Genomic DNA, 72,089 nt, shown 5'->3' on the forward strand with positions numbered 1-72,089 from the left:
GAGCTAGAATAAAGAGAAAGATGGGAGGGAGGGTCTCCATTGTATTAATCTTGTTTATCCTCCTTCAGGGTTAACCCCCGTCCCCATGAGCATTCCATGCAAACAAGAAGGTATGCAAGGGGAGGGGAGATGAGCAGATTCAGGAAAAGATGGATGAGGGGAGGAGAAGGGGGGCATAAAGGATTAAGAAGAAGAGCAATAAAGAGAACAGCCTCCCCCCTCTCCCCAGTTAGCAGTCTCAGGAGGAGAGAGAGGGGGAGCTGTGAGGTCTGGATACAGGAGATGCAGCAACAGCAGCATCTCTCTACCACCAGCCCAGGGCCGGGGTACCACACACACACACACACACACGCACCACCTCCCCTCACACCTCCCCTCCCCCCAGCCCTCCTGATTGGACACCACACCCTGTCCTACACTACTGGAGGACACCTAGCTTTCCCCCTGCACATTACTCACGCCACTAGCCAGGACATTATAAAAACAGACTTGTAAAGAACTTAACAATTGAAAGCCATGTGATCATTATCCATGCAGCCAGCAGAGACACATACACACACAGTGCACCTGAGGCTGGCACATAATGTGGTATATTGCTAATAGCACCTACTGTTACTATTTGTGTTATGCATTAGACATACTCTAATGACTTTTGATGCCGTTCATCAGTCACAGTATCCAGTTCCGATAGAGAAGAGTGGGTGTAAGGGGGAGGTGGGGGCTACCTGCCTGCACATTGAGGCCAGAGCTTTGTGCTGGATGGGAAACGTCCATCCTGCAAAATGTATGATAGTGATGATACTAATGCGCCTCTGGTGTTTTGGTTCCCACTTTATGTGCATTCCCCCTCCCCCACCCCTGTTGCAACATGCTGTATCTGCGCTGATCGAGTGGGGAGGACGGCGATGGGTTAAACCCAGCAACCGCACAACAAGCTCTAGAGCGTCAGGGGTTAATAAGCAGCGAAGACAGTATTTGGTCTCTTTGATTGGCACCACAACCACCCTCAGCCAATGGGAGAAAAAAAAACGCAGCCCACGTGGGGGAGGCGAGCTATGATTGGTTGGAGTTAGCAGGGGCAGCCTGCAGGAGCTCGGACCCACGTGGAGTTGGCGGCCGCTGATTGAGCCGGAGGGAGGGGCCGCACCGAGCACCGGGAGACTGGGCCCGAGCGGACACCGGCTCCTCCTACCTCGGGGCCCGGTGAGAAGGGGCATCCCTGGGGGTAGAGGGCCCGGGCAGAACGTCGGGCAAGATTACACGGGGGTAGAGAGGCCTGTGGTGGTCGAGGGATTGTCGGAGGGGAGGACGCAGTGAGGGGAAGGGATGGGGGACATATGCGGGAGAGATGTGCCCGGGGTGTACCAGGCCTGGCTTGGGGCTGAGAGCAGGGCGGGGGGAGAGTGTGCTGCTGGCGGGGAGGGAAGGAGGCCCGGGTGCAGGAGAGGCCGAGTAGAGTTAGGAGCACCTGGCTAGGTGAGGTGGGGAGGACGCGTCCAGTGTTGGGGGGAGGTGTAGCTGCTGGGGTGATGCAGGAAGAGGGTGTCATGGGGAAGAGGAAGCCCGAGGAGAGGAGGCAGTTTAGGTGGATTGAGAGGAAGAGACACTAGCACCATGCTAGTAATGATCCAGGTTTGCTGGGGAGACACAGAAAGCTATAATGGGGTTAATGTGGTTTCTACAAGCCATAGGGGAAACTTGGTGGCAGCCTAGCATTCTCCTATGCATACCCAGATTTGCTTCTAAAGCAGAAGTCCTGATTGTGTTTATATAGACGTCTATATCTGTATATATGGTTTATGACTTCATCTTTAAATCGTTCTTATGCATCACTTTATTGTTCTTTAGGAAATCTCGTGTATTGTAAGGAACTATTAGAATTATGCAGCTCTTCACTGTAAATCGTAAGTAGAAGTCAGATGAGATCTGTGACATTTGGTTTACGGCCTCTTGCGTCTGTAATGCCACTGAACTCTGTGACTTCTATCCTTATTTACAGTAGAGGCCATTATCTTATAATGCATATTCTCTGCACACCCACTGCGATTATTGATGTTATGTAAAGCTGATCTTGGAAAGTGCTATATTAAGGTATTATACATCAAGTCATACACTGAGTGTGTGTTACCAATTGTTTATGATCAGGTCACTGTTGTGTGTATACCCTGATGACAAAGAGCTTTGTGTGATCATGGGGCACTGTCTCTTGCTAAGTTTTATGTGTAGATTTCATATAAATCTAACTATTCTATTGTGGCCAGACACTAACTGCATTTTATACTCAGGTGCCATAGTTCTGGTTTTTACAATATATTGCTACATTTCCTCCCATAATCCCATCTGGCAGACCTTCAAACTCACAATAGTCTGTCATAATTTTTCTCCCTGCCCCCTTACACCCTTCAGTGTACACACACACACCCTCTCCACCCTCCATCTCAAACCTACTTTGTAATATTGTGTTTATCACCTATTTATTTAGTTTCTTATATAGCGCAGCAGATTCCGTTGCGCATTACAATAGTAGACCTATCACAGGTATGGTGTTTCCCCAACCTTTTTTATATAAATTTCTTAACAGTCTTATTATAGCGCATACATATTCTGCAGCGTTTACAGAGAATATTTGAATATTCACATCAGTCCCTGCCCAAGTGGAGCTTACAATCTATATTCCCGACCCCATGTACGTATGGACATTTTTGTATGGACAGTTATGTTGCTTTAATGTGGACATCTCCCACTTTTGGTAAACAGACTGTTCTAGCTAACTACTTTTAATTATACAATAATTTATATGGATTATTTTATGTGTGTTAGTATTATTGCAGAATGATGCGGCAGGGCAAAAAGGAAACCTTAAACGTAATCTTACCCATATCACACCGCTCCTCAGACCAGGGTAATTGCTGGGTTGCTGATGCTTTGAACCAGGTCAGGGTTGTCCAACCTGCCAATTTCAACCTGGGTTATAAGAAGGGTTTAATGTAAAAGCGTTGGACCCGAGATCCTGGGTCTGACCCGGCTTAGTAATGTGAAAGTAGTATATGAAAGCAAACGGTTAGCAAGCATGGTATTGGTTTTAACCCAGTCCTAGTCTCACTCTTTATAGGGAAGATTCAGTTCAGACAGCTTACTGCTGCCACAAGCTATTCACTTGCTGCCACATTGTAAGCCTCAGAAGGTGTACTTAATACACCCTATGAGATTTACCACGTGGTGTAACCCCTAGATTCCAGGCACTTAACCCAGAATGTGAGTTAGCAGCTTGTTTATTGGGTAGTAGTTGGATAGCTCCAGGCACATATTTAGGGTTCTGTTGCATCGTTAAGCTGGCCATAGACCTACAGATTTATTGTCCGATCTGGCTGGTTGGAACAAAAACCTGGTTACGGCTGAGAGTAAAGGACAGTTGACTATTTGTTTGGACGTGCTGGATAACTGCAAAACTCATTCCGTTATTTCCAGATTTTAGTCCAACCAGCCAGATCTGACCATGTATCTTTAGGCTTGGGCTCTGGTCTGTCTTTGTAAATTACTTCTTGCTGCATTGGTCCTATGTTTTACAAAAATGTTTAAGTGTTTGTATGGATTGCAAAAGTTTTATTTTGCATTCCATATGTTATTTATAATGAATGGAATATTTATACTTTTGCAAACTACAGCTTATACCTATGGCAATTTAGGGTTTTCTACTGAAGCCAATATGACTATATATTTTAAAGTGATTGTTCCCCTGGCATGTTCATGGTGCCCTACCCTCTCTGGTTTTTAATGAATGGATGATGGACTGTTTATAAAAAGTATGTCCCTGTTGATGCCCTTTGGACAATATAGAAAATGCATCCTGGATGTTGATACAATCAGTCAGATCTCAGCCATTGGAAGGACTCTTGACATTTTCTATAATTTCTTCTTATACCTATTCTCATTTTTATTTCTTGTTTCAGGAAAGGTCCTTAATGCAACTTGAGACAAGGCACACTACCTCCCCTGAAAATGTTTCCACAGAACAGACCTCCAGTAAGTACAGTGAATACATACTTTGATTATATATATATATATTTATTAGGCCTATGTTTGCTAATGGAGAGAGTACTGTTTGTGGTAGATGACATGTCACATTAAAGTCAACTGGCTTGGCTGGGACTATTGCTGCTTTCCTTACTTGGCCCCATAATCATGTTTTGCTGGAAGACTTTGGCATTGCAAGTATTGCCCCAACCATGGCACATAGCTTAGCAGAATGGACAACCGTGCATTAATATATAATAGGGGCTACACAGAGTAAAAATGTATGCCTGTTTGTGGTGTGTATCTTGTGTGGTCTAGGACAGAGAACACTCAAGTACATTATTTACTGCAGGTAAATTTACGCAAATTACCTGCAGTTTGGTCTCTCTTCCTGTGATTGCAGCAATCAATCAAAGGAAAAGAGCCCAAACTGCAGGTGAATGACAGCAGGTCTGAAGTGATGCACGGTCCCGTGCATATCGCACCGGAGCCTGGGAGTCAACTCGGCTACACAAGCAATCTCTTGGATTGTTTATGAGCCAGGCAGACTTGGCACAGATCACATTTGATATATCAGATGCAAAAGGGCTGCATGCGATCCAAGGTCCTGGGTGGCTCAAGGGGGGTTGCAGAAGAGTTCATCCTTATGTATACACCTATTTTGCTACCAGTGATAATCAGTTTGCACTTATACCAATTACAAGAGTAACCCCATACAAGTGCATTTTCTCTTTTGTCCAACTCTACATTACTTGCAGAGTTGGATGTAACCTCTAAACTTTGCCTATGGTTAATACGACCAGTAATAGCTCTTTCATCATGGGATAGATGTGTTCGTACTGCATATATCTAGGAATCCCTCATAAGGCCCCCATACATTAGGGTGACTTCTCCCCCTGGTCTATACATAAGGACGGGCTCTTCTCAAGATATGTACATTTCTGGCTTTGGTTATGAATACATGTTTATTCAATGCATTTGAGTTGTGTGCTTCCAAAACCATTGACCATATTCTACAAAATGCTTGATACAGTGCTAAATGCAAAAGCCAAACTAGATGGAAACCTAGCACTTTTGTGCTATAGCCAGATCCACTGCAAGGTTCTTTACACATATTGCGTTTTTGTTATTTTGAATAGAGTTGGCAGGTAACTTTCAGGCATTGGTTGAAAGTCTGCAGATTTGTTTTTAGGAAGTAGAGGCTGATGCTGCTGTGTGCTTTGTGTGTAGAAGTTATAACTCTTAGGAGCGAAACCTTTGTGCCTGTGTTCATGGTAAATATCTATTCAGTTTGTAGCTATGTGCAGAATCCAAAGCTACTGAATTTCCCACAGTTGTAGTTCTCCTAAATCTATCTCAATTGCTTTCACATGGCAACCTGTTCTCTGGTGTACTTCTACTGTGTAATGCAATTGTTTGAGAAAATGTACTCTTATTAGGTGTGCTATTCTGTGATGTTTCTGCTCCATAGCCTTTATGTATGAACAAGTTCCCTGCTACAATTTTCTGGATGTAGCTTCTGCATAGAGTCTCTTGTTCTCAATGGCTACAGTGTTTAGTATCTGCTGTCATGACAGCTGCTGAATTCCTCTTCACCTATTTTGTGTGCTTAACCCTTTGAGTGCCGAGGGAATTTGTCAAAATAGGTGTGAAAATTGCCAGGCAAACAATTGTAATTATCATAATGACCTGTAATGTTTACCTTTTTTATATAGGAAATATAAATAAATATTTTTTTTTTTATTATTATAAAACATTTTTATTTTGAATTTATATAATAAAATATGAGCGGTGCTGGCATTTTTAGCGGATTTCTTGCATATCTCTCTCAGATGTTGGCACTGAAATTGTTAATGTTATTTCAGTAAGTTGTGTATGTTGCGTATTTACTGGAGGCCGGCATTTCACTTTGAATGAATGATTAGTCACACCCAGTGCGCATTCAGGGTCTTTATGACCTCTGACTGGAATACTAATGTAAATGGAATATTCAAAATCTAAAGTTTTTAAGAATATATATTTTTAAGCTCCTGTATTTCAAGATCCAAAGACAGATGTACACTAGCTCACCGACAGGGAATGACTGTTCTAGAAACTCATGATGAGTTAATAATTTATCTTGAAATTCAGTGTGTGTGTGTGTGTGTGTGTGTGTGTGTGTATGTATATATGTGTGTGTGTGTATACATACTAGTATTCCCTCTAGAAATGAGGGCGGGCAGGGCGCCGCAGCGCAAGGGGGGCAGACTGGGCCCGCCGACGTCACAATTGTGGGCGGTCTCGGGCAGCGACGTCGCGAAAAGGGGCGGGGCCGGCACCGCCGAAGTTACCGTGCTGCCGGGGAAGCGCTGGGAATCGCAGTCTAAGGCGGCACTGCGCTTCACTGTGCACACATCCAGGGCAGGCACCACGCTGTTTTAGCGGGGCGCTGCTAGCAGGGCAGGGCGCATTTTGCCCTGTAAAAATTGGGCAGGGCGCAGCGCCGCGGTAAAAGAGCCTAGCGGGAACACTACATACATATATACATACATACATACATACTTACATACATACATACATACATACATACATACATACATACATACATACATACATACATGTTATGGGTCCTGGCACTCCAGCAGATGTGTCTCGCAGAGACTTCGGTGCTCTTCAATCCCGCTGGGGAAATGTACAGCAAGTAGAACGCTGAAGTCATGATCCTTGGTGCTGCCCCTTCATCCCCAAATCTTCCTATACAGAAGTATGGTTTTGCAGCGTCACTACCTATGAAAATGAAATATGTGCAAATGAGACCATCTCAAGTCTACATCTTTGGCTTTCCCGGTTGCGTGGGTTCTATGTAATGCACCTTTTGCTGACTGGGCCTGCTGCAGCAAGTGAAACGGTTATATTTCTAGAATCCCAATGATTCCATCAGACTTGTCGTTTGAAATGAAGGGCTTTACAATTTCCTGTTGGAATATGTTTTGGATTGACAATAAACAAAGAGCAAGACCAGTTCTTTAATGCCATCGGTGTGGACTGGCACAGCAAGTTCTATTGACATGGGGAAAGCCTGTTAGCTCAATTTTTCGGCTTCAAATAAAAACAGCCTTAGTATTGCGATATTACCCAAAGATCACTTGCAGTCAATCCAATCCTAGCCCTTTTTTTTGTAATGTTTTCTTGGTTTACCACATGGTCATGGCAAGCCAGGTCTATTAGGGTTGGTTATCGTTGATTTTGCATAATCTGCGATAAGTGCCGGCTGCCTGAGCTAATTGGATAGTCGCTGCAGGAAGTATTAATCACCGGTAATTTACACTGACTAATTGGTTATCACCCATGGTCTGTTATATGTGGGTCTCTCCATTATCACTAATGCCACCAATCAAATCGTACTCATAACTGATGATAGTAAGACACATAGGGGGAAATTTACTAAGATGTGTACTCTACTTCACATGTGATGTTGCTATGGACAACCAATCAGTACTTCTTTTTTATTTAGCACCCGCTAGAATATAGTAGACAGGATCTGATTGGTTGCCCATACCAACATCACATGTGAAGTAGAATACACATCTAAAGCAGCCCATACACGTCCCGATGCGTGCGTGCGTTGTGGGCTGCAATAGCAGGGATCACATTGCATTGCATGTGCATGCGTTGTGCATGCAATGCGATGCAATTTGATGAAACCTAAGTACAAAAAGTATGTGCAAGCACATACTTTTTGTACTGTGCGATGAGGTACCGCGGGAGCGCGCACCTCAAAGCACACATCGGCTTAGCAGCGTGTATGGGCAGCTTTAGTAAATTTACCCCTATAATGTTGTTTAAAGGTACTTACAGACTGAAGGAACTGGTAAACAAGCAGAATCTGGAAAAAAAAAATATATATATATTTTTTTTTGCTACAGAATATGTTAAGACAGAATGCATAGGTATTGTGTGTGTGTGTGTGTGTGTGTGTGTCTCATCTAGTAAAGGTGTGTACACATGGGGCGATATATCACTCAATGCCCCCTTTTCATCGGTGACCAGAGATGGTCGCTGATGAAAAGAAACCTCCGCCGGCGATGCCGCAGAGGTAATCAGCTGGTCAGCGATTAGAACAGGGCTGAAAACGGTAGCGCGCACTCATCACTGGCAATATGGTCGCCAGCGATATCAGCCCCTATCGCAGCCGTGTGTACACGGCTTTACACCTTTGCTTTCTGATGGTTTGGGGCAGTACGGATGGTGTAATGGTTAGCATTACTGCCTCAGTGCTGATGTCATGGGTTCAATTCCCACCATGAATGAGTGTGCGTGTACATGTGGTAGGGAATATAGATTGTAAGCTCTACAGAAAGGGGTTTTGGTGTTACCTGCACAGGACCCTCATTATTCTCGAGGAAAGAAAGGACCCCCCCATAATAACAAATCAAATGATATATTCAAATAGCCCTGATGGGAGCTGTGCGACCACTAGACAAGAATTTAGACAAATTGTAGCAAGAAAGAAGAAAAGATTGTCTTTTAACGGTGCACCTGTATGATCATTTAAAATATAACCTTTATTTCAGTGGTTAAAATTAGCGAAATATGACACACACAAAAAGACATATAGTACTGAGTGATGGGAAGGGTAAGGTGTGTTTCTTTAAAAAACAGTGGCTTCCTGATGTGCATTGTGTTACAATAAATCACTTAGTAAACCAGGTTTCTTGTTTAGACACTTTGTATTAAATATATTCACAGGTAAATCTGTATCATAGTGTCTCTACTAATGTTGCCTGTTCCCTTGGGGTAAAATTAATTATTTTAAGCGTAACTGTCAGGAGAGAGTAGCACCCTTTATGACCCACATATGTACATCCAACGATATTCTAGAGTTGGTGACAAAATCTTTAAGGAATTATACCCTCTTTCCTGCTGCCTATGTCATAAAGTATAACGGAGGAAACTATCAGCTGATAGAATCAAAGGCAGTAGGACAATGTTGCAATTTCAATCTGCTTTGTTAGTGCAACAAAGTTTCTTTGTAAATGGATACCCGACAGTCAGGTCTGTTGTACACCGTGATGATAATTAACTCTGTGGAAATTTGTAGCAGAAAGTAAGTATTTGCACTAATGTCAATTACTGGATGTCGACATCATGTCGACTGGTGGTATACATGGGGTCTTCAGGTTGAGGTATACGTGTTATATTAAACCTTATATTGGGTGACTTCACAATGTAATACTCCTGTATTTTTTGGAAATGATCAATCTCAATGCGTGGATTCTTATAAGATCAATTAGCTTATCGATAGATGGAAACTGCACAAATCCCTGTGCGTGTCTGTAGAGTAGACCAAAACGGCAGCCTGTTTATTTGATACTGTGATTGCAAAGTATATATCCACCCTGTATATTTGTGTGCTATGACAAGCTCCAAAATGGAGGAGTGCATCTACCACAATGTCAGCGCTATGGCTGTGTAAAAAGAAGAGGCAGCTTTGTCATTGTATTCCCTAATCGTGCACACGCACTAGGGCTATAGCGTACTAGGGTGAATCAATATATTATAATGTATGGTTAGTGCTGTGTCTCCCATTCAAAAGAAATATATGGGGTCGACAGCTCACCAGTTATCAAATAAGAGTGGGCTTCGCAGATTGCTGTGTGTGTCTGTAAAGACAGACCGATTTGCAATTAATCTGCTTGATACTGTGGTTTTAATGTATTAATATAACTGACACGCTGACACATTACAAATAGTTCAGAAAAGATTTTAGCTTCTTCTTAAAGAGAGTCCGCACTGTGGTTGTTTAGCGAATATGCTATTCTATCGCTGGCTTCATAGCCAGATACGCCTGTGAGGGCTGTAACGTGTCTCTAGATAGTAAGCGGTTGTCTCGTGAGTGCTGCGTCTCCCTATGAGATATGGAGTCGGCAGCGCACTTTTACTGTCCAAGGGTTAAAGGCACAACCTGTGACAATATACACAATCAAAATACAATTTAAATGCACATCAGGAAGCGGCACCGTTAGCCGGTGCGCGCTTCGCTATTAGCTTTTTGAAAAAGCTTAAGGCTGTGTGCGGCAAAAGATTTTGGCTGTGCAACTTTGGAAGGAAATAAAAAATTTTGTTTGTCGCTTATATATGTAACTGGAAAATGACGTTCAGCATTTTTGTTAACTTTACTTCAAAATTATATTAAACATTTAAACATTCAAAACACAGAACACAATGTAGTTAATGGGTGAAACACACATTGAGTCCACAACTGCAAAAAGGGACCACTGCTGCTTTGTGCGCTCTGTTGTAATGTCTGTGCGCACGCTCGTCGAGTTGTGTGCATGCGCACAGCTTAGAGGGAACACTGTCTGGCGGCTCATTCCAGGAATCTCCCACTGCAAGGTGTATTGAGGCTCGATGTAGGAGTGCGCATCTCTATATGGTTGCCACAACATCTCTAATCCAGTACACCTATAATTTAGGTATGTTATATGGCTGATTTTTAAACAGGTGAAATACAGGCTTGAATTTAACTAGGCACATAACGTGTAATTTGTGTCTCTTATCTAAGGTATTTCTTTAAACGTCATCCTGAAGGCAAGTATAGGGTTAGGCTGTGGGAGGGGATAGGCAGTGTTGGCATTTGGGAGTTTTGGGTTAGGGTTAAAACACTGCTTTGGTATGCTCACTTCGTACTCAACTTTTTTAGCACTGTCAGTTTGACTAGATCATACCAGATACTTTCTTTTCTTTTTCAGCTTTTCAGTTGTAGATTGTTAGTGTGCTTTGTGGCTGCCAGGTTTTTCTTTATATATAAGCTGGTGATTTGTGAAGTGTCCAAGTCCTGCAGCCACAAATAATCGGCCATCAACCACCATCCTTGATGGCTTGTATGAGGTTCTTGTGGTAATTAGCTGTTTTGCTTTTTTGACAAACATGGTATTTGTGCTGGCTGTCTAGAGGGCCTTAAGGGAAATTCAGTTTGTCACTATGGGGGTTATTTTGGTTCACTCTTTCTGACAAATTCCTTCTTAGATGGACAAAACCATGTGCACTGGGGAGGGGGTGGGGGGGGGGGCAGATGTAACATATGCAGAGAGAATTAGATTTGGGTGAGTTATTGTTTCTGTGCATGGAAAATACGGACTGCTTTATTTTTACACTGCAATATAAATCTCACTTTTAAGTAAAACCCCACCCAAATCTAAAGGCCCATACACACTAGAAGATATATTACCAGCTAAAATTCTGGACACAAACATTGGTGGCCAGTTGTATTGTTGCTGCCGCTGGCAGGGGAGCAGAGCCGCCGCTGCAGCTGGAGCTTCTGTGGCTTGATGGCTTTTACAGAGCAGGGGGAGGAAGAAGGGGACCTGGAGCTGCTGCGGGCGGCTTTCCTCCCTGCTCCGTGTGCTGTAAGCATATGCCGGGCTCAAAGTGAATAGTCTTTCAGCCTGGCGGCTGTAGGGTGTACACACACATACACATACACACACACACACACACACACACACACACACACACACACACACACACAACGATGATTGCTGAATAAACCAGCCATCATCGCTGGCATGCTGGTAAAACCAGCAGATGGGAGACTTTGCTAGTGATGATGCGGGAGCGCGCATCATCGCTAGTCTGCCATCGGTGGCCCATACACAAAATGGCCAAAATAGCCGATTTTCAGCTGAAAATAGTCTAGTGTGTATGGGAGTTTACTCTCTGCCCCACCTGCAGTGCACATTGGTTTTGTCCATCTAAGAAGGAATCTGTCAGAGTGCACCAAAATAACCCCCTATTGGTTGCATGTACTTTTATAAACACATTGGGCCCTCAATATTGCTAGATTTCTCAGGTTGTGATGTTGGCAGGGTGTGATGTGCCATGTTCTATAGAGATCCCTAATTATTTCAGCGTTTAATAGTCTTCAGATATAACTCTGCAAATATGATCCATACTATGTTTTTATTGATTTGAGAAGGCTTTCTTCTATCTACCTTCCCTGTGTTGCCATACTTCAACGAGCACCATATTTCTGGTGGTCCCTGTATGTAGCTATTGGTTTCTTGTGATTTCCCTGTGTATCAAGCAGTCTGATGATTCATGGAATGTCCAGATTTCACTTGCTTTTTGTTGATTGAATCTCTACCTAGGACTATTGCTACATTTGTTTCTAACATCCAAAAATATTAATGAATGTGGGTATTTAGCACACTGTGATATAGTTTGGCACTGAATGAAAATAAAATTATTTAGACTAGTGTGACACCTTTTTAAGTAAGTGGGGGTGGCGATTTAGACTGCACACCGAGGGTCTGTGTTTGCCAACAGGTCTCCGTTTTTTTTCTTTCATTTTCTCTAATCAGCAGAAACCATTCTGTAAATTAGTTGCGTTTAAAAAAGTCTGACACCCTGCGGGTGGGATGTAGGGATGGACCCTATTGCCATTATTCTCATAGTTGTAAACCTAAAGAAGTGCTGGAATGCTTAAGGCCCCCATACATTAGGCCGACTTGTCCTAGGGACAAGTCAGACCCAATTTACCTGCGAGCCGCCCGGCAGCTCCCCGGGAGGCTCACATACAATTTGGCACTTGATGTGCCATTTTTTACATGGGATAAATCGCATGCGATTTATCCCATGTAAAAAAAACCCCGGGGAGCTGCAGGGCGGTGAGGATTAGTGGGGGCGGGCGGCGGTGGTGGGGGCGGGCAGCGGCGGCCAGCGGTGGTGGGGGTGGGTGCGGTGAGCGCTGCTGACCTGGCCGGGCAGTGTACTTACACATAGCAGCAGCGGGGACAGGACGCGTAGTGGCGGCTATTAGATTTTTAAAATATTTGTCAAATGACCGGTCGCTCCCTGATTGGCCGGAGAGCTCTCAGCCAATCAGAGAGCGGCCGGTCATTTGACAAGTATTTTAAAAATATAATAGCCGCCACTGCGCTGCCCGTCCCCGCTGCTGCTATGTATGAATGGGCAGCCTGTGATTGGCTGAGCGCTCTCTCAGCCAATTGCTGACTGGCTGAGAGAGCGCTCAGCCAATCACAGGCTGCCCATTCATTGTATGGGCTTTTTTTTTTTATTCCATACTGACAGCTCCCGTCGGCTCCCCCTGCCCGGCTCTATGCCGCCTGTGTCCCCCGCAGCGCCCCCTGCTCCCTCTACCGCCGCGCCGCCCCACTAGGTCCCAAGTCGGGTGGTCGGACGTGCAGCAGGTCCGACCACCCGACGCAGATCCGATGCGCACGGGACCGCGCATCGGATCTGAGGGGACATCAAAACTAGCCGATTTTGGTCCGATTTCGGCCAGATCCGACTGATCTGGCTGAAATCTGACCAAAATCGGCTAGTGTATGGGGGCCTTTAGACTTGTAGTACCATGTAGGAAAAATAAAATTCCGGTGCACATTCTAAGCACTAAAATAGACTGATAGTCAAAATAATTTCCATGTCACTTAGAGTTTGTATAATTAACGCGTATTTGGCCAAAATGCAGGCCCATCTACATTAAGTAAATCTTTGAATCTGTAGAAGATGTATACTGTATTACATTGGGCAGTCATTTTTGAGGTCCCAACATGTTGGCACCAAGCTAAGTTATGAGTGTAACTTTAAATGCATGAAAGTGGCCAACAAGAAAAGCGGTTCATTGGTACGGAATAACACGTGCATTAGCAGCACGAGTTACAACTTGAACATAGATACTGTTTAAATCTAGTTGCTCTGTACTTTCATAATTCACAGTGATGCCATAGTGTATTAAGCCCCCTTTACACACTGATAAAGGCAGACAATAATATCATTAACTACTTCCCTTGAGCTTCCTGGAGTTACACAATAAACAATATATTACATACACATAAATTGTTTACTTTACCACTGACCATCTTGTTGTATGTAAAATGTATCTTCATCTTTTGTACACACTAAACTATATCCATCTAGTGATCAACGACACGTTTACGACTCTGAGTATCGGTGAATTTAATGTCCATTCAACAGCGAAATCCAATCTTCCTACTGTCTGAAATGTTCCGACATAGAAATAAACATGGATTGTTGAATCAACGTGTATTATGTAAAAAGTGCCTCTAGATTCGACAATGCAGTTTTCACGTTTTAGACGTGGAATCTGCGCAGGCATCCATGCAGTTGAAACCGTCCTTATTGAATGGATGTGTGCCGATACGGAACACATGGAATACCGCCATAGGCAAAATTTGACACCATTTACAGAAAAGAAAGGGTGTCAAGAACTACCTGAAGGAACATGCATCGTGAACATTCAATGATATAACAATAATATCGTTAACCATATTGTCTGCCTTGATCGCATAGTGTGTACGGTGCTTTAGATTGTATTCATTCATGTTGGGGAACTTTTTTTTACATATGGATTCTCGCTGATTGAGGTGTTTTTTTTTAATGCACAGCAGTTCAAGTCAGTGCTGTTAGTAGTATTGCTGGGCATCCAAAGGAACCTGTGTTCCTTAAGTGAGAGACCCTATATAGTTTCTGGAGCAAAGAGAATGTAGGCTTGTGTACAGTGCCCCCCATGCCACTTAGGCGGTGTATCAGGCTTCCTTAGAGCTGGGATTAGTACAGGGCTACACACAGGGTGATTTCTGCTAAACCCGCATGCTGACCGATGCAGGCTAGGGAAATCGCCCTTGTGCTTCCCGGTGGCTAGATCACCCATACCCACATAGTGATGTGTGTCTGGGCAATCTGTGCTATAACTGGTGTACTCTAGTTAGAACACTGGCAATTTGGACTACATGTTGCGGGACTGTTCATCGCTGCCACTCAGGGGCACACACAGCGAGACTTGCACTTAATTTATAAGGTATCTAGACAGTTTGCTTAGCTATAGGGCTAAAATCACCCTGTGTGCATGCTGTTTTAGAGCTATTTGTATTTGCTTACACATCATTTATGGCACAATTTCAGGTTTTTAGTGCTCCAGTTATGGGCCCTACACACGGCAATATTCAGCCACTTTCTGAGCGATTTTTACATAATCGTCCAGAAAGTGGCTATCGCTGTGTGTGTAGCCCACACAGCGATGTAAATGCGCTTCCCCAATGTCTGAATTTGGGCTGCAATGAAGAACAGACCTGCTGGATATTTCCAGAGCAGTCACTCAGAAGGCCATACACATATCTCACGTGTAGGTGCGGCACAATGAGCAGGGCCTTCTGAGCAATCGCTGAAGACTCCCAAAGCTGGCAATCCACCGCATGAGCCCCCGGACCCTTCACTAACTGTCCAAGGACCTCATCAGCGGCTGGACTTATTTCCCGCTACCATCTTCACTGGCTGCCCGGGGACCTCAGCAGCGGCTGGGCCCACTACCCACCACCCACCACCATCTTCACTTTCCTCCCGCTGCTGCTGGGAGAGGGGATAGTCATTGCCTACAGAGGCTATGTGTCATATGGTCGACACATGGGAAGGTTGACATGGGCTTAGGTCAACACAAGCATTAGGTTGACAATCAAAAAGTCTACATGGGGTTTTTCACTTTTTTTTTTATCCTGAATGTCGACATGGACACTAAAGTGCACCACGTCCCTTTGCATGGCTCGCTGTGCTTGCCATGCTTTGGGCATGGTGCCTCGCTACACTCTGCATAATATTTTGTTCTCCCACCATGCCCTAGAGTAGGCATGTCCAACGTTGGCCCTCCAGATGTTGTGAAACTACACATCCCAGCATGCTTTGCAATAGTTTTAGCATTCTCTAATAGCAAAACTGTGGCAAAGCATGCTGGGATGTGTAGTTTCACAACATCTGGAGGGTTAATGTTGGACATGTCTGCCCTAGAGTATGGTAGGGCATGACCTACTGGCTGTCTGCTCCGAAAAAAAGTGAAAAACTCCTAATGATTGCATGGACCTAAGCCCATGTGTCGACATTGACCCATGTCAAGCTTTACTGGTCAAACCAATGCATGATGACCTTAGCACAGTGGTAGCCAACCCTAGCCCTCGAGAGCTACCAACAGTTCACATTTTCCAGACAACCGAGCTGCTGCACTCATTACTCACTAACACATTATAAAAGATCCACAGATGGAGCTAATTAGCTCACTTGTGATTCTGTGAGGAGACCTGCAAAACATGCACTGTTGGTAGCTCTCGAGGACTAGGGTTTGGCTACCCCAGCCTTAGTGATTTCGACCTAATGACTCAAATTATTTCAGAAAAACTTTTACTGAATTAATGGCATAATTATACACACAATAATAAAACTATGAATTAAAAACAATGTAAAGGTACCACACTCGTAGGGGTAATGATGGCTGACAGATGATGGAAATGTGGTAATCTTGTACTTTGGTGTATGTAAGAAGGTAAGTGCTCATTACCATATGCTCCCACCACTGGAGGAAGAAGTAGGGTACAGGGTCCCCAGCAATCCAGAAGGTAAATGTACTAGAGAGTACTCGGCATCGGACTATTTGGGACATTGCCGCAGACTTCCTTCCTCCAGCCGTCCACCATCTTATGCCGTGAGTAAAAGAGGACACATCAGGAGGACTATCTGGGAAATATCCCCAAAACTCCCCTCCAGTGGCTAATCCTATTGTGCCATCATTCCTAGGGCCAGATGCACTAAACTTCAAAAGGGATAAAATGGAGAGTGATAAACAACCAACTAATCAGCCCCTGACATTTTACAAACAGTCTGTGGCATGGCAGGTAGGAGCTGATTGGCTGGCTGTTTATCACTCTCCATTTTATCACTTTTTGAAGCTTAGTGTATCTCGCCCTAGGAATGATGGCACAATAGGATTAGCCACTGGAGGGGAGTTTTGGGGATATTTCCCAGCTAGTCCTCCTGATGTGTCCTCTTTTTTACTCACGGCATAAGATGGTGGACGGCTGGAGGAAGGAAGTCTGCGGCAATGTCCCAAATAGTCCGATGCCGAGTCTTCTCTAGTATGTGGTGGTAGCTGGAGAAGCAAAGTCAAAGAATGTACAAACGCTTGAATTGGTCCAATAGTAACCAAGAGGGGTAATCATTTGGAGTGGAATGTGTGACGACATTTACCTTCTGGATTACAATCTCTATAGATTGTAAACTTGCGAGCAGGGCCCTCTTACCTCTGTCTTTTTATAACTACCCAGTTTGTTTTAGCACTGATTCAAATTGTAAAGCGCAGTGGAATGTGCTGCGCCTTATAAGAAACTAAATGTTAAGTGTCTGATCAAATTCTGCAAAAGTGTGCATTGTTGCACCACATACAAAGTGCAGCTCAGGGACAAAAAAAATATACTGTATCACAACCTGTTGCCTCACATTCAATGGTTTACAGAGTATTACTGAAGTAAACCTGCAATAAGACAAATCTATACAAGAAAGCTTCTCCATCTAATACGTAATGATACCACCTTAAAACAAGACTGCATCTGCCAAAAGTACATTAACTATTCTAATTTAATGTTTTGTCAATTCACCCGTTGCATGCAGCCATGCATTCTCCACTGTCAAACATTAGCTGCAGATGGGCCATGCAGCAGAGCTCAGTGACTTTTAATGTGGCATTGTCAAAGGTGCCACCTTTTCGACATGTCAGTACTTGGATGCCAAGAGTACATTTCCTGCCTGAATGTACAGTACTGCCAACTATAAAGGTTGGTGGAGCAGGAATAATGTTCTGGAGCGGATTTTCATGTTTGGCTCCTTATTTTCTTGTGAAGGGAAACCTTAATGCCACAGCATTCTATGACATTCCAGAGACTTGTACCTCAACCCCATCAAACATATTTGGGGTGAATATGAGTGCTGACTTTGAGCTAGACCTGACCTCACAAATGCTCTGCTGGCTGAAGGGATGTTAATTATCACAGTCCTGTTTCAGAATCTAGTCACGTGGAAGGTGTTCTAGAAGGAAAGGGATCAGAGTGTGTTTGCTGCACCCTGAGGTGGCAAGTAGAAATTCACTTTGTCTGAGGTTTTGGTGCCCAAACCAGGACTTGAGACCAGTTTAGCCACTATATGGCAAAACAGTATTTGGGTGTGACAAGTGCTATAATTAATTGGTGCTCAGAACAATGGTACAGTATTGTTCTGTTGGGCAGCCATTAGTTATGCTGGTGAACACCACCATACATGGAGGAAACTGCAGGAAACTTTCCTTTATTTTCATTGCAATCTGTTAATGCTGTAACAGTGACATTATACCCTTTTAATTGTATATTTCTGGGAAAAAATGTTTCTTTTTCATAACGATCTGTCTTTCGTTCATCGTATTAATATTTTTTCGAGAAATACAAACCCTTTTTACAGTGTTTTCTCATCCCTTTCTAACTTAACTGTGGCTCAATTTATATTGATCAGGTATATTACCTATTGCTCTCCTTTTTTTTCTCGAACTGCTGTCTACCTAATGGCCTCGCTACACCGTAGTGGAGTGCTTGTGGTCTATGGTGCACTTGTGGGTGACCGATCATGTGGCACTATCCCTAGTGTAGTCTTGCCAAACAGCTTGGCTGTCAGCCAGCAATTGTTACATATAAATTGTTGAAACGTTTGGTGTGCTCTGAGACAGTTAACTATTAGTGCTGCAGGGAAGCGGATACATTTATCAGCTTCATCTATAGAGAAGCTGCAAAAATTTTAAACTGAGAAACCATCATTTTAAATTAAGTGCAGATCTCCTGCAAGCTGTGTTGGCACCTCCATTGCTATATGCAGCATAGCAGGGCACAGATATACTATGAATAGGCTTGTGAGAGCACTCTTCTGCACAGGGTAGCTTCTCCATGCACCACATCCTCAAAAGGCTACTTTAACATCCCCCAATTCTGTGATAAAAAAAAAAAAAAAAAAAAAGACAGCAGTTTTGTCCAAAATGTATATTTATTTTTCATAGAAGCTACAGAAAGCTGTCCTAATCAGTGTAGCTAGTCCTTTTTTTGCAGTAACGTTTAGGCCTGTTTGAGTGTAAACATTTTAATCTTTATGGAAAAGTTTCACACTGGTTTACAGTCCCGGTTTAGGGATAATCTAAACTTGAGCACATGTGGCTAACCCTTTTAATCTGCAGAGCTGAGCATTTGTATCGGTTGCGAACCCAGGTGTGACCCTGCTAATGCTAGATGGGTAATATCGCCCAAGGCGGGTCCTGAGATGGTGCTCAAAGATGAGAATATCTCCCAGCGCTGGCTATTTCATTACTGTGAACTGGCTTGGAGTTACCCGTTTAAACTGCACCATGAGCTTTGTTGAATCCGTGTTCAACCCTGCTTGCTACTCTGGTTGAAGCGCCTGGTTGCTTGACCTGGGTAATTTCAACTGTGAGCATTTACACTGCGCAATATCCCGGTTGCTGTGTGTTCATGTGCAGTAACCCTGTGATGTTTATGGCAGTGTAAATGTGGAATCCACTACTATTTGACTTAAGGCTGTCCATGCTGGAGTCCATAGGGTTAAGTCCTAGACTATAATAGTTTTGGAAATTGCTGTATGGATTAAATATACTACTCATAGCCACTTACATTAAAATGCAGAATAATACTGTTTACCAGTTTAAAACCTGTAAATACGTGCAAGTATAAAACCATTTTCTAATAAGGTGCCTGAACCATTGCATTTACATGTGTAACTTCAGTTCCAGTTTATTGATGGAGTTTCACTTTATTCAATGCACCGGAAAGGAAGTTTTGTGGCAATAGGAGTGCATTGTGAACATACCTACGTGCGGTTAACCAGCATGATGTATAAAATGCATTTGGCTATAGGAAGGTGAAGGTTTCCTGTTTTGTCATGTTCTTACTAGTATCTGTGGTTTTTGGTTAATCTTATGCAAAAAAAAATGGCACTACGTGTAAAACTGTAGTTTCTGTCCAATAGATGTATTACAAAGTCCAGACAGGCTTTTTTTTAACTTTTATATATTATATATATATATATATTTTTTTTTTTTCACAAAAATAATTACAAACAAAGAGGAATTAAGAAGAAATGTAATTAGTTAATACAAATCATTGTATAAAAATGTTATATTTCTTTTGTGGGTTCAAGTATTAGTGTCCTAAGCTGTCCCCAGTAAAATGTAATTTTCGTTCTGGTCTTTTTTTTTTTTCATAATAGATTTTTATTAGGTCAGGTTGTTAAATCTTACACGGAATTGGTATAAACAACATAAGGCCATTTAACATAATATAAATCATAGCAAATCCCAAAGCACAAATGGCTAATGGTAAATAGGGAGACAGATAAAATTTAAACCTACGCGGAAATTTGACCTGAGTTTTACTTAAGAAAATTAAGATAGAAAGAGAAAGAGGAAAGATAGCTTGGGAAGTAGGGGAAACAGAAAAGTGGACATGACAGTAACAGTTTTTGCAGAGACACATTAGGGTGAGGGAGGCATGGGGAGAGGGGAGTTGTACATGCAGCGAAATGTAATATGTAACTTATATTCAAGTATTGGCCATTATTCTTACGAATGTGGGGGGGATGTCAAGGTATTTCTGTCCCATAAGTCTATTCTGGTTAGGGTGAGGCCTTGCGTTTCTCTAAATTCTGCCCATTTGAGCCATTTCAAGTGGATCGATGCATTTGATGAGGTGTACTTAGCGTTCGTTGTACTTAGCGTTCGTTGTCTCATATAGAAAGTGGTTATGTACCTTGCTAATTACCTGGCCGACCAGGGGCACCTCCACCGACTTCCACAGACGTCCAATGCCTGCCTTGGCTGCTATTAAGATGTGTCTCAATATATATAGGTCACTCCCTGTCAGTGTTTCGGAATAGTGGAGAAGGGCCAGTACTGGGGTCAGGTGGACCCGGAGTCTAAGGACCTTGTTGGCCAACGCGGACACCTCTGACCAGAAGGGGGCCAGCAAGGGGCACTGCCAAAATGTATGTAGCAATGTGCCCACATTGCCACACTTTCTCCAACATAAGGGTGAGACATTTGGCCAAATGGCATGTAGTCTAGTCGGAGTGAAATATGATCTATGACAAATTTTAAGAAACATTTCCGTATGTTGAATGCATTTAGACATTTTAAATCCTGAGTGGAAAATTGTGTCCCAAACTTCCTCATTAAGAGAAACCTTGAGATCCGTCTCCCACTTGATCTGGGCCGGCAACTTCCCTTTTTTTGTTACGGAGATGAGATAATTGTACCATCTTGAAATACCCCCTCTTTGCGATTTGCTGTTTAATCTGGAGGTGAGGACCTTGGGAGCAGGCGCCATTGGTACTGGGCCTTCTCTGTTAGCTGCTAGCCAGTGGCGGATTTGAAGGTACTTGTAGAACTCACTTTTAGGCAGGCCGTACTTCGCTTGGAGGTCGGAAAACTGCTGTAACGAGTCCTCTTGGATTAATTGGCCTAAGGTGGAGATCCCTGCGGCGTACCACGGGTTCAAATTTAGGTTGGGGATGAGTTTAGAAATGGCTACCAGAGAGATCGCCACGTTCGGCAGGCTTAGCCCACCCACGCTGGCGAGTGCCCCATGCCACACCTCCAGAGTAGCCTTCGTTGCTGAGCATAGCTCCGACTTTTTCTGGATAGCCCGCAGGGGGACCCAGAGTAGGTCCACCAACGGGATGTTAGAGGCTAACGAGCGTTCCACCCCCACCCACGGTTTAGGGGATCCGGAGTCGCACCAATCCCCGGCCTGGCTCAGTAGACACGCGGCCTGGTACAACTCAACATCCGGGAAGCCTCCCCCCCCCAGAACCTTTGGTAGGGCCAAGTATTTTTTAGCCACCCGGGGGCGTGATCCTTTCCAAATGTATTTTGTAAAAATGGCATTAATTTTGCACATTAAAGACCTGGGAGGTCTTCTGGGGATTGATCGAAATAGGTAGAGGAGTTTCGGGAGGAGGACCATTTTGGATGCTGCCAGTCTGCCCATCCACGAAATTTCGTGCATGGACCATTCCGTTATTAGTTTTTGAAATGCAGCAATCAGCGGCATGTAATTACACTCCATCAAGTGAGTTTCCCGAGATATTAACACTCCCAGGTATTTAATCGCCCTTCCCTGCCATGCGTAGCGATATTGGTCTTTCAGGCGGGCCAATTCTGTTTCGGGTATGTTTAGAGGGAAAGCCTCTGTCTTGGTGGTGTTAAGTTTATAATATGAGATTGCGGAGTACGCGTCTAAGATCTCATGCAGCGCGGGCAAGGATGTGTTCAGCTTTTGGAGGCAGAGAAGGACGTCATCCGCGAATAAACAGATTTTGTGTAGAATTTCCCCTATGACTGGTCCTTCTATTCGGCTATCCGACCTGATCTTCTCTGCCAGTGGCTCTATCGCTAACACGAATATTAAAGGGGATAGGGGGCACCCCTGTCTCGTGCCGTTTGTTATCTGGAAGCTACTAGAGATGGTTCCGTTCACAAACACTCTCGCAGAAGGGTGTGAGTAGAGGGCAAGTATCGAGTCTAGCATTCTCCCACGGATTCCAAAACGTACCAGTACCTCCCTCAGGTATCCCCAATGTAACCTGTCGAAAGCCTTTTCGGCATCTAAAGACAGCAATAATAATGGTGACTGGGCCCGTTCACATACTTCAACAACATTAAGTACTCTCCGAGTGTTGTCCGGAGCCTGCCTGCCCGGGATGAAGCCTACCTGGTCAATCTTTACCAGGGAAGGGAGTAACGGAGCCAACCTGTTAGCGATTAATTTTGCGTACAGTTTCAAATCTGTGTTTAAAAGGGCGATGGGTCTGTAGTTCTGAACCGCCGTAGTGGGCTTCCCAGGTTTGGGGATCGTGATTATCCTAGCCTCAAGCATTTCGCCGGGGAATTTCCCAGATTGAGATGCTTTATTAAATACTTGCAGTAGGATCGGGCCTAGTTCAGACTTAAAGCATTTGTAGAAATTGGATGGGAACCCATCTGGACCCGGGGCCTTGTTGTTTGGCAGGGCATCTATTGCAGCCTCTACCTCTGACAGGGACCAGGGGGCGTTAAGGGCCTGGCAGGCTTTGGACTGTAACTCAGGGAGGTCAATTTCGTCCAGAAAAGAAGTGATGTCAGCTTCCGAGGGCTGGGGAGTATGTGGGTCATCTCTTAAGTTGTACAGTTTGGCATAATATTCTGCGAAAGTGTCTGCTACTTGGATAGGGTCGGTGACTCTAGCACCCCTAGCGTTTATCAAAAGATCTATTCTCGTCTTGGTCCTTCTACCTCTCAGTTTCCTGGCGAGCAATCTACCCGTTTTGTCCCCAAAGAGATAGAAGCTCTGGTTCAGTTTGGAGATATTTTTTTGTACTTCCCTGAAAGCTGACGCATTAACCTTATCTCTAGATCGCGCGAGTGCAGCATATATTGCCTCATCAGAGGGGTTATTCTTATGGGCTACTTCTAGTTTAACCAGCTCTGTCTCTGCCGCCAACAACTCCTTTGCCTCTGTTTTCTTTGCTCTGGCAGCGACCTGTATTGCCGTGCCTCTCACTACAGCCTTCAAGGCGCACCAGTATGTGAGTATGTTGGTGTCGGCTGGGTCATTGGTTGTGGTATATAAGGACAGGGCATCTCTAATGGAGTTCCTAGATTCTAACTGCGACAGGGCAGAACTGCCCAGGCGCCATGGTCCTGGGGAAGTCTTGTAAGCGGTCAGTTCCCATCTCAGACGCAAGGGGGAGTGATCGGACCAAGTGATAGGGAGTATGTCGATTTTTTTTGGATGGAGGCTAAGGTCCATTTGTTGGCTAAGGCGAGATCAATTCTCGAATATGTCCGGTGGGGGTGAGAGAAAAAGGTGTAATCTCTCACACCCGGATGTCTGGCGCGCCAAGCATCGTACAGGTCATATTCTTTAATGAGCTGCATAAATTTCTTAGATTGAGCCGGGGGCTTGGCTATTCTGTGTCCTGGGGAATGTGACTTGTCCAGGATTGGGTCAGGGACCGTATTGAAGTCCCCTAGCAGTAGCAATGCGCCCTTAGCGTATTTCTGTATAGTGGCGAGGAGTGACCTGATAAATGTGATCTGACGGGTGTTGGGAGCGTAGCAGGAGACTAGGGTGGTTTCGACTCCCTCTAAATTTCCCACTAATATTAGGAATCTACCCTCCGGGTCTATATGCTGAGAGGAGACCTTAAAAGAACAACTAGCAGACACAAGTATGGCAACACCGGCCTTTTTATGGGGGCCATTAGCTGTGTAGCACTGGGGAAATCTGTGGTTAAAGAATCTGGGTGGTGCTGTTTTGATAAAGTGAGTCTCCTGTATGGCTACGAGATGGGCTTTCTGCTTGTGGAAGTAAGCCAGCGCTACCTTCCTTTTTTGGGGCGAATTCAGACCTTTAGCGTTCAAAGATAGGACATTAATCATTTATAGGACATCTAGAACTTGCATAAAAGCACGTCTAACCAGATGAATGTTAGCATAAGAAGGCACAGTTACAATATAAGCTACTCTGTACGGGCAAGCAAGAGGGTAGGACACATGGGGTGGAGATGGGAGAGAGGTGGATGAAAAGACAGAAAGAAGAGATAGACAGGCGACCCCAGGAGGGGTCGAAGTGAGGGGTCTGTCCAAGACGACCTCAACTGGGTTAAGTATCTTGGGGGGTAGTGGGATTGGGCCCAAACCCCCCTTGCAAAACAAATATAAAACACAAACTAACATAGATAATAAGAAGCCACCTGTAGTCCCTGATCTGGGTAAATTTTAACTCTAACATAGAGGTGAACTACAACAAGCCTGAGTCACATATATTCTAGGTGACCCTGGAAGTGAAACTAGAAGGGCCTAGCTTATGGAGGTCCGACCTCCTTCGAACTATAATGCCACCTCAAATAGAGGAGAGCCCCAGCGCACGACGGGACATCCACACCGAACTTATGCAGGACCAAAGGGGCCTACAGACAACCTTAAGTAACCATTAAATTTAAACAAACTGTTTAGGATGGACACCTCCCTCCGATATCTTCATCACTTTACTGTCACCTAGAGTCTATGACCGAAGCGGGTGGTTGGGGGGAAAGTGTCCAACGTGGGGGGGTGCGAATTCTGTTCTCTTCTGGAGCTACTCAGCCAGCGACCAGTCCTGCTGAAGTCGCCGGCTAGGGGAGGCGTCCGGGGAAGCGTCTCGCAGCCTCCAACTGGACACAAGTTTCAGGCCTTCCTCCACCGAGGAGACTGCGATTGTGGATCCTTCCCGTTGAATTAACAGACGGGTCGGGAAGCCCCATCTGTAGACTATGTTAGCTTTGCGTAGGGCCGTCGTGACCGGGTGGAAGGAGCGTCTTTTAAGAAGGGTATCTCTTGACAGGTCTCCAAATAGCTGAAGGGGCCCCAAGGCCGCAGCAAAGTCCGCAGAGGGTCTTGCAGCTTTGAGGAGGGCTTCCTTTATATGGAAAAAGTGCACTCTCATCAGGACGTCTCTGGGGACCCCCTCAGGAGCAGACCTCGCCTTCGGTAACCTGTGTATGCGGTCCAGCAAGAGGTCAGCAGGAGTCACCAAGGGTAACAGCTTTTTAAAGATGTTAATGACGTAGTCATGGAGGCTACTGTTGAAAATGTTCTCTGGAATACCCCGTATTTTGAGGTTATTCCTCCGTGATCTATCTTCCATGCTGACCAATTTCTCCCGCAGGGCAGCCACTTCCTCTTCTAGTGCTGAATGGGAGTCTATCAGGGTGTTGTGGGAGCCAACCATTTCCCCCATTTTAGTTTCTAGCGCATTTGTGCGGTCTCCCAGTTCGTCGATAGAGCGCTGGCAGGTCTGTAGGGAAGTTCTGATTTCTGATGACACTTCCTCCTTCATTTGGTTGAGCAGTAGCTTGAGGGTCCCCACTGTTAATGCCGCATCGTCGGGCACTTCTGGTCTGCCCACGGGCTCTTGGTGAGGAGCTGGGGAGAGTGGTATGGCGTCTGGTGATGGTATGTGGTCAGGTTGGGAGGATGACGTGGAGGGGGCCTCTGTTTTATTGCCCTGACTTCTGGGGGATGGCTTGAAAAACGGAACCTGGGAGACTGGTTTGGGTGTCTTGAGTCTTTTGGGAGGCATTTTCAGAAAATCCGTCTTAGGCGTCGGCCACAAAATTCAGAAGGGGCAGTCGGGGAGCTCTGTATTCTCTCACTCCGTAAGCTCAGGGTGTGAATCTCAGGCACATAGGGGAGATTGGGGCTGCTTCTTCATCTGCCTTGTGGTGCGAGGGGTAGAGTGGGGGCCTTTAGGGGCCAAACATTATATGATCATCTTGTGGTACATGCACAGGCGGGCCACCTGTGTTTACAGGGGAGATATCTACAGTTCTCTGCTCAGGGTTAACTCTGGGTCTTGTAGGGCGGCCTGCAGGCTCTAACATGTAATCTGTGCCGGACGAGGGTGAATGTGTATTTCCTCCACGCGGCATATGTGATGTGTCTCAATGTCTTCCCCTGGGGGTGGCACGGGGCCTTCCCGGTTAGATTGAGTTCTGGTCGGGCTAAAGCCAGCTCTGTGGGGGTCTAGCAGTGCTGTCAGACTTGCCTCTTTCTGTCCGGGCGTCACTCCAGTTTTGCAGCACTGGGTGTCTGCAGCTTTCCGGGCTTACTGTTACTTATATGAAAGGGCCGGGCTACCCACCCTTACAGCCAAGGGGCCTTATTTATTAGTACTTGGCCTTGTAGTGGAGGTCTGAGTGACAGTAACAGCCCCCCTTTATCTGGTTGGGGGGGGGGGTGCCGCTGTGGGGCCCCTCCAGCCGGCTTATCTCCTGTTGATCTGACAGCGCCCACTTATTCCTAGTGCCAACAGGGGTGTCTGTCTCCCTGCCCCGGAGCACTCAGCCTCCGGAGGGCTTGGGCGGCAGCTCTCCCCCCTGAGTGACGCGTGCTGTGGCTGGCGTGTGTGTGGCGGTGCGCCCTGCACCCGGCGTGTCTCCGTCCTGACTCACCGGCTTTAACTGCACGCGCGGCGGGACGGTCTCTCCGGCGGTGAGTTCTTCCAGGCGGGGAGGCGTGCGATGGGTCCCCCCGTCTCCCGCTGCACCTTCTGCGTCGCTGGGGGGACACTTCCGTCTGGCGCCGGCGCCCGCCTCGGAAATTGAGGCCCCGGCTTCTCCACGCGGACCAGGCCGCAACCCGCGACAGCGCCCGGAGGCACTGCCCGGCTCCGCAGCTTGGGTCCCGGGTGCTGTAGCAGCTAGAGAGGGGCTGGAGATCTTTTTAGAGTTTCTCTGGGTGACGGGTGATGATAAAATGTCCCCAAAATCTTTATGGAAACAGGAGCAGATGGAAGTGCGTCTTCCCTGTTTGCCAGCTAGGCCACGCCCCCTTCGTTCTGGTCTTTTATAATCTCATCAGCTCCTCTCTGATTTCTCCTGTCTGTAACATTTTGAAAATCTGCCCTGTGATTATAACCCATTAATGCACCTGTTATAGTGATCCTGTTGGGCTTTTTTAGTGGGGCACTGCTCCCTGACCAATTTTGTTTTAAGCCCTATAGGCGCCCTACCCAGGGTATGAGTGCCAGTTTCCAAGGAGAAGCAAAAGGTCACAGGACATGCGCTATTCAAAGAATAGGGTGGTCTTTGGGTATCCAGCTGAGTATCGCTGTCTCATAGTCCTGCAGCCACAACAAGCCAGCCCACCACTACAGCTTGTACAATGGGGAGAAATAGGGGACTGTGCGCAACAGACAGACTAGTGTGCACACTCTGGAGCTGCCCAGGACCAAGTGACTTCAGCCTCTGGATGCAATGTGATTTGGGCCAAGCAGAAAGGCTCAGAAATCCTAAGAAACAGCATGCAGTGGGAGATAGTGACAGCACAAGGGTGGTTGACAAGAGTGAACAATCCCAGAAGCAGTCATTGCATAGCACAATAATGACCAGCCCTACTTTGTCTCCCAAGTTAGGGTTGCAGCTGGACACAAGAAAGCAGGGAATGTGATTAAGGAATAGAGTATTGGTAAAGCTGGGTTTGGAGGATTTAAGCAAAACTATAGCCTCTAATGGTAAAACCTGTTCCAAGAAGGCTGCAAGTTTGTGAAGAAGTAACTATCTTTTATATATTTTCTGTGAAAAAGCGCTCCTCATAAGGATATTGCCTAAACACAGAAATAACTAGAAAAATTTTGTTAAAAATGGATTCTATCTTTATTTGTATGCTTCTCTTCCTGGGTAGACCGAGCTCATTCACATGCTACTCTGTGTGATCAGCCGCAGTCAGTGTGAAAGGCTAAACGGGTCTGCGCAATCGGTTTTCTGATGGGAAAATGTCCACCCATCCAAGACGAAATAAAACAAACATTCAATCATTCCACCAAGTACACCATTGTGCGTCCAAAAATGGCCATGTGCATATAAAGAGGACCAGCTGACAGTGTGGCCAAACTGCTGCCAGACAAATCCATCAGCCCAGCTGCCCTGGTAAATTTTCATTGATCAGCAAGAAAAAAAGATTTACAATACTTTGTAGGGGCATACTGATAAATAGAATGCAGTCCATGAGGTATCAATATTCAGTTTATCCTGAGGGAGTCCTTGGGACATCACTGGGTTTCCTAATCAGACTACTAGTATGCAATATGAACACTGTGTGCTGAATGGCTGAAGCCAAATGTGATGCTAGTTTTTTCTTCTAGACAGCTGGGCCAGCAGTACCTGGTTTCACAATAGTACATTATTTTCTGTCTGCTGTATTTAAAACAACCTGATATGTGGGATACAAATGGCCGCCCCTTTAACATGAAGTAGTGATAAGGACGGGTGCATATGTGTGGAGATTGCACTGGAACCTTAAATGATTTCCCCCATAATGATTATTGGCTATAACAAAGAAAACCTTTTCTTCATGTGTGCTTACAATGGAGTATATTTGAATGCTGAAATGTGTATATATTATTTGTCTTGATCTAAATGACACATTCACCTACTCTTTCACGCTGCAGTGTACCCGCAATGCCATACAAATAAACCATATTGACCAGCATTCATTGTTATTGATTGTGAAGAAATGAACCTGAATATTTATCAGCCAAACAGTCACTGTCTGTTTTCTGCACATGGAATGTTTCTATCTTGGGGCTGTGATGCATTCTTTGTACCAATCTTCTAGCAATCATTGATATTTTTGGGTTCGCTTGTGTTATATGCTTTCTCTGTTTTTCTGGGTAGAACACTGATACCATAAATGTTGCCAGCTGGGTACTATAAAGAATTGAGAATTTTTGATATCCTTGGGATCTTGATAGGAAGAATTTTTAAATGAAATTCACAACTTTTTATAGACTTTAGGCAGATATTGGCCACTTACTGGATGGGTACAGATATGGCGGCCAGCAATACACATGGAGACTGTGCGCATGTACACTCTCTGCGGTATTACTGCCATCCAAAGTGCACCCTGCCTCTTACTCATGTGAGAGGGGTCTCTGTTGTGGTGCCCCTACAGCATTTTAGCCTTCGGGCCATTGGGTGAAGTGTGGCATGTAAAAAATAAAATAAAAAACGCAGTTGAAACTTTCCTGGAGAGGACATGGACTATATTTATGTTGTGCACCAGCTTCTACAGTCTTGCAAATGGAAATGCCATGATTTATTTAATGAGTGTTACCATGTTGTGTAAGTTCATAAGATCTGTTTTAGTCCAGTTTGTCTAATTAGATCCTTACATAGTTTAAAAGAAAGTAGCACTATGCAGCATACATATATAATACACTAGTGAACCACCCCTACTTTGCACGGGTACATCACTGTTCTAGAAAAAATGTACCCGTGTGAAGTAGGGGCGGGTCGCTAGTATTAATACAAAAGGACTGTCTGTTTGCATCTACCAATTATCATTAACCGTGGTATTTGGTAGACTCAGAGGCAGATTCAAGTTAACATGAGCTGCTGTCCGCATCTATATACCGGTTACAGTAGGTAGAATCTACTTGCAGGTATAGAGAAGCTGCAAGCCTAATCTATCTTTCTAGTTAATGCACAAAACTTGCCTGAATGGGTCCTGGCAGCTTCCATACTTGATTGAATCTTGCCCTGAAAGCTGTAAATTATATTATTAAAGATTTATCTTGAACTTCTGGACAAACGATATAGTGCATATACATCCATTTGCATGCTGTCATTGACTATAAAGTCTGGATTTTACTCCAAGTACAGTCTATAGGAGGGGTGATAAAGACCCACGTGTGCATTCACCATTAACTACTGCATGCACACTAAACTATATGCACAAAAGTGTGTGTATCTGTGTCAGTACATTCGGTACTTGTTTCCTAGCACGGCGCCCACTAAGCAAATAGCTTAGTGTGCTATTCTGCATAGGAAAATCGCATTGCGTACCGTGTATAGTGCTGTACGATGCATGTGATGTCCATATTAAGTGCACAGTGCTTATACAATGAAATCTCGCATAGGATCGCCTTGCACCAAATGAGATGCGATATTTCATTGTATAAGCACCCATGCCATGTGGTGTGATGGGTGCTTACTATGATATTGCGTCACCCCAGTATCCACGCCACCCGAAGCGTGGCAAGCCCAGCAAGGGGCAGCGAAACGCGTCCTCTGACCTTTTCATACCCCCACTATCCACGTTGGCGTGGAGTTGAATTTATCTAGTGTGGCGAGGGGACGCGGAATACATGTAAAGTAATGCACGTCCCCTCGTGGGGCACGCTTCAGGCTCGCTGCGCTCGCCACACTATATAAAATCAACTCCACGCCGACGTGGATAGTGGGGGTATAAAAAGGTCGGAGGATGTGTTACGCCGCCACTCGCCACGCTTCGTGGTGGCATGGATAGTGGGGGTGTTTTAGGAACACATTTGCACCTGCCATATCATACATCTGAGACGGTAAAGACGACATGTGTTAAGTAAGAACTGTAACTTTTACTGAAATATATGACAATATGGAAAATCGCATTGCATGTCATGCAAAAAGCGCATGCAATGCGATTTCACTAAGTTAGCATGCGTAGAAAATCTGGACGCCATGCTAGGAAACAAGTACACTACATTCCAACAGTCCCTTTATGCATCCTTCATTCCACCAACCAACACTTGTAGAATGAAGAGTAATGGTTCTTTTTGTGTAACTTTCGAAATGTATGTCTCAGTCCTGAGTTAACTCATGTTAAACGTTTGGAGGAGATGGTGCATTATTATAACCTATATAAATTGTATGAATGATCGCTGTTGCAATGTGTTGGGTGAGGGAAGTTAACCGAACAATATCGGGAACACCTAAAATTTTTAGTGTCTATATGAGAAGAGTACTTTACAAATTCAAATACAGCAGTGATCCAAAGGAATTAAAAATTAGTTAATAGCATTAAGATTTATCAGTATTAAAGTCCTACTTGAATACTGCTAAATCTTAATGGACCACCTTGTTTTTAAAACAAAGTTTAAACTAAAGTGGTCCCGATCTGCTGAGTGTAGGGAAACCTCTTGAGATTCTTGGAGGGGCAGGTGCCTGAGGGGGAGATTCTCTAAAGCAGAAATGCGGTAAAAACCCCGTTATCGGGGTTTTTACCGCATTTCTGTATGCTGTATGGCCCCTCCGCATGGCAGCGTTGCGGAGGGAATCTCCAGCAAAAGCTGGCAATTCCCTGCAGAAGCCTATGGGCTTCTTACCGCAGCGCTGTTTGAGGGATCCATCACGGATCCCTCCCAGCATGCCCTGCAGCCGGCGCTGTCACTCTGCGCATGCGCAGATGGACTCCCAGGTCACAGTCCTGAAAGTCCAGTGCCGGCGCTGCATCGCAAGGGACAGCTCTTATGGCAAGAACTGTCTCTTGCGTTAATAATCGCATATGTTAGAGCATATGCCGTAATTAATAATGCAATGCCCCAGCGATAATGGGCAGCGGATGTTACAACATCCCGCCTTGAGAGAGAGGATGGTAATCTGAGGGTTTACATACTGATTGAAATATAGCATATATTTCAGTTAAAGTTGGGATGCGCACAGGAGACCATGATCTACAGATTTGTAAAGTTAACTTCATTGTTTGGTTCAGATGAAGAGAATGTTCTAGTGGGCTCATGGAAGGCACTAAGCAAGCTGCTATCTGTGTAACCGGTTAAATCTTGTGTATTAGGAAGCAGTATTTTGGACACTAATGGTATTTGGTGGGTTTGTGTGGGAGGGGTTGAAAGATTTGAAATGTTTTAAAATTGTATTTGGGTTAGAGATGTATGTTGTGTATTAACATTTGAAGGCTTCCCTTTAGGTGCTTGATGTATTTTGTCTCTTGTCAGTCACACTTGCAGGCGTCAGTGGCAGCTGGAGCAGGATCTGGCCCCCCTCAAAGCCTTAAACTGACCTACCCTGAAACCTTGGATCGTATTAAGGAGGAGTTTCAGTTCTTGCAAAGTCAATACCACAGGTGAGAGATATCCCTGCATGAATATATCTCTGGAACCTCATGCACCATTATAAATTGGAGCCTGGAGATTATATACCTAAAGGCCCAGACACACTAGAAGATTATCTATCCAATCTGGCTGGTTTGATTGAAAATCTGGAAATTTGTGGGATCAAATGACAATTGACCATTTGTTCCTAATCATGGAAAACAGACAAAAATTGGTCCTACAGACAAATTGGTTGAATCAATTTATGCAGATGATTGGGAGCAAACGGTTGATTGTAATTTTTTCCCAATTTTCAGATTTTTTCATTCCAACCAGCCAGATTGGAAAGATAATAGTATAGTGTGTATGGGCCTTTAAAACACATTTTTAATTGGCGATATTAAGATTATGGAATAGTAGTCTCAAATCACTATTTTTTTTTATTTATTTTTTTGCGATGAATGCAAATCTGTAAACTCTTCCTTTTGCTTTCTTACCTTGTGAAGTTTAAAGATGGAGTGTGAGAAGCTTGCAACTGAAAAAACAGAGATCCAAAGACACTATGTCATGGTGAGTTGATTTAACATGCAAAGGAGGTGGTGAGCTCTTGGGATTACCGTGATGGCATGTAAGCTGAGGAGCCATTTGTTATCAATACTAGTTCTGTGACGCATGACCAATGCCTCCTCTAAATATGTGATAAACTGGAGTTTGAGCTGCAAAGATTAAGCTCTCCTGGCATATCAATATTTAAATATGGTAATGTTATATTTTTTAGTTTTACACAAGAAAAAGAAAAAAACAAAGTAAAGCTGATCCCAGATATTTTAGCTTTTGTATAAGAATCAAAGAAAATAAACTATGCAATGTTGCCCAGAGTAGTGCTATGGATTTTATGAAGTATTTCCACCTAATCAATTTCTCAGCTGAAACCACATACCACAGTTAATTCAAAATGACGGAGGGCCTTCTCCCTGAGAGAAGAATTGTGTTTTGGGGGTTTTTTTACCTTTTTTTTGTTAAGCGTGTCAGCCTTCTAGTGGCGTACCTTTTATCTAACTAGCATACTTGCAGTGTTTTGTACCCTCAGCACTTAGCAAGAGGCCTGAAACAGCATCTTGTTCAGCTTAAGTGAAGACTTAAAACTTGTGCTTATTTGATTTCAGTGATTAGCTCAGTAGTGCACAGCTTACATTTAAATGTATAATAATATTATTGCTTTAAAGGCTTGGTATGGTAGATATGTCTCTAGGGAATATTGGCATGGGAAAAATTCTGAGACCATCTTGAAAAGCAGTTATTGTTTCATTGCAGTATTATGAAATGTCTTATGGACTGAATATTGAAATGCACAAACAGGTAAATCCATATTCTTGACTTTATTCTTATTAATCATCAGCCTGACATTATTTGATTTCCCTGTGTTAGTACTGTACCATTACTTCAACCACTTCTGTTTTGTTTTTCCTTCCAAACAATATTTTGTTCATCAGTTTCCCTCATTGTATCTCTTTGGGAGCAGCTTACTTAGTCCTCGTGCTGTGTTAAAGTAGCGGTAAATTGCACATTAACGAGCTAGTCCCTCCTCCCTCTGTAAGGAGGTAAAATCCATCACAGCCCCTTGAGCCAGCTTCTTCTCTGCCACGCTCGCTCAGGCCTGCCAGTCAGGTTGGATGGAGAGTGGCATTCCAATTAGAAGAGCAAGGAAAGACATAGGCAGTCATTTTATCGTGCTGTCCTCTCCTGTGTCCTTCACATCATACTTCAGTGTTCTTTTTTTTTTTTTTTTTTTCATTTTTCACTATTACATGGCAGTTCTGCATTGCCAGTGTATGATCCGTGCTGTTTGTTTGTGATTGTGCTCTGCTGGAGAGAGGCATGTTATATGTAGTTAACTGCATAGTAAGGAATATGTACAACTTTGAGGCTTATACTAAGCTTCTGTACATCTGATTTCTACATCATGCAGTCTCCCCCCCCCACAGATTTTAAGTTACCACCCCCTGTCATGCACTTACTCTCTATAGACACTGGACAAATAAACAAAATATTTTTTCACCTTTTAAAAACAAGCATCAGAATTGTTGAATACTTTTCCTTATACACAGGCTGTCACATGCCAAACGATTCTTCGGAACTCAATCAGTCACACACACACGCACATAATTATATATATATACACCCTTGTGCCCAAAAAACTCCAGCAGTTAATGCATGCAAACAGTTTCCCAAGTGGTGTTCATTCTTGTGTGTGTATATATCCTCAACTTGTTCTGGCACCTGAAACAGTGACTTGTACTAACAATGACATCATAAACTGGCAGCAAGCAGGGTTGGACACTGGTTTGATCTGGCTCCACTGCAGGGTGAAGATGTATCCAGGTTTTATGTGACACAAGACCCGTTCACAGTATAGGAAGAGATAGTGCTTGGAGATGTGCGCCTCTCCAAGCTCGTCACGTGCATCCGGGGAAATCCTCAAACCTGGCAATAAGCTGGGTAGGGCCACCAGTAGGATAGGAGTCTCTGCCGGGTCGCACCAGTTTTGGAACAGTGTAAAAATTCCTGGGGTACTTCTTTACTTTCACGGCGCCAGCATGGCGCCGTGCGTCTGAGTCCCCTTGCGGGGCTCGCTTCGCTCGCCCACGCTGCGGGCTCGGAGGCTCGCCACGCTATTTAAAATCAACTCCATGCCAACATGGATAGTGGAGGTATGAACTATCCATGTTGGCATGGCGTTAAGTTCCTTTATTTTACATAGTTTGTGGCGAGCGTAGAAGCCGGAAGTAGCACGGCGCCATGCTGGCGCCGTGAAAGTAAAGAAGTACCATTCCTGGGTGTGACCCGGCAATGCACATCTTGTAAGTCATGGTCAGTAGCATAGAAGTTTTTGATTTATGAATTGTAGGCTTTATGTAGAAGGTTATTTGTCACCTCCTTACATTGTCTCACAAGTGGATTGGTGGTGGCTTCACACAAGATCAGGGCACTTATCATGGTGGCAATCTGGTATGGTTGCTTGGTTAATTTTTCCTTGCCCATTCCAAACTGAGGGCATCTGAATGAATTGTAAAGTAATATTTGTCCCTTTAATATAAAATCTGTGAAATGACAGTCACTGTAGCATAAAGTTCTATATTTCCAGATCAAGAAGTCGGCCATCTGCTTCCAGTTTTAGCTTTGTTACTGGCTTCACTCTGACATTCTTTTACCAGGCAACAATTTTATCTAGTAGTTAATTTAATAATAGATGTCTATCGTAACTACAATGACATATTTGGCTCAGGCTATCTGGTATGTGTATTTGAATGTTGTTTTCATTCTAGACTGAAATTGCCAAGCGTCTGAACGTAATCTGTGCACAACTGGTCCCATTTTTGTCTCAAGAGGTAACTGTTAAGCAGCTCCAGAATCCTTTTCTCCTACTCATTGCTTCTTTTGATGTTTCTTAATTTCTGCCTAATTCTTTAAAAAAAAAACTCTTATTACCCAGTTTCCTCCTTTTAGATATATAGACATTCCTGACTTGGCAACCTACCTGTTTAACAACCACTCAGACTTGCATCCTGGCCTTCTTTTATCGACCGCACTGCAACTGCTCTGACTTACGACCCGCTTTTGCGTCCCACCTAACTATTCGTACTTACAAACCCGCCCAGACTGTTTAGTGACCCGTGCTGTGCATGTTTTGCAACGTCTCCGCAACATGTCATAGGATAGGAGGAGTATGACTTTTCTTTATTTAGAAGTGTACTTTACTTGTATCATGTATTTTTTATACACATTTGTTTAACTACATAGTCGTAGGAACGGAACCTGGTCGCTAAGTAAGGAATGTCTGTATTGAAATTTCCCCAAACCCTTACATTTCAAACCTAATTTCTTATTTTACTCCCTACTGATACAGCACCAACAGCAGGTGGTCCAGGCAGTTGAGCGAGCTAAACAGGTGACCATGGCTGAGCTGAATGCAGCCATCGGGGTACGTTTCATCCCCCCTCAGCTGACTGTGGTGTGTACACTTCCCACTCCCTCCATGTTACTGCTTTTCTAGTTTTATGTGTGAACAAGTGAAGGAATAAAAATATTTTTTTGTGGTAAAGTTTTGTAGCACTCAACTAGTGAATCAGAATTTGCTTGGGAAGGGTTGGTTGGACCAGGACCTGTGCAATATTGTTTATGATTTATATACTGTTGCATCAAAGTGGATAAAGTGGGTTATTCAATAGTTGGTGTTTATTTCTGCTTTTGTATTTGTACCTAAAGTATTTAAAAGCATGGAAATGAGGGGAGGAGCTGAGAACATGGCCACATTTTGAGGGGAGTAGGGTTGTTTTTATGATGGTCCAGACACTGCTCTCTTTGTCCTCCGTGGTCCTTTCAGAATCGCACAAGATGGGGCTTGATGCACATATATAGTGGGAATAACCTGTGTGTGAATAAAAAGAAAAGTAGAAATAATAAAAGTTATAATATTTCGGTATCTGGTCCCTGGTTCGACTATGACTAGGTCCACCACTAATGGTGGACATGGATTAGGTTGACATACCTTAGGTTTATATTGATAGATGGTTGACATAAACATGGTTGACCCGAGTTTTTCACGGAGTTTGACAGGCCGGTTCATACTTAACCATTCAAGTGGGTATAGTTAGATTATAAGTGTTCCAAGCATGGCGAGCCAGGCGAAGGGACGCAGTACACTTATATAGTGTCCATGTCAACATATGTAGACACCAAAATTGTGAACTCATGTTAAGCATGTTCATTCTTACCTTTACTTTGTGTCAGCCTTTTGTTATTGTCGACCTAGTCCCTGTTGACCATTAGTGGTTCACCTAATACCATATAATTCAGCTTTTTATAGTAAAGCTGCCTTAAAAAATAAAGAAAGCCTGCAAGATGTAGGCATGGGAGTGATTCTTTTTGGTTACCCCAATAGCCTGTGGAGCAATTCCTGTCTGCCTCATTTCCTGATCTTGTTATTACGCTGCTTAGCCTTGTGCAATATTATTTGGTAACATGACTAGGACTCCAACTTGCTGAGAGCCTGAAATACTGATTTAATTGTGAATAGTTACCCTTGTTGGCAGTAGAGTAGATCAGTGGGTAGTCATCCTACTGTTTCATACAAAAGCAGGAGAATGGTGATTTAGGACTTTTGGGTTATTTTTGCAATGGATACTTTGCTGATCATGAAGTAACTAGCTCTTTCAAACTTGTGCCAGTCCTGTCCCCTGAATGGATGGCCAGATTGATCAATATGCTGAACAGCCAGTAGTAGGAAAGCTAAAGTACGCTTGTCCTATTACAGCAACGTTTAAGTAAATAGTGATCGTCTGGCAAAATTTACAGGTCTTAAGGCCCATACACACTAGGCGACTTTGAGCTGAAAGTCGCTCAAAACAGCAGGTTTGATTGGCTTTCATCTCAAAGCCGCCCAGTGTGTATGGCCCTGCGATGAGTGGTGAGCTCTGCTGCTTGCTCCCGCATCATCGCAGGGAAAGCCGCTCATCTGCTGGTTATACCAGCAGATGAGCGGATTTCAGGATGGGTTTGCATAGTGCTCTGCTATGCAAAGTCATCCTCCCCCCTCCATCTGCCCCGGGCAGGGGGAAAGCCGCTCAGTCTGTATGCACTGAGCAGCTTTCCCCGCAGCGATGATTGGCGTCATCGCTGTCCATACACGCTGTGCATAGTCGCCCTGTGTGTATGGACCTTAAGATTTCTAGATAAATGTATTTTGCTCCCTTTGTATGCACACAGGCGACTTTTGGTGTTTTACTCAAAACCGCTTTTGCTCAAAACCGGCTAGTGTGTATGGCCCAGAGAGGAGCGATGAGCACTGATGCGCGCTTCCGCATCATTGCTCGGCTGCCACGTCCTGCTATAGAAAGCAGTCCACCGCAAAAATCATGCTCTAATGCCCATGTATGTTCTATGCAGTTTACCACCAGAATATCAAGAGCTACTAGGACAGGTCTGGGCAATTGCGGCCCTCCAGATGTTGAGGAACTACACATCCCAGGATGCTTTGCATTTCGTTTTGCTATGTGGCCATGCTGAAACTGATGCAAGGCATGCTGGGATGTGTAGTTCCTCAACATCTGGAGGGCCGCAATTGCCCAGCCCTGTACTAGGAGATCTGCAATTGTTCTTGGTACATTATTACTATTTGCAGATTGTTCTTTTAACATATTCTAAATTCTCTGTGATGGAATTGAGTAAAATGTGTATTCACGCAGTAGCTGGGTGGCAGATCTATTTTCAGCATTTGCTGCCTTGCTGGTATTGGTTATATGTTCTGTTGGCTTTCTCAGATGTGTAAAGGTCCATAAACACTGGGTGATTATGCCTAGTGTGTATGGACAGCAATGATCACTGTCATCGTTGGGGGGGCTTTCCCTCCTGCCTGGCACTGTCAGCGGGGGGCGGACAGCTTTTCGTAGCACAGCGCTATGGAAAGCTGTCCACAAACTGACTTTTGCGGCGATGATGTGGGAGCGCGCATCACCGGGCCATACACGCTGGGCGGCTTTGAGCTGAAAGCAGCTCAAAATCACCAAGTGTGTATGGGCCTTAACTTTTGTGAAATGTTTACTCATGGAGCAATAAAAAAAAAAATGACCATGTTTGCCTACAGCTTTGTTGTAAGGCATAGTTTGATTTTTAAAATGGTAAAATTAACCTGCTTTTTTTTTTTTGTTTGTTCCCCATTTCCCCATGTCCTCTCCCTGCACGCATTTCTTTATGCGGTGATGTTACTCCTGTTCTGCACACCACTACTGATCCTGAACCACAGCACCAGCTACAAGCCCAGCACCTCTCACATCATGCCCCTCCTATTCCCCTTACACCTCACCCATCTAGTTTGCAGCCCCAAAGCTTGGCTGCTGCCACCAGTGCCTCCAGTCTTCTGGCCCTGTCTGGTGTCCTTGGTCTGCAATCCCAACTGATGGCGAAAGAGGGACTTACTGACTCAGAGCACAGAGGTATGTTTAGATTAATTGCTTTATCATGGCGACTTCATGTTATTTACAATTATGTCTGGCTGTTACGGGGCCTACACATGTAGCAATCCCCAGGCATTTTCTAAGCGATCCCACTAGATCGCTTCGAAATTGCCCCTACATCGATGTGTGTATGTAGGGGCATATCGATAGCTAATGCCCCATCGTATAGATGCAGGGACAATGTTCTCATGGAGAACACTGGCCCTGACAGATCGCTCAGCATCACATTGCTATGGAGAGCTGTGTGCTAAGCATTTTAAGTGATCTAGCATCGCTCAGAACACTTATCTCCCTGTGTGTAGGCCCCTTTATTTTATTTTTTTTCTTCAAGACAGCCACGTTTAGGTGGTTGTAATTTTGCATTTGATTTGAAGTAAAAACGTGTATTTTTTTTTTTTCCCTCCTTATGAACTGACATTTGACTGACATATCAGCAGTTGTAATGTGTGAGTATGAGAGCCTTCATCCAGAATGTTTGACCTTTTGATGTTTTCTGGATAAGGGTTATTTACAGAATTCTGAGCCGTATCCTTAAGGTCCACTAAAATGCATTTACAAATGATTATGGTATTCCCCTCATTGCCCTGCAGTCGATACAGGGCAGCACCACTGCTGATTATCTATTTGACTGACCACTTAACTGAGAATTGACTCGGGATCCGTTTCCATACTGTCTATTGTATGCAGTTACTTCCCCCTTTTGGGGACATGTTCAAACAGAATTTTGTTTTTTTTTTAACTTTTCTGTTTATTATGGATCTTATGATGTTTGGTATTTATTGGTGTATCAAAATTGTCTGTGTTCCTGTTTTCTCTTTTTTTTGTGTGTGTATTGAGAGGTTTTCAGAAGTGTAAAGTGTGTGTGGGGGGGGAGAACTCTTACAGAGTAAGACAAACAAGAGTGTAAAACAATAAGCTGAGGGCAGGGGGGGGGGGGATCAGACTGACTAAAAATCACCATCTGTTTTTTTTATATTTGCGTTTTTGGGATCAAATTTGAATGTTTTACAATGTTGTATAATGTATAATAATACACCTTTTTTTTAATGGGATGTAGAGAAAGAATAAATGTCCTTTCAAAGGTTCTGAACATGCTGCTATGTGATAGGGGACTTTGCCTAATGCTTTAGTTCAGGGGTTCTGAAACTATTTTGCTCTGGGACCCCTTCAGACCATAAAAACTATTAGAGTACCCCAGCAAGTTAGTGCAGTATAACCCCCAGATGTGTGGTCAGTGAGGTAAAAGCTATTGTGACAGCGAGACAGTGGGTAATAGGGTGATGGAAAAGGGTGAGCGGGACTGAAAAGGTTATGCTGCTTTCCCACTGCCAAACCTGCTCTGACCCTTTTTTTTTTTAATAAACCTTTCTTTAACCGGTTCAGAGCAAGTTTAACCCCATTCACACTGCATGTTGTAAACAGTATATTACTGGTTAATTACTGTTTTTGTACCGTTCACATTGCACCCGTTGTGAAAGGTACACGGTAATATACCATGCAGTAGGCAGCACCTAGTAACATTCCCTGCCCTGGTACCTGGCAGCGGGGTAGGCAGCGGGCGTGCATGGGTCCCTAGGAGGCAGCGGATCCTGCTCATTACATATGTGCATATGAATGAGCCGCTCGTTACATATGTAATGAGCAGCCTGCTAGTTCCCATTTGCAGCAGGGACCCCGCCGATGAAATCACACTCTCCTAATGGACCTGCTTCCTCCGCCTGAGCACAGACTCCAGGATTGCTGCCAGGTACCGGGGGAGGGGGGTACCAGGGGTACCAGCTGCAAGGTATCAGGGGAGTGGGGAGACCAGTGTGGGATACAGTTTAAGACCCTTGCCCACTGCCAAAAAAAGGTTCTTAAACGGGTAAAACACTGCTTTTTACCCGTTTACCAAATACTGGTATTTGTTAAACAGGTAAAGCAACCTGGAGCTTTCACACTGCAGCTCTCTCCATATAAAAGGGCTAAAAAACCAGCAAATTACCATTTAAAAGCTGCAGTGGGAAAGGGGTATTAGTCTGATAGTCAGCAACATGGAGTCCAGAGCCACAGATTGAGAACCGCTGCTTTAGAAAAATCTAGCTTCAGCAGCCGACACCGCAGTTGTGGAGGTTCAAAACAAAACGCATACCAGATACCTGAAAGTGCCCTAAAAATAAATAAACCTAAGAGGAAATGCATTATATTTGCCTTGAATTTGCAATTCATAGTATATATGTGCTGTAAAACTGACTAGTGGCAGTAATGAGAAGAGAGCAGTTAGGTGCATTGCATTGGGAAAAGACAATGTTTGTATTTGCGTTATAGTTGAGGGTGGTAGTGATCTATGGGCAGGGAGGATATTTGCTGTGCTTTTTTTAGTTGAGTGGGACATCTGTCTGCTGGAGAAATGCTCTACATTTGTGAGGATGGGTTGAGATTCTCCATAGTAATGAGGGATAATAAATTAATAATCTTGACTAAATTAACCACATCTTTCCCTTTTCTTACTGCTCATTTGTTTCCATGGAGACAGACCGAGACCCAGGGCCTGTAAGTATATCTGTGTGGGTGCATTGTGGTGGGTGGCAGCATTCTCATTGGGTCTTAATCTGCCCTCCAGGTTTTAAGGCTGTCATCAAGATATGTTAGGGTTTGTTTTTTTAAACGGAATCTATATATGTATATGTATTATTTTTTTTTTTACAATGACCACAGCAGCACTTTTTTTTTTGTTTTTCTTGATACCTGGAAGCTGGCGCTGGCAGGTTTATGTCCAGTTTGCTTGGGTTTTTCTGCTGCAAAGCAAAATGTTTACCCAGATTTTGCCAAATTTTAAACTCCATAACTTTGTCTTCCGCTTTTATTTCCTTTTTATATGGGAAGACCTTTCATAGTATAGCTCCATAAATTCATGTTTTTGAGGGGGAAAGGGGAACATGGTTTGTGCCTCCTCCATGTTTTATATGGTCTGAATCTGTTTTTCCTCTTTTGCACTCCTTAATAGAGCTGTGTTACTCTTCCAAACGGGGAACGTGTACGGACCTTGTCAGATTATCTAAACAGCAACAAGAAGCGTAAAACTGAGGAGAAAGACTTTGGAACAGACTATGTGAGTGCATTGAGTACCTATAGGATGATTAGAGCTTTGCTCCGCGATCTACACCGCTTTTCATGAATTCCATAGTAAATGTTACCACCTGTTATAAAAAAAATTTTTTTTTGTAGGGCAGTGATGCTGACAGAAGTGAGGATAATCTTGTGGTGGATGAGGCAAGTCATTTGATAGAACCTAAACGGACTATCATAAAGGGGGAAAATGTTTAAATGCTTTATTTTGCATCTAATAAAAAACATGGAGATTTACACACAAATATAAGAATCAAAGCAATAGTGAGTGTAATGTGTCTTCCCAGGATCCTGCGTCACCTCATAGTGTCCATTCCTACTCCTCTCGGGAAAATGGTGTGGATAAAACCAACCTACAGAGGAAGGACCCTCCTCCTGCTAGTCCAAACTCCATGACCTCATCTAGCAGTGTGTCCCCCTCAAGGAGCAAGGACCTTCCCACGGTAATAGCATTCTGGCCCAGATAATATATGAGGGGGTGGCGCATGTGTTGGTCTGTCCTGTAGCAAGGAACATAGACATTATAGCTCGATCCGCTATAGAATACAGTTCTCTTTAGTCAACCCCCCCCCTCCCCCCATGTCTGTCATTATTTTCTTGTTCAGATTTTATAAATAATCCTTTTTCCCTTGCAGCAGGTGGAAAAGGCTGGGACACCTGGCTTAAAATCCAGCACTCCAAACTCTCAAAGTGATATGAGCACTCCTGGTCCCAGTGGGGCTAGTGTATCTCAGTTCCGACCTCTTTCCAGTAAACCTGCCATTGACCCTCTATGTAAGTATGAGTTGACGGAAGGAGTGTGGTCACTATGATCTGCGCTTTGCTTTATTGTGTAATTATCTCTTACCTGACCTTTTTCTGTTGTCGACAGCTCTGGGTCTGCGGGCACCTTTGAGTGCACAGGGAGGCTATCCTGCAGCATTTAGTATTGCTCACTCTTCTGTAAATGCTGAGGGAGCTGGCGCCTATGCTGGTCTTCACCTTATGTCTCCACAGATTAATGGGGCATCAGCGGCTGCAACCTATGGCAGATCCTCTTTAGTGAGTATTTGCCATCCTTATGGCTGTAGTTAGCATTATGTTTTTTTTTCTTTTCTCTTTTATATAGTCTATATGTTGTCATGTCTTTAGTTGCCCATAGACGGTCCATTCCCGGACCGTCCGTTCTGTACTATGAGATGCGTGCTCCTGCGCATCTCATCGTACGGTACAAAAAGTATGTGCTGCACACACTTTTTGTACTAGCTGTTCATCACATCGCATGCACAAGGCATGCGATGAGATGTGTACTATTTAAGTCCCAAACGGACCCATTAAACGGACCGTGTATGGGCAGCTTTTGAGCTTTTTTTTTCTATTTCTTCATCTTTCCTTCTCTAGGTCGGGTATGACCCCCATGCACATATGCGGGGCCTGGGAGCTGCTATTCCGGGAGCTGCGTCTGGAAAACCGTAAGTTAATTACTTGTCTTTAAACGGAGTGTTTTGTTAAAAGTTAACATCATGTAGGTTAAAACCAGGTTTTACACTTGCTACCATTCAAAATCTGCATTAATTCTAATTACGGATGTTCCTGAATCCATCTAGCTCTCACACTAGCTCTAATACAACTAACAAACTTATCCAGTAATGTACAGTCATTGTAATGGATTCTGAGTTTACATTGTAATGCATGACTTCTAATCTCATGTTGTAATTATAAAAATAAAGTATTTGGTTTTAAAATAAAGGATTTAAAAAGAATTCCAGCTGTGCTTTCCAGAAGTGGCCTGTTTCTATAGTGGAACACTTCTATATGTTATGCTGATTTCCAAATCTATTAGAGCAGTCTTCTCTAAAAAATCAGATGTACGCTACTCTGTCCTATCTTGTAACATGTAGGGCAGGCATGTCTAAACTGTGGCCCTCCAGCTGTTGTGAAACTACACATCCTATCATGCCTTGCCATAGATTTAGCATTCCCTAATGGCAAAACTGTGGCAAGGCATGATGGGAATTGTAGTTACACAACAGCTGGATGGCCATAGTTTTCAAAGGAGAACATAGTTTTTCCTTTGACTATTTATGCGGTAGTTTTTGTTTCGGATTAAGGGCGTTGAGTAATAACCCCTTTCTCTGGTTATTACTTAAACCCCAAAAGCTGCTTTATTGAGCATGTACTAACAGATAATACATAAAATGTAGCTTTTGAATTAAATCCATAAAAAAAAGTCACTAGTGATAGCTGATTTGCATAAATTGTGTTTTTAACTTAAACTGTTGTGATTCATAATCTAGGCCAGTGGTTTTCCAAACTGTGTGCCTAGGCACCCATGGGGTGCCTCTGGACACTTACAGGGGTGCCTTGGGTTGGTGGACCAAGATCAATTCATATTAGTTATGTGCAATGTAACAAGCAAAAGCAGTGCTAGAGGCTGCCAATCATAACATATGTGGACAAACAGAAGCAAATCCTGTCCCTCACCACATAACTGTGACATATAAACACAATGCACTTACTGTTATATTTTTTTTCCTAAATTTCTCAATAAGAAACATTTGACCTAGAGGTGTCTTGAAAACATTTTGATGCTCTAGGGTGCCGTGATTAAAAAAAGTTTGGGAACCCCTGATCTAGGCAAGTGGCCAACCAAAAAACTTATGAAACAGTTTTCAGCACTGGTGTCATATTGTCACTGTGCTTAACCACTGGTGAGGGATTACTGCAGATTAATTAATGGATTACTGCGAATCAACCGCCAGTCACTCTTTTAATCTGGATATTCAAAGTTCCTTTGAAGTACACATAGGGCCTGTGATATAGGTCAGTATTTTTTTCAGTGGACGGGTTTTGTGAAATATTTGGTGGAAAGTCTTACTTGAACACTTAACGAAACCCCTACATGTAACATGCGTGGGTGTATGCAGCGACTGGTGGTGGGCTGTGCCCTCAGTTGGGACCGCTGTTTAGAACGGCCACGGCAAAGCCCTACACTAACTCTGTTGGCCGTCCCGGGCAAGTGACCGCAGGCTGCTAGGTGCTAGGCTTCTCCTGTAGTCGCCGCGTTCGAAGGAGCAGGTTAAGCCCGATGCAACCAGGTTTTATGTTGGGACAAGCCCACAGCGACTGTCAGGGACCGGACCAAAAGGGGAATCTGACTACAAGGGCCTAACTAAATAGAACACCCTGTCTAACGGCACCTGGCCAAGGACGGGAAATGTGACCAAGTCACAAGCACCAGTACTATAGTAACGGGGTGCCACCAAACGCAAAATACGCCAACACAAAATGGTACAATACGGTACCCCAAAACGGGCGTAAATCCCCTAGCGTGAGTCTCTCCGGACCCCGGAGAGCCAGGCAAAACAGGAACTGAACAACTAAAGATACAGGACAGCTTGCCCAGAAAATAACGAATAAGGACCGGGCTCCACTGGAGCACTTACGTAACCGGAACGGAACCTCCAGCAGCAACAGATGGTGCAGAGTACGTCTGGAGTGTCTTGGCAGGACCAGATGGAAGAATCACTGACCAAGGGAATTCCGGATAAGGGATGACCACAGCAATATGGCAGCTGAAACACAGCTGACCCTCGCTGGAAGGTGTCGGCACAGAGACGGTGCGTGGTGGAAAGATACGGCACGGGCACGGTGCACGGCAGTATAACTGCAGGGACCGGGACAACAGAGAACAGCAGGCCCTCTGTGGGAAACAATATCACCGGCGGGGCTGTGCAGGACCAGCTCCCTTAAAAGGGATGTGCTGGCCAATCAGCCTCCGCCGTAACACCAGCCCCCATAATAATTAATTAACGCAGTTGTCCGGGTGCGCGCCGCCCGGCGTCTCCTGGTTGCCTGGCAACCGCCAGGCGACGCACCCAGACTTCCTCCAGCGTCGCCTGGCGGAAGTGACGCGCCACGGCCGGGCGGACGTCACCCCTGCTGTCTGGAGCTCGCCGGGCGGAAGTGCCCGGATCGCCCTTCTAAGGGCGCCGGGACGCTGCTGCGGTGGCGCCGCAGCAGCGCTGCTGACACTACTTGCATGTAGGACATTACTGTCAGGTCAGTGTGGTGATAAAAGGCGCCGATGGAACATTTTAAAATCCAGATTAAGAGTGACTGGCACTTCATTTGCAGTAATCCATTAAGGACATTCTAAAGGTGGCCATATATCAGAAAGGCCTGCTTACAATCATGATTGTGTACAACTTTCCCTTCAACTCCCCACTTCATTTAAATAGGTGGTCTGGCCTACTAAGGGGTTTATGAAACACGAACCATTTTACCTCAGTGCACTTCTGTTTGCTCTGTGAGGCTTGGTTTTACATTGCATTGCTTTGGTTTTGCCTGGCAATACAAAGTGATTTATACTTCTTGTTTTTGTGAGTTATATACTATTCTCTGTGGTGATGGATCCCTGTCACTATAAAGTTGTAAAAGAGAGCAGAGGGAACGTGGAAAGCTGCGTGTCCTGAAGCAGACCTATTCACATACCTCTGTTCTCCATCATCCTGGAACGTCCAGCACAACACCAGTGATGGGCTCCTCTACTTCCATCATGTGACTTGAGGGCAGCAGAGCACTTCCTCCTTGCCATCTGACCTGTTGAATGACAGATTGCATGTGCTTTGAAGCACATGCAATCAGCTCCAATCACGTCTGATCAGAGGACCAATCCTCCAATCTGCGGGATCATGCATTGCATGATTGTGTGCATACAATCCCTTGAGATTGCATGATTGGGTGCAATGTCTTTCAGGTGTATGGGGGACCTTAAGACTTGTGCATCCATAACATGTTTATTTTAAAGGCTGAAATATCTCAGGAAGCAGAGTTTCAAGGTCCATAAAACATGAAAATGTACTGACCATTCTCCTCTAGCACTCAACACGTTCTTCCGATCATCAGTAGTTGTCTCTCAACAATAACTTTGAATTTAGGATTTTCCAATTTTGTTGTCTTGGAGCCTCATCAGGAAACGCAGTACATCTGTTAGCTAATTAACAGGCTACATTGCATCAGGTATTTTCATGTACCACATTCCAGCTCTTATGCTAGGGGCACACTGTCCAATTGTTTTATTATTCGGACCATTCTTGTCTGGTCAATCAGATTAGTGCACAGTGTGTACACATCACATAGCATAGCTATCATTCATAACCCTGACAGATCGACCTCTGACAAGAGTGCTGTACAACATTTGTTGGTCCCGAAGAGCAGATGTTGTGCAGCAAATTCAGAGTGTATAGACCTTGTCTGCCAGACCGGCAATATGTCCAAGGCAATACAAAGCTAGTTTCGCCATTTTTTTTTAATCTAGTGAACAAATCACCAATTGTGTTTGGTGCCAGAAAAATGTGGAATAATACATTTGTGCCTAAATGTCAAATTAGAGACTCCTAGAAGTGGCTTCAAAAACTGCTAAGCCTCTGAAGTAATTGCTGTAAATAGTGATGCAGTTATTCACTTTACCAGTTAAACAGGATGATTTTCCCTGCTTATCTTTCCCACAGGGCATACTCGTTTCATGTCAGTGCAGACGGACAGATGCAACCTGTCCCGTTCCCCCCAGATGCTCTTATAGGTTCTGGGATCCCCCGACATGCTCGTCAACTCCATACGTTGAATCATGGAGAAGTGGTTTGCGCTGTGACCATAAGCAACTCCACACGTCATGTCTACACTGGAGGCAAGGGCTGTGTTAAGGTTTGGGATGTTGGCCAGCCAGGCACGAAGACACCTGTGGCACAGCTTGACTGCTTGGTAAGGCATTTTGTTATCTTTCTGGTTTCATCATTTTAGGCTCCTACTGTTTTTTTTTTTTTTTTTGTAGCACATAGTTTAAGAAAACAAAGTTTTCAAACATATGATTATCACAAGTATCATATAGAAATCCAAAACTTTTAACCACTTTAAGCAAATATTGTTTTCCCCATTATATATATTTTATGGTCTTCTGTCACAAATGTTTCACTATGATTTAACTTCTAATGTATGCAAAACAGAATGGGTTTTATTTAATGAGCTAATGGTGATAATAGGGTTAAAGTTAGGTGTAAAGGGAAACGCAGAAACAACCGGTTTAGTTTATGGGCTTCTAGTATGTTTGCTTAAATGTGTGATTTAGAACACCTATCTGTATCTGCTGTTCTGTAATCCCCTGCAGAACCGTGATAATTATATTCGCTCCTGTAAACTCCTCCCGGATGGTCGCAGCCTTATTGTTGGAGGAGAGGCCAGCACTTTGTCTATATGGGATCTGGCATCACCCACCCCAAGGATAAAAGCAGAACTTACCTCCTCTGCTCCTGCTTGCTATGCCCTTGCTATCAGCCCAGATGCTAAGGTCTGCTTCTCTTGCTGCTCTGATGGGAACATTGTTGTATGGGATCTACAGAACCAGACCCTTGTCAGGTGAGAAATGGCGCCTGATGGCTGCTTTCTGTCTAATGAACAGAACTAGCTCATGATAAATGTTGATTTACTTTATACATGGACTACAATTGGGAATAGTAACCAGTGTCGAAGCACGAAGCATAGCAAGTCCTCAAATGTTTCTACTCCTATGGTTGAACATACGGAATGACACTTAAAAACAAACCAAAGCAGTTGTGTTGACTATTTTTTTTTTTTTTTTTTGTAAACCGTTGTCATGTCAACCCTTTTGACCCTGTCAACCTTATCCTCGGTCTACCTTTTTATCTTTTGACCTAATACATGTCAATCATATGGGGTTGACCGAATGACTGTCTAGAGTAAACCCTGTGCACCCTTGCAGGGTAGTAGTAGTAGTACGTTTATTTATAAGGCGCCACAAAGTGTCCGCAGCGCCGTACATAGCAAACAAAAAAAAAAAAAAATTACAAGGTAACGTACAGGGTGTGTTGAAAGATACAGTATAAATAGGGGTATAGCTGGTAGAACTAAAATCAGCATCAGTTCAGAAGTAGGTGTCAAAATTGTCAAGGAGACTGAAGATGAAGTAGAGGAAGGGAAGAACAGGACAGGAGCACAGGTGAGGTAATGAGGTAGGGTGAGTACGTGAGGAAGGAGGGCCCTGCTCATAAGAGTTAACATACTAAAAATAGGTGGGTGGACGAACGAAATACAATAGGATAAGTAGGAACGGAGGGGAACGGAGGCAGGATAGGAGGGTTGCCTTTGGTTGGTAAGAAAAAGAATGTCTACAGCGCTGTGGGGGTAAAAAATGTGTGGTGTACTATCCTGCCTTCGTTTGGTGGTCCACAGCCAATACATATTATTTATGTTCAGTCTAATAGGCCAAACTATCATGTTTATCACCTTCCAGTTTCTGATTTGTTGAATATATTCCTACCAATCAATAAGTTAATATTGGGTCCTCTGTATTTTAAAAAGGAAAACAAAGATTTTTTTAGTTGCTGAAACAATCAAATGTTTCAAAATCTTATTTTTTTTTTACTGCATTATGGTTGGTTGGTTGCAGTATTTCAGCTGCTGCGGTCTAACCCTTGAAACCTGTCCGATTTTTAGTAATTTAATTAGCTTTTTTTGGCTCCCCTATTTAGGCAATTTCAGGGGCACACAGATGGTGCCAGCTGTATAGACATTTCACATGATGGCACCAAGCTATGGACTGGTGGTCTGGACAATACGGTTCGATGCTGGGACCTGAGAGAAGGAAGACAGCTTCAGCAACATGATTTCAACTCACAGGTACTGAATGGGGATTAAGCAACATATGAAAATGCAGCATTGAATTCCCAATTGTAGATCTGGTGTTTTTACATTTCCTCTTTACCTACAGATCTTTTCCTTGGGATACTGTCCAACAGGCGAGTGGCTGGCTGTTGGTATGGAGAGCAGTAACGTTGAAGTCTTACATGTTTCCAAACCTGATAAATACCAGCTACATCTTCATGAAAGTTGTGTCCTATCCTTGCAGTTTGCTTCCTGTGGTAAGTAATCGGCATAGGTTATTATAGAAAGGCGATTATAAATATTTATGGTGTTGAATGAAGGTGGGAAATTGTTAGAGAAACAAGCACAAAGGGTTATATAATAGGTTTCACAGAACTGGTGGGACTTCAGCAAGATGGCCCTTAACTTTAAAGCACAATTATAAGGTTGGTTGCTTTACATTTATCTGTGGTTTTGCTGGTAACATCAGAACATATTACATTGCCCTAAGAACACTTGGAACTCCAAACACAAATAAATGCTTTAATGGGTTGTGTAGATTCGACCAAAGTACAATAATGGCATGGTGATGAAATGATGTCCATCTAAGTCATGTGGGACGTGACTTGTAGATATTGAAATACTGGTGCAAATTGATGAGGCCGTATGCTGGGTTTGAATTGCCAAATTTGTACAAAAAAACTTGCAGATAATGTTTTAAAACTGCTGTGGCGGTGAGGTGAAGCCACACAACCTAATGGTGCATACTGTATGCTTCTGCTACTTGCGTTGGGTGGATGGATTATTTGACACCTGGGCAGAGTCCTATCTCACATGTGGTGAATTCTTCATGTAGAAATGACTTTATTATTATTTTTTAAAATGGGTACATTTAAATTTTTGCTTAAATGCAAATTGCGTCCAATTCTGAGTAAGGTTTTTTTATTTAATTTTGTAAGCTGTGAGGATAAGTGAGAAAAACAAGAAAATGTAAAGCATCGCTTGAATTAAATAATTGATCTCCCAAGTGAATCCATAAAATGTGTTGGTACTTGTGTATTTTGGCGGCGCCCATCGCATCGCATACCATAACGCATACGATGGTATGCGACGCGATATCGTTCGATAGTGTACGATGGCATACAATTTTCAAATTGTATGCCATTGTACATGGCATACAATGCCATACGATGCGATGCGATTAAACATTGTATAAGCACCCTAATGGGTGCTTATACAATGTGAAGCACCCTAATGGGTGCTTAAAATGTTAAATGAACCCCCACGCCACCCCCCCACTATAAACGTGAACCTGAAGCGTGACGAGCGGCGGCGGTATGCGTCCTACGACCTTTTCATACCCCCACTATCCACGTCGGCGTTGAGAATAGAATAGTGTGGCGAGCCACCGAGCCCGAAGCGTGGCGAGCGCAGCGGATACCTGTGAAGCCCGCGAAGGGACTCGTTTACCTGTGAAGGTATCCGCTTCCCCTCGCTGGGCTCGCCACGCTTCGGGCTCGCTGCGCTTGCCACTCTATTCTCAACTCCACGCCGACGTGGATAGTGGGGGTATAAAAAGGTCGTAGGACGCGTACCACCGCCCCTCGCGGCCTCGCTGCGCTCGCCACGCTTCGGGTTCACGTTTATAGTGCGGGGGTGGCGTGGGGGTGCATTTAACATTGTAAGCACCCATTAGGGTGTTCAAAAGCACCATTTAGGGTGCTTATATGATTTTTCATCGTATAGGGGGTCAAAATCGCATCGCATGCCATCGGGTACATGGCTTGCGATGTGACACGTTCATCATACGATGTACATCGGGGGCGCCGCTATAATACACAAGTACCAATGTGTTTAATGGCACATTAAAATAAACTAAAAAACATTAAAATGTCACATCCAGAAATCGTGTGCAACTGGGATTGTGAAATAGAGCTACAAGAAAAATGGGGCAAAACCTGCACTGAGATGGACTGAATGTCCCCTTGGTGGAGTCGTGCACGTGTTTTGTAATCCTGGGTCCCACTGGTGGTGTTGTCCTTATGGCTCTAGTTGTATAATTACCAAGTCCAGACAGCCTCAACTTGTATGTGGATTGTATCCAGGTTTACAATGGTAAGGTACTTCCAAATATAGGGTCAGTCTTTTAAAATGAATCAGCAGGGAAGTTGTAGATTCTTGTAGCAGTAGGCCCTGAGTCACAAACGCGTTTCGCTGAACAGTCAGCTTTATCAACGCTTGATTGTGGCAATACAAGATGGAGAGGCTGGTAGTCCATTACATTTGTCTCACTAATCCAAATTTGAACATATATGGTAATGGCTGATAAATCATACATTCATGGAGATTACGGATATATATATATATATATATATATATATATATATATATATATATATATATATATATATATATATATATATATATATATATATATATATATATATATATATATATATATATATATATATATATTTGTACTGAGGTATGTATCAAGCAGGCAGGATGCCTTTCTTCTCCACAAGAAGCTGCTTAAGACTATAGTAGTTACCAACCTGATATCATTATTACTGTTGAACACATCAATCAATATTACCCTGCATGCTCACCACCTAGGTGTCATCCTTGACTCTAAACTGTCTTGTGTTCCCCACATTCAATCTGTCTAAATCGTGCTACAGTCCTCTAAAAAGTAGATCCAAAATATCACCATGCCTTGCACAAGTCTAAAACTAATGAACGCTCTAATGTTCTCGCAAATTGATTATTGCAATAGTCTCCATACCGGTCTTCTCATTATAGACGGTCACCACTACAATCTATCCAGAATGCAGCTGCGAGGCTAATCCTCCTTGCTAGATGTTAATAGTCTGCAAAACTGTTCTGTCGGTCCCTCCTAATAAATAAATATATATATATATATATATATATATATATATTTCTACTGCATTCTATATAAAATACTTTTACTTAAACATAAGGCCATAAACCAAGCTGAACCCATTGTACATCTCATCTAAATATATCTCCCAACCTGACCTATTTGCTCTGTACAAGATCTGTTTCTCATCCACGTCTTATTCGCTCCCATTCACAAGTGCAGGACTTTCTTCGAGCTGCACCCACTCTAGGAAATGCCCTCTCAGACACAAGAGTCTTCTTTAGTCTGCAAGCCTTCAAGGATTCCCGAAACGCACCTCTTCAGGCAAGCGTACCATATTCTTGAACCACCCACATAACCTTTTCATAAACTCTCTTCTCTAATTATATCCCTTTACAGTTCACACACATCCTTAAACATGTTATCTCACTTTCCCATCCTCCTGACCAGGCCAACATTGCTTGGTGACCATTATCATACAGCCCACCAAGAACTGTAGCAAACCGGTGAACCATTGCTCACTAGAGAACACCTGTCATTGGTGTATCAATGCCTAGACCCCTGTAAGCTTGTGAGCAGGGCCTTGCTGCCTTGCACTGTATCTACCCAGATGGTTTTGTCACGGTTTGCATTGTGCTTTACACATTGGCATTTGCTGCGATATATAAGAAACTATTAGAAATAAGTGGCAGCATTTACTGGTTTCGTGACTCAATGTAGTTGGGCTGCCTACAGTATTGTTGAAGAACATGAATAGTTTCTGCTATATGAAAATACAAATCAATCACAGTACAGATTTCTACAAGTTTCAGCACAGCACTAAGTAAAATAAATGAGAAACCAGGAATCAAATCTGTTTATAGTGAATCAAAAGGCTATTTAGGAGTGTCTTACACCATTTACACACTATCATGGTGTGTATTCCTTTTATGCTGCTAATAAACACCTAGAAATGCAAGTCTGTGACATGTTTGCTAATAGCATCATCTACTAGTGTTTGGAGCTTACACATAGGCTTCTCTAATGCATTTATCAATAATAGAGGAATTCAGTAAAACATGATGCTTTCTGAAAACTGGAACACTGCCGCAGTGATAGCAAACAGAAGCGGAAGTAGTGAGTATGGGGAATGCTAGAAGCATTAGTTTCCATTATAAAGGATGTAATAAATGCTCAGTCTGTATGAAACATTAGTTCTCTGTAAAAGCATGTTAGAAAATCTAGTGGGTAGGGAGGCCTTAGAGACCTAGCCGAAGCTTCTAATACAGTCCAAAAAGGAACACCTTTTTGAAAGAAGCAACTTAAGGTCAGGTAAGTTGTTGCTTTGCAGGTGAGTCAGTTCAGTTACTCTTAAGGAGCCCATACACGCTCCGATCCCGGCGATGCGATATGTGCTTTGAGGTGTGTGCTCCCGCGGCACCTCATCACACTAAAAAAAGTATGTGCTACACATACTTTTTGTACTTGCTTTTCATCACATTGCATGCACTGCGATGTGATGGATGCTATTTAAGCCCAGAACGCATGCCGGGATCGGAGCGTGTATGGGCTCCTTAATGACCAATACCTACATGAAACTCCTCCCCACCCTGATGCTCCAGACTTTGCTATACCCAATATTTCCCCATACAATTATTGTGCGAACATGAAATCTTCTTTATTATACTGCTGTACAACTTTTTCCATGAAGAGAACTGAGGCTCCACTGAAGCCGCGGGCAGTCTACACTGTGCCAGCTAGTCAGATTTTGAGGTATATTCAATTCCAGTCGGAACTGCTGTCTTGTCAAAAAGATGTCAGTTTCCGACCAGAATAGGTCGGAAGAGGTTCTGACCTATTCAATTCCGGTGGATTGGCAGAACAGCTGCCAATTTACCTGCTTTTGTCAGAAACTGCCAAATCCGACAGGTTTTGGGCCCGTTTCCGGCAATATCAATCCAACTTTAAAAGATGTCAGATTAAGGCAGGGAGTATGCCCTGAGTGAGTAGCAGCAGCAGCTCATCGGGTAACATCCACCTGTCCTGGCACTGTTCTACCTGCTGGATGCATACTGCCGCCACACGCTCACCTGGTGGCCAAATATAGACATTTGGATATGGCTACTGCATTGAATAGGTAGTGTCTGATCTGTTCCGACAAAAGAACGTCTGAATGGATCCGACACTAATTGAATATACCCCTATGTGTTGTGGAAAAAGAGGTGGCTTTAGAGAGCGCAGGCATCTACAGTGTTACTTATTATTATTAACAATTTCTTATATAGCGCACAAATATTGCGCAGCGCTTTACAGAGAATATTTGATTTTTCACATCAGTCCCTGCCCCAGTGGCGCTTACATATGTTGTGTGCCATTCCATTATGCCTTTTGTGCGTTGATGCTTCCTCCTTTACTGCAGTGGGGAAATATTTATAGATGTGCTAGCTAATGCTTTGTCTGAAATGGACCTTCCACCCATAATGAGCAAAGATAAACAGGTTAGGTCATTTTATGTTTTTATCTTATATAATTTATTTAATCTAAAATAAATGGAACAAAAAAATTCACCTTTTTAAAATATTGCTCTGATTAGTGGATTTTGGGAGGTGTAATGGCTGGTTAATTCAATATTTATATGAAAGAAGCTAAACAAAGGAAGAATTGATCACTTTCAGTAAGTGGGAGCTATCCTGTAACGGTTTGTAAAACTATCTTCAAATGATCACAAATTGCGTTCTAAGGATATGTGAGTTTGAAGAACGATTGTGCATCCCCCTCCATACTCATTACAATAAATAGGAAATGTGTTTAATGCACAGCATAATACAGTACCTCAAATGCCGATGTTTGGCATCTGCCACATTATGCAGTACCTGGGTCTTTTGGGTTAAATGTATAGTCATGACACAACTGATCTTTGTGTAGTGGATACACTTGTTCTAAAAGTAAAATAGAGTAAAACCATGAAGTTAATCGTTTCAAAAATGGTTCCCTGTTAAGATTAGTGTTGGTGCAGCTGTTTGGCTGTACTGGAGGCATTTAAGAACTCTGGGAGTCCCTGTTGTGAAACACTGGTGTCAGCTTCTCATTCTTGTGTGTGCAGGGTGATCCTATATATAATTTCATGGCTGGACAAATACCAGTTGGTATGACAACAAAATGCACACTGACCTATGCATCCTACAGTACATCAGACTGTCTGACTTACTGATGATGCAGTAAGCTATGTAATTCAATGCATATCTTTAACTTTCTGACACATTCTGCTTCCAGCCGCTGATTGACTTGTCATTTCCAATTCTAACTGGACTTTAATGTGCCACGTGAAGTTTAAAATGAAGGCTATGCAGTCTTCTTAATAGTGCAACTAGTTTTATACTTTTGTACTTTTTTTTTATTGTTGATAACACTACATGTTCTTATTCGTTACAATAGGATCACAACATGTACTTACGGTTTCTAGCCCTGCATGAATTGTCAGCAATGCTAATTGGTTATATTCTGTGAAGCCGTTAACAGTCAGATGACTAGCACACAGTCGAGGTTTATCTGGTCTAGCATCTGTGTTCAGGCATAATGGTCTTTGGTTGCTGTTGAGGACATGAAGACACTATTTCTATGCCAACGCTGTAGCAATGTTTGTGAGGGAGGAGGTTTTATGGCCAGTTGGATATGAAGACGTTATTGGCTTAAGGTTAGAAATGGGCTACACAAACTTGTCATCACTGAGGCTATGTTTGAGATGGAATAATACAATTTATGTATTAATTGAATCTGCCATTGTGTAATGTATAGCCTACCATTGGTGTGCATGGTTTAGAGGCATATAGGCTGAGCCCATTCATAGTACTAGGTGTGTTGTATTTGGGTGCCCAGAGGCCTGATTTTGGGCAGAATTCTGCTCATAGCCTCTGGAAGGTGTGAGCAGAAACAATGGAATATTTGTCTGGTGCTCAATAACAATTTAAATTTCCCTTCTATAAGTTGAGCAGCTCATACACGTCCCGATGCGGGCGTGCGTTGTGGGCTTCAATAGCAGGGATCACATTGCATTGCCTGTGCATGCGATGCAATGTGATGAAAACGAAGTACAAAAAGTATGTGCAGCACATACTTTTTGTACTGTGCGATGAGGTGCCGCGGGAGCACGCAACTCAAAGCACAGAACGCACAGCCCGGCATTGCAGCGTGTATGGGCTGCTTTAGTCCTTTTTAGTTTATAAAATGCAAAAGCTTACTCCATTAAAAAAAAAAAAAAGTATGGAATGTTCTAATATTGTATCTTTCTTTAGGTAAATGGTTTGTCAGCACTGGAAAGGACAATTTGCTAAATGCCTGGCGGACACCTTATGGAGCCAGCATTTTTCAGGTGAGTCAAGTAAATTGGCTGGCTAAATATTCACTGGTTTAGCTATGGATGCTGTGCAATATGTACCTTGGTTAATGCAGTACTTGTCTGTGCCTTTCTTTCCTGGTGCTTGTAGCTAGTGCACCTTGCCTGTATCCAAAGGCTGCTTCTCTATCCTCATCCAGCGTGATCGGTCAGCTGCCTTTGACACTGTTGACCACCCTCTCCTGCTCAACACCTTCCGCTCCTTTGGCATCACTGGCATGGTCTTCTCCTGGTTCACCTCCTACCTTTCTGATCGCTCCTTCTGTCTCCACTCCGAGCTCCTCCTCTCCTCCTACCCCGCAGCCAGCCAGTGTTCCCCAAGGGTCAGTCCTTGGCCCTCTCCTCTTCTCCCTCTACACCACCTCTCTGGGCACCCTCATCAGCTCCTACGGCTTCCATTACCACCTTTATGCTGATACCCTAATCTATCTCTCCTCCCCCGACCTATCCCCATCACTCCTGCCCAAGGTCTCCGAATGCCTCACGGCCATCTCGGCCTAGATGACCCAACGTTTCCCGAAACTAAACATGGCTAAAACTGAACTTCTAATCTTCCATCCCCCAAACATCCCCTCTTCTCCCACTAGCTCCATCAGCATTGGTGAAACAGATCACCTCCATCGACCAAACGCGCTGCCTGTGTCATCATTGACTCCTCCCTCTTTCACCCACCACATTCATGCGCTCTGTCTTGCCGCTTTCACCTCTGCAACATCTCGCGCATCAGACCATTCTTCTCCACTGACGCGCCCAAAATTCTCATTCACTCTTGTCCTCTCCCGCCTTGACTACTGCAACATATATGCAACGTATATAATGGTAGACTTGTTACACTTATTCACCAATAGGTTGTGGATATGGGTGCTTTCATTGCTTAAGTTGGGGTTAATTGAAAGTTTGGGCTTGGATGTAACAGGAAAATCTGCCTGTGTGGGTAAAACTGGGTACACTATATGATCATTTCTAACAATATGCACAATAACAATATCATTGTGCATATCTGTTAGGCAAACTTTAACTGCATTTTCATAAAACAAGATGGTCACTTCTACAGCAAACGATATATTATGATTTTTTTTAAAAAAAACTTTAGTGTGTATGCAATAGATCGTTGATTCTGGACCTCCGGGGAGTTCAAGGGAAAGGGGTAACAATGTTGACTGAGCATATCGCATAGCTATAGTCTTGTTTGCTACTCCGATGGATATCTTTTTTGTGAAGTAGTAAGAATAGTAAAACTTGTGAAAGATTCTGGAAGTATGGTTTTTTTATAAACCTATTTTTTAGACTTAAAAAAAAAAAAAAAAAATTGTACTCCACTATGACCAGGATTAAAGTGATTTTATACTGCTGTGCTTTATAAAGATTCTAATTCACAAATACGTGTCTGTAGCACAGCTGCACAAAATATTTTATTGAACAAGTCAAATAGATTCAGCACCATATCTGGTTATGTTTAAAATGGCTAGTGGTTTCTGTAACAACCTCCTGTTTTTGTTTTTATTTTTTTCCAGTCAAAAGAATCTTCATCTGTTCTGAGCTGTGATGTTTCTACTGATGACCAGTTCATTGTCACGGGTTCTGGTGACAAGAAAGCCACAGTCTATGAGGTCATCTACTGAAGGCCTTTTTCTTTTACTTGGGTTCCCCTCCTACTGCACGGACACACGAGGGGTGATAATCTGTCCTTTTTGGGTTAGTTCTGTTTTTAGGTGTATATTTTATCAGTATCGGCCAGCGTGTATTTAATAATAAAACTGGAGAAAACTATAGTTGTGTCCGGTCTGTTACTGCAGAAACTGCATTGTTTGGCCTTCAAGATTTATATTTTTCCACCCATCTAAGCTATTTTCCCAGGGGTGTACAGCTTTCCATAGCAGGGCGCTGCAATGCAATGCCCTCTACCTTGGTCTACCAGCAAAAGAACTGCACTGATTACAGCATGTACAAATCACAGCTGCCAGGCTGTTAACCAACCTGCCCCGTTCTAGCCACATAACTCCTATTCTCTACTCCCTTCACTGGCTGCCCATAAAATGGCGAATCATTTCATGGCGAATATCAACTTACTGAATTTCAAAGCCCTACATGACCAACGCCCAAAGTACTTACTGTCCCACCCGATGACTTCAATCTGTAGATGACGGACTTTTTAGTAGTACCTAGGATATCCCGTAATTCATCTGGGATCGAGCTTTTAGTCATGCAGCTCCGACTTTATGGAACTCTCTTCCCTGCACAGTTTGAGAGGCCCCCACTCCTAGAATGCTTCGAAAACCGACTCCAGCATTTCCTTCAAGTATGGTTTATGAAAAGCTCTGTACTTTCATAGTTTCTGTATTGTATTACATTCATTTTCTCTGTTAAGAGCCTTGAGTCCTATTGGAGAAAGAGCACTATAAAAGGCAAGCCACCCATATCCTTACTTCCATTGTATTAGAAGACCCCACATTTGTAGAGGAAAATTCCCTTTTTTCAAGTGACAAGTCTCCCTATTAGCTATTGTCTGGCAGTCGGAGTATATTTCTCTGCATTAGGGCTAAATCACCCCCACATGTAAATAAAATGTTAACCCTTAGTAGCTTTTGTTTGATCACCCTAAACTGTGAGCAAATTGTTTTCCATTACACAGTGCCCTATCTCCACCATACTGGTCCTAATGGTTGTTCAAAAGTAGGTACTCCCAGTATGTGTCCTCTTAGAAGCTCCTGACTGGTTAGGTGAATATTCGCATCCAGATTGGCGTAATTGTTTTGGCATAACAGCAGTTAAATGTCATTGCCCCCCTACCTTCAAGGAACCAAAAGCAAATCAACAATTGATTCAAAAACTGTTTCATGGACAAGTCTAGGCGATTTCTTTATCAGTTAGTCAGGCAAATGGCCTGGAATTGATTCAAAGTGTGGCATTTGCATTATGCAGCTGTTAACTCACAACTTGCAGTCAGATTCGCTCTCCTTGCAGATGAAACAGGCCATCCTTAGGCTACTAAACAAATATCAATACTAGAGGTAGTTGTGGCCACATAAACAGTTAGGTACATTTTGAGAAAAAGACCATACTGGTGAGCTTGGGAAACAAAAGCCTGGACATCCAGACACAACAGTCGTCGATAGTCACATGATCATTTTCATTGAATAGAAATCCACCCTTCACGATATTCATCCAAGCAAAGTATACTCTCCAGGAGGTAGGCATAACATTATACAAGTTTACCATAAAGACAAGACTTAACCCATGCAAACCCATTCATAAACAGGCTAGATTATGCTTTACCAAAAACCATCTAAAAAAAAACCCAGCAAAGTTCTGATACAGCATTCTTTGGACAAATAAAACAAAGATCAACCTGTATCAAAATGGAAGGGAAGAAAATAGTATGGAGAAAGCTTCAAAACCTTTCACAATCTGTAAAATATAGTGGGGGCAGTGCAATGAAATGTGTGTGCATGGCTCCCAGTGGCACTGGGTCACTAGAGTGTGTTTATGGAAAGACCGGAGCAGTAGGATTAATTCTGTGTACACAAGATCTACTGTGAAGCAGTGTACAATCAAGTTTCCTGAATTTGTGATGGATTCTGAGCCACAGTTTAGTTGGGACAATGACCAAAGAAAACAATGACCAAAAAAGCGGCAAAAGCCATCCAAAGAAGTGGAATATTCTGCAATAGGCAGATCGATCACATGATTCGCTAATGGAGTATGCATTTAACTTGGTGAAGACCAAGCTAAAGACTGAAAGAACAATAAGCATAACAAAGGAAGAAAACAATTACTGGTGCTGTCCATGGATTCCAGAGTTCAGTCATTTACTTCAAAGGATTCTCAATATGGTATTAAAAATGAATATTTAAGATTTGTCCCAATTACTTTTGAGCCACTGAAAATGGTACGGTGTACAAATATTGTTGCTTTCCTAAACCATTCATACAAATTTCTTTAACTCCTTAAATTAATGCTAAAAGTCTGCATTTTAATGTTCTCTCCATTGTTTAATTTCACATCCATTGTGGTGGCCTACAGACCCAAGGTTTTGATAATCCGTGTCAAATATGTGGCCCTATCTTTGTGCCTAATTGCCTACCATCTAAACCACATTAGTGTCAATCAAAAAAAAACTCTTGCAAGAAAATTTTCTTTTGGCCCATTTGGTTAAATTTTTATTTGGTTTCTGAAAATTCAAAGCCTAAAAAAAAAAAAAGATTTTGAACATTGGAAAATTGGCTTAGCACGGGTATGAGAATGTGAGAAACAAACACTTCAAGTTAAAATTTCACTTTTCTTACTATGGGATGAAACTGTAGCAGAGGTGGCATTGGGTCTAGTGTGTCTTCCCCAAAAAGTGGGTGTGGTGTTGTAAGGAATCTGGAATACATTACTCCAGGGGTGTGACCAGCATGCCTAGAGACTAGTGCCTGAGCTGTCTGCTCCTCCTCTGACAGGAGCATGTCACTATGCAGCACAAGGCTTTGACTGTAGAGGAGCTGCCATTTTTGTATCCTCTTCCTGAAGACCCCTTTCAAATGCAGCTATAACACGGTATATTGCCAATTTGTAAGTGTGAACCCGGTTCTAGATGCAGTGTCAAAATACCAGGTAAAAAAAACCTGGTATTTGAACCTGTTTTAAAAGAAGGATTCTACACTGTTCAAAAGCGATTCATTTTGCAGTGTGAAAGACTTAGACCCAGTATTTTGAACACATGACTGTGCCAAAGAAGGTGCTCGGCTGTCTCCCTACCTGAGGACACAATCCTGAATCGGGAAAAGAGAAATAGCATTTAAAGTAGTAGAGAAGCGTTGCTGGCATATTTCTACACTATGCTAGAAAGAATCTTGCTCAGACCCACTTCAAAAACGTTTTGAAATACTGGGTCAGAGCAGATCCAATTGCTAATTCGCACTTGTGACTAAGCATGTATATACTTCAAACTTGTACCATTAGTTATTCTCAAGGAACAAATTTTAAACCACCAGTGTAGAGGGAAACTGCACATGCAGGGCAAGAAAGGGAGGGAATATAGAAATGAAGTGCGTCAAATAAGATGAACGGGTTTATTGCCTCGAGATTACACTTGGTGATGGCTTTGGGATGGATAAGAAATGAAGGGATAAGGGACAGCCTAAAGGATTTCTTTCCAATCAGTGACTCTCCAGCTGTTGTGAAACTACAAGTCCCAACATATCCCTCCAAGAAGATCAGATCCAGGAAGTAATAGCTTGAATGGGAATATTAATATTAAAAGATGCTGTAATAGAGAAAGGTAGAGGCTTGTGTGGGGACATCAATAAGATAAGGTTAGGGGATAGAACTTTACAGCGGGCTTTCCAATTGTAGCTAAGAAATTAGAGACAAGAATAGGGTAGAAGAGGTAAATTATGTGAACCTCAAAGATAAATAGTTGTGGGGGGGTTGAATCAGATGGAACTACAAGCAAGATGAAAGACCCCGCACCTTAACCCTGCAAACTCCTTGGATTAATGGCATGGGATGCCACTAAGGAGAGGGTGAATTGGTGTCTGAGGAGATCCATGATTCAGTGATGGCTACGAGGCTCATTGCAGATGTGGTTATTGGTGGGGACCAGTTTGTTAGAGACAGGAGATAAAATGGTGGAAGGAGGAGGGTTGTAGTTGAAATTAAGTTTGGTGGGCCATGATATAGAGGGAGATTTGGAGTGTAGAAATGGGGAACGGGCTTAGGGGACAGATTTTCAAACTTGGTTTATTAAGATCCCAAACATTTCATGTTTTCCATGTCTCAAAGATTCACAATGGAAATAATTCGCTCCACCGGTATCCCTCATGCTCACGATTAATTTTAAAAATACATTGTCACCACATAAGAGTTGATTGAGGTGTGACACGTTACAAATAGAAAGGAAGCCTTAAGCCCCATACACACTACCCTATCACCGGCTGCGGCATTGGCAAGTGCGTACATACTTGCTGATGCTGGGTTGTTAGGGAGCGGCTGCAGAGTGACTGTCGTTAACATGGATAGATAGGCCAAATCCACTTAATTCTGGATCCAATAGCATTCAGAGATCAATCTGAATAGATTAGGTTTAATAGAATGATACAATGCTTAAGGTATATACAAAAAAAAATTGTGTACAATTGGTAAATGGCTTTCTATAAACAAAAATGTTAATTTCATTTAAATCTGGTTTGTGGGAAGACTAGAAGATTGGCTATTGCTACAATGTCAAATGGGCTTCCAAGAACTGCAAATACAGTACCCCTTCTTGGCTTTTTGTGTTCTTGCAATAAAGCCAATATTCTGATTTTCTACCCAATATTCTCTTGGTGCAAGTGTTTGTAAAGGGAGGCTCCCGTATTAGAGTAAGGTTTAGATTGTTGTTGGTAATGTCTTCATGTATAGCCTCCCTGGTAGGATGCAACATCATTGCTTTTTGGGAGTTTCACGTGCAATGAATGTTTCGTTACCTCAGATTTACTTGGCTCTGAGTTTTCTTGCAAGATCACCCTTGTTATCTTTGACGCCCTTGAGTTATTGGTACATCATGTACTGGAAATAATGTAATTACTTTTGCCTATAGACATTTCTTTGGCCGACAACAGTCAAAGATAAAAACCTTTTGGAAAAAAAAAACAATAAGAATAAAAAATGTATACAATCTGAAACATTGCCATAATAGGTAAATTTTGTCCAGTTTTTGGTAACTTCACCTGACTCATGAAAATTATAATCTCCGATTAAATGTTATGATCGGGGCCCCCAACAAAATAATTTGCAAGCGTAAATTGTCAGTGCTCTTTGGATATCCCCCTTAATGTTTAAATAGTTTACTTTTTTTATTCCCTTTGTTACATTGGTGAAGACGAGAGTTGTCTGAGAGCATCAGAAATGCTATTTTAACCAAACACAAGAACTTAAGAGTAAAATAACATTTCTAAAGACCTTGATACTGTTTCAGCAGTGACCAATGTTTTGCTACTCCTGAAACTATGAAGAACCTCCCTGGAAGTAGGAGAAACAGGGACATTTTATATATGAAAAGTGTTAAAAATTTGGTATGTACTGTGGAAAAAAATATAACCGAAGATATCCACAGAGCTAAAGGCTATCCTTTAAACAATCTGGAGTGATAGTTTTAAAACATACCATATGCCAAACACTAAACCAAGAAGAGCTTTACAAGGTGCAAAGGGCAAGGAGAATACCAATGCTCAAAAAGAAAAGAATAAAAAAAGGAACAACTGACATGGCGAAACATGTTCAAATCATACCTAAACAAACCACAATCCTGGGCAAATTTACTATGGAGAGATGAAACCAAATAGAAAATGCAGACCAGTGATTTGATGATAGGAGACTAACTTTAACTTAAACTTTTATTTAGGACACCCTTCCTATTATTAACATTGTGGAGGATCCATAATATTGTGAGGCTGCTTCTGGTACTGGAAGCCTTCACTGTATTGAAGGAATCATAAAATCATATTAAGTCATTTGGAATGAAAAGTGTTAACTTTTAAGACAAAAAAACACAAGTACTCCAGCATGAGATGCAGTTACTAGGTCAACACATGAAATATGTTGACATTGGTTAGTAGGTTAACGTAGAAGAGTTTTTCATGTTTTTTTTTTTTTCTCAAAGAAAGGTGGTTTTTCATACTTTACTATCCACGTGGGCATGGAAGCAAGGCAAGCAAAGCGGTATACTTATCTGGTGTCCATGTCGACTTAAGTCAACATAGACACACAAAAAAACCTAGAATCTCCTGTCGACTATTTTTCATGTCAACCTAATGCTTGTGTTGACTTATTAACTGTCGACCCTATGACCCATACCCCATTAGAAAGCACAAATAAATGGACTGTTTTACGATTGACAGCATTGAGTTCAAAAAAAATAATACGATGATACAAAAATTGGTTCATTTCCATTTATCTCTTTAGGTATTGTACAGGTTGTATCAAAAATTTGAGTGAAGTACAATTCTTGTAAACATTATTGACAATCGCTTTACTGGTACCGAGTTGTTGTGTTTTTTTTTTTTTTTTTTTTTTCTCATTCCATTCTGAACTTGAATTGTTTGAAAACTAAGTTTGGGAATGATGGTGTTGAGATGGATTTTTTGATGTAAAGTGGGATTTGCTTTCTCCGCTTTGGGATTCAACACCGTTATGTGTGGTCTTTTGTCCGTTCCAACTATTTTTATGAAAATCATGCTGGAATGATCCTCTGTGTAGGGTCATCTGTTCATATATGACCAGAATACATGTTTCATGTGTTCGGGGATTCCAGTATTGTAAATAGGGCCCTTCAGCACCGCTTCCACTGTGTTCCATACTTAAACTGGGTACGCGTCATATGAGGTGTATCCGGTCGGACATCCACAAGTGCATACGCTGTATTTGGCAGCTGGTCTGGCAGCATTCCGGGTCAGAGGTCAACCACATCACCAGTGACATAGTGGGTACGCACTAGACCAGGGGTTGCCAAACCGGTCCTCAAGATCTACCAACAGTCCACGAATTCCATATCACCTAGCTGGTGCACAGCTGCGTTCATTCCTACTATAGAGCTACAGATTGCCTGATAAGCATGAACTGTTGGTAGATCTTGAGGCAGGGCCGGTACAAGACATCTCAGCGCCCCAAGTAAACACCTGCGCCGGGGGCAGGGGCGGGGCTGTCGCTGACCTGCTCCACGGGGGGGTGCCGTTGCCACTGACCGGCCCCGCAGAGGGGGTGTTGACACTGCTGACCTGCTCCACAGGGTGGGGTGCGGCTGCCATTAATCTGCTCCACGGGGCAGGGAAGTGCCACAGTCGTTGACACGCTTCACTGGGAGGGGGGGCCGGGGGGGTGCAGATGCCGCTAACCTAACCTATGAGGGAGTGTTAGCTGCCGCTGACCAACTCAGTGCCACCCTCCAGTTGCCAACGCCCACAGGCAATTGCTTAAAGCTGCCTAGTCCAATCTGCCAGATTCCTTCAAAACAGTTGTTTAATGTTTTAAAACAACATTATTCTTCCTCCTTTTCTGGTTTGTGCCTCTGCCTTTATGTGGCTTTGTAAACCTAAATAAATGCTTTTGCAATGTATGAAAATACAGTACATTGCAGAGAAGAGGGATGATCATGGACACTCCTTCTACAACCACTAGACTAGTGGTTCCCAAACTGTGCGCCTAGGCTCCCTGGGGTGCCTTGGAGCACTTGCAGGGGGGCCTCAGGTTGGTGGTCCAGAATCAATTCAAGTTATTTATGGCCAATGAAACAGGCAAAATCAGTGCATGTGGCTTCCAATTTAGAATATGTGGGTAAACAGAAGTGAATCATGTTTCTCACCACATAACTGGACCTAAGGAAAACATTTAAATCACAACTTTTTAAATATTTTTCCTGAAATTAGTAACCAACTTTTGGCCTAGGGGTGCCGTGAAAAATATTCTGATACTTTAGGGTGCCGTGATTCAAAAAGTTTGGGAACCACTGCACTAGACATAACTTTAACCCAGTAACCCAGGCTTTCCCAACCACGGTCCTCAAGGCACACCAACAGTGCAGGTTTTAAGCCCCGTACACACGGGGGAGATATATTGTTCAGCCATATATTGCTGAGTTTCTCCTTTTCATCAGCGACCAGAGATGGTCGCTGATGAAAGGGAACCTCTGCCGCCGGTGCCACAGAGGTAATCAGCTGGTTGCAGGAGCAAGCTCCTGTGACCAGCGATTAGAATGGGGCTGAAAACGGGAGCACGCACCCGGCGATTTATCGCCGGGGCACACTCCCATCACTGGCAATATGGTCACCATATATGGTCGTAATTTAAGTACAACAATAATTATTTTTTTTCCAGGATTATGGAGGCAGACATCACTTCACATTATTTTTATGCATTTCTATTTTCTAAATACCATTTTATTTCTGCAGAAGAACATGATAGGTACACATTGAGCCCCTGCAAATTGCTAGAGAATTATGCCTGTGTGGAAGAAAATAAAAAAAAGTACTTACTGTTGCTTCTCTTAACACCACCCTTAACACAACTTCTCACCTTCATTAATAAAGCTGCTAACACATACTGTAACATTACTCAGGATATTTTTATCAGTGGGCCCAATATTTCAGTGTGTGGGGTCTCAAAAATGAGCATATGATGTCCAGATATCTGAGATTGATCATCTCATTATCATGTTATGACTCGACCTTGATCATCCTTGTACAGTAATTTTCCAACTGCATTAGTGAAGCTTGATGTGATCTCTTCCGATTCAGTGTCCATGTCTTCAAGTACAGTAAATGTCATTAATTTTCTGTTCTATCCAATTAGCTCAACGTATCAAGATTTGAGAAGCAGAACCGAAGTCTACATACTAATTATTTCACTAGGTCACATTATGAGATTGATTCTGTATAGTTGGTGGTGAGGAAGATTTCCATCTTACTGGCATAACCGCTTTAGCTGCATTATTGAAATAAGAAGGGACTTTTTGTATCTACGGATTGGAGTGTTTGTAATGTTCAAGAGCCTATGCTAATGGTCAGCAGAAACTCTGCCACTGACTCCATAGATATTGCAATCATTTTTTTTCCCCCTAGGTAGAATACTTGGGGTATGTCTATTAGCTATTGATCAGGGTACCTGGTTCTTGTGGACGGATTCAGTATTGAATCCTGGCGGTCGGGATCCCGGCGTTCAGAATCCCGACGCCGGAATCCCGACAGCCGAAATGCCGACAAGGGGGGGGACGTGCATCGCCCCCCCTTGCGGGCTCGCTGCGCTCGCCACGCAGCGGGCCCGGTGCCTCGCTACGCTCGGCACGCTATTTTATTCTCCCTCCAGGGGTGTCGTGGACACCCCAGGAGGGAGAAAGTGTCGGCATTTCGGTGGTCGGGATTCCGGCGTCGGGATTCTGAACGCCGGGATCCCGACCGCCGGGATCTTAACTGCATCCCCTTGTGGACAGCTACAGCACTTATTTAAGACTCCTGGCAATATGTTACTTATCAGTATTACGTTCCTGGACTCTTTTTTTTGTTTAATTTAGGTAGTGAAAGGTAAGTGGTTTCTGTAATGGTATAGGTAGATGAAATGTTATGTTGGATTTGATTCTGAGTTGGATGCAATTTGAAAGATCTAATTGAACTGTGTCTGCAGCACCATACATTCGCCTTGTCTACTGGTTTGACAATTTCTGCCCACTCTTTCTAAGAAATGAGCATTTCTGGTCAGTGGCCATGCAAATGCACTGAACTGATCAGTGTTCAGAAAGTGTCATGGAAGTGTCATGGTAGTGTCAAAGGCATATAAAGCAACCTCTACGCTCATTCACATGGATTAAGGGATTAAGGGGCTGATACAGCAGCAGTTGCAGTGCCCACCTGGCTGGCCTTGTGATCACAATCTAATTGCATGGCAGAAATCGCAGCAATTAGGGTCCGCATCTCTCTTCACAGCCTGGATGCCAGGGCTGGCACACCACTGGCATTTTTTGTTTCACAGTGCGATACCATGTAGCTGTCGGAACCCGCTTGAACTGTCTGGAATGCACTCCCACTGTCACTGAATCTACAATCTCACTTTGCGCACCGTGGATGCTGCGCATTTGTAGAAGTGCAAAAATTGCCTATTTGCAATTTTCGCACTTCTGCTATGTCAACTGAATTGGGCCCTAAGATAAGACCCCTGTTTCAGACAGATCTCTTTCTCCCATAATGGAGTGGGTGCATGTTCTGAAACAAATGATTATGGCCGTGGATAGAAAAAAAACAATGGGCAGTCTGGCCATCCACATGGAAATGCACGGATAATCAGCACAGATGGATGAACACTTGCATTAATAACTTGTAGACTGCCAGGGCATCTTCAGTTGCTGCTCAGTATGGCCATATCTCATTCTCCTACCTCTACATAGCTATGGGCACATCAGAATACTCAAGAACTTCCAAATTCCTGGTTATCTCTAGTGTTGCTGCCAGGCTGTTTTTTTAAATATTGATATGCACCCTGCTGGTGTGTGAGTGCCAGCTTGCACCCTTCACATGCAGGTAAACACACACAGTCTGGAAACAACAGGCACTGGGCAGAGCAAATAGCTGGGTGCCTGGTCTCAAACCAGACACCAATAGGTGGACTGTAGTCTATTCAAAGAAAAAGGAGGGATCTCTTTGATAATCCTGCTCAATGTCGATAAGGGTCTGACACCTTTCACAAGCTGCCAGACTACACAAGGGGGGCTGGATTCCAGAGACTGGCATACAGACTCCATAGGTCCCAAACAGATTGTGGAGACCTGAAGTATGAGCGGAGAGGGTAACAGTCTAATGGAGGAAATCATGTGATGTAGTCATGGAAATGTAGTGTTTAAATGCTACAGATATACAAACTGAATAATATGTTACTAGGTGGCTTGTGCAAAAATTTTGCATGCGAATAAAACAAGATTAATTTTATTGCATGGTTGGTGGTTTGTAGTAGAAATGGTACATCATTTATCGAGTTTGGGTAAGTATGAAGGGAGAAAAAGGGATCGTTATTTTCACACGGGCCACCAACTAGGTTTTATGTCTTTTTCGTTAAAATTTTAGACATTCTGCAGGAGGAGCCCTTCCCCTCTCATTACAAGAGGGGTCCAGGTCTTGAGGCCCGGAGGGTAAGCAGCCTTTCTTCCCACTGCCTTTGCATGCCCCAGCTTTTCGTCCCCAGCCACGGCTTTGCAAGTGGGAATGTGGTGCGGGTGGCCAGTTCTCTGGCTAGTACTAAGGTCTGCGTGCGCTCGTCCTGCTGCAACTGCACCGTGCTCCGGGCCGCTGCTGCCAGAAGGGATGCTGTGTCACCAGATGGCCTCCAACTGGGGTCGTGTCGCTGCAGGAGCTCTAAGTAGCTCAGCGGGCTCTGTTTTATATGTCATGGGTGGTGAGGGTGGGATAACTTTGCTTTTTAAACAATCAATACAATGTGCAATTGTAAATTAACAATTTGTCAGAAGCGGAGATAACCAAAATCGATAAAAGAGGTACCATTTTAAAGATGAAAGGGTAGAGGTAGCTGTGATGAGGGAGTAGAAGTGAGACAGAGGAGCAGTGGCCCATGGTAACCAATCAGCTACTCTGTATAATTTAATATTATGCAAATGATAGATGTTACTTCAGTGCTGATTGGTTGCCATGGGCCACTTGTCCTCTGGCTCAGTTCTCCCTTACCACTGCTTCATACATCTACAACTAAGTATGAAGGGAAAAAAAGGGATTTTCACCAAAAATCACTTTCTAGAAATAATATATTTATATATGATGGGAGAGGGATTATTAAATACATGTGGGGGTTATATAATACACCCCGAAGCATAATTGTGTATATAAACTACCATACAGCTGTGCGTTGTGTATTGACTACCCATCAGTAAATGTTGCATAAAAAAAATTAAAAAGTGTCCTCTGTAAAAAGCAACCTATAAGAACCCGCACTCACACTAGCCAACATATTTCCCAGACTGCTTAGCTGTGAGCTCAGTCTTATCACTCTTCAACCTTAGCCCCATCTCTCTGCTCCTGAAGAATTCTCCTCAGACACTCTCTAGTATTGGCAGTACCTCAGTAGCCTGGGCTCACTTAATAAGTAAGCGTTGATGGGATATAGATCTGGCATAACTCAAAATTAAAAGCTAGAGCTTGGACTATAACTAAAGCTTACTCTGGATCCACGAGTCACACTTTAAATACCTGTGGGTCCTGTAAATACTCTGCACCAGTAGTATAACTAGGATTGGGCACATGTAAGTGCCATATTTCCAGTTAAAACTTTCTCATTTATGACCATTACACTTCACATTTCTGTATAGTAGGAAAGAGATGATGCAGAAAATAGCAACCGCACAAGCTGAAAGTGGTCTGGAAGGGAGAGGTTGGAGGATGCAAGTAGCGTCATGTAGGTAGGGATGTATCATATTTCAGCAAAAGCAGGACTGGAAATAAAGGTGTAATGCAAATAAGATGAAGGGACAAATGTTCCGGGTGTAATGAAAGGATTTTCAGTAATGAGGATTAAGAGAAGGGTGTATGTACTTGTGAAGACACGCTTACATGGTTCCCACCTGTGGCACTATTTAAGTTCATGTCTTAATGTATTTGTCAAATATTAAAGAACCATTGTTTGTTTGACTTGGAGGCCAGTGCCCTGCATGCAACATATAAGGGGGCAGAGGGACTAATCCTTGGATAGTGATAAAGAGGAAAGAGATAAATTACCAGCCAATGCACAGGAAGCCATTGAAAGAGCTGCAGTGTCTAGATAGACAGTCAATAGGCTGACAGACAAATGGTCACCATGCACTAGGTCACCATCAGCTTTTCAAAAATATTTACTTTTTTTTTTTACTATTTCATGGTTTTACCATCATTGGGGACTTTTTCTCTCCACTTTATAACCCTACAAAACTTAGTACATCTCCCCTGAAGTGTCATGAGCTCCACACCATAATGGACATTGAATCACTCATTGAATTGAGTGATTGAATTACTCATAAAAATAACAGCTTTGTTTGGATTTAAAAAAAAAAATCATAAAACAATCATATTTGGTATTTTTACTATTCTAAGTAGATAGTGGTGCAACAAAGGGTGGGGCAAGTTCCCTGGACTGTGACACAGAAGGGGCGCCAGTGCAGGGACTTATGCTAAGGCCTATATAATACTCGATGGACACAGCTATCAATAATCCCACACTATGCATTCCTGGCCTTAGTCCTCGGGGCGCAGCGGCTGTGCAGGTTTTTGTGATATCCGGCCTTTGGCACAGTGACTGGTTGGGTCTCCTATTCTCGGGCATAGATG

The 72,089-nt window shown here is 43.3% G+C and overlaps 1 protein-coding gene across 6 annotated transcripts; it reads left to right on the plus strand.

The window, feature by feature from the left end:
- Positions 1-1,047: 1,047 nt before the first annotated feature.
- On the plus strand, positions 1,048-59,049 carry LOC146073832 (transducin-like enhancer protein 1). Of its 6 annotated transcripts, none has more exons than XM_083181338.1 (21): positions 1,048-1,203; positions 3,951-4,023; positions 32,172-32,299; positions 32,774-32,837; positions 33,582-33,626; positions 35,594-35,656; positions 36,175-36,279; positions 39,070-39,259; positions 41,796-41,812; positions 42,267-42,371; positions 42,488-42,532; positions 42,676-42,831; positions 43,024-43,162; positions 43,260-43,429; positions 43,769-43,839; positions 47,881-48,130; positions 48,534-48,781; positions 49,915-50,062; positions 50,154-50,304; positions 57,179-57,255; positions 58,794-59,049. In XM_083181338.1, exons 2-21 carry the CDS (start codon positions 4,000-4,002, stop codon positions 58,899-58,901), a joined length of 2,304 nt encoding a protein of 767 aa, XP_083037464.1. In that variant the 5' UTR covers positions 1,048-1,203; positions 3,951-3,999; the 3' UTR covers positions 58,902-59,049. The 6 variants fall into 6 exon arrangements, with proteins under 6 accessions (XP_083037464.1, XP_083037494.1, XP_083037500.1 ...); XM_083181368.1 differs by having other exon boundaries at positions 43,027-43,162; XM_083181374.1 differs by having other exon boundaries at positions 36,175-36,249.
- The last annotated feature ends 13,040 nt before the right edge of the window (positions 59,050-72,089 follow it).

This window comes from Crinia signifera, chromosome 1 (assembly GCF_055691185.1).
Source record: "Crinia signifera chromosome 1, ASM5569118v1, whole genome shotgun sequence".
Lineage (NCBI taxonomy): Eukaryota > Metazoa > Chordata > Amphibia > Anura > Myobatrachidae > Crinia > Crinia signifera.

What these genes read in the sequence shown, in the direction of transcription:
- LOC146073832 (XM_083181338.1), top strand. Translation starts at nt 4,000, where the DNA reads ATGTTTCCACAGAACAGACCTCCA. An exon ending in TTGCAAAGTCAATACCACAG is followed by an intron (nt 32,300 to 32,773) that starts GTGAGAGATATC and finishes TACCTTGTGAAG; the next exon opens with TTTAAAGATGGAGTGTGAGA. An exon ending in GGAGCTGCGTCTGGAAAACC is followed by an intron (nt 43,840 to 47,880) that starts GTAAGTTAATTA and finishes TCTTTCCCACAG; the next exon opens with GGCATACTCGTTTCATGTCA.